Genomic DNA, 63,854 nt, shown 5'->3' with positions numbered 1-63,854 from the left:
CACTGTAGGATAATTTTGAATACCTGGTTTACTGTATTACTATGTGTATGAATTTATTTTGTTCTCACACTACAAAAATTATTTATGCATAGTTCTATAAAAATTGTTTTATAAGAAAATAGAATATATTATCGAATATTTTTATTTAGTCTAATTAGTCAACTTTTCACTCCAAATGGATGATTTAGATTGCAAAAATTTATTTTTAATCGAAAATGGATATCTTTTTACCATACGTTGTATTTTTATCAGGTTTCGAAATTTTCAGATAAAAATGACCAAAATATCCATGTGTGGTCAAAATTTTATTTTGATTGTTTTCGATCTAAAATAATTTATATTCTCTTAAAACTCGATATTTAGTGACTATTGCTCACAGGGGAAGTGAAAAACTGATGCAAGAGCCTTGCGAGGTTTCGGTTGACATACCGAGTAATGAATGATTACTGAGACCTCGCGACGGTTGTCACGGACTCGAAAGAAGTGATGGGTCGTGACATAAAACCTATTTGCACCAACAAAAGTCTCGCTTTTCATCTTATTTTCATCACACTTATAAGTTTTAATTTTTTTCTTATTTTTATAATATATCATATTGTGAGTTTTGTTTAATTTTATGTTAAATTTTGAGATTAATGTCAAATTTGTCACTATATTATAGGTTAATATTTAATTTTGTCATTTGACACTTTCAATTTTAATAACTTGTGGATATAAAATAATAGAATCGATCGAACTTTACCACGTGTCATTAATCAAATATTTTGTGAAATATTTTAAATTTGTTTTTTTTATTAAAAAATTAATAAAAACAAAATTAAATAAAATTTAAATAAAGTGATAAACAAATTTCACCTTTAACATCTATAACATATATAATTTGAAGACCCAAATTTGGCTCTACATTGAGTCACGTTTTTTTTCTCTTAGGCTGACATATGGAAAGTTATAAAAATATAAAAAATGTTAGCTTTTGACTTTTTTAACTTTAGAAATTTCAACATTTTATGCAGTGCCTCCATATGTACCTTCATTGTTATGCCGCTGAAAAGTTATGAGTTTAAAAAAAAAGACGCTGATTTTTGGCTTTTATAGGTTTTGGGATTACAATTAATTGTTTAAAAAAAAAGACGCTGAAAAGTTATATTTTGTTGATTATTTCCTTATGTATTTAATTATTTTAATGTTATATTAAGTAGAAAATATTATAAATAAATAAATATAATATTATTATAATAACTTCATTGATGCAAATTTTTGGTTCCTGTTGTTATTATTATTATCATCATTAGTTATCTAAAAAATAATATTTATTTAATTTATAAATAAAAATTTTAATTTTATTAAAAAAATTTATTTAATAAATAAATAATGTTAAATTTTACTTTGAATTACGTTATCTTTAGAATCTTAATTTTACATTAAGATTAAATGTAATAAATTTTGCACGAATCTAATACATATTTTGCACAAGACACAAAATTTACATACTATTACTAATGCTAATTTTCATTAATATATAATTATTATTTCCAAACAGATAAAAGATGTATCTTTATGTACACTATTATTATTATTTTTAAAATAAATAAAGAATAAGTATTGATATAAAATACCAATTATATGAAAATAATAAATAAGTTTTTTTCTTTTTTTTTTACATTTTTATATATTTGTTTTTTTTCATATTTTTCACATGCTGAACAAAATCTAAAGCTATATAAAATTTTTCAGGAATTTTAACTAATAGTAGATATGTTAATAAAAGTACTCAAAATATCTTACCATTAAGGAAAATATTGTTAATAGCAAAAAATTTTCAATAAAAAATTGTTTTAGACACTTAATGTTGTATTTTAGTAAGTAATAACTATTGATTAGGGTCATAATTAAAAAGACCACTTAGATTAGGTTACTTTAGAAGGACTTTTTAGCAAGATTAAATTAAATTATTTCAAAGGTGAAATTGACACTTGAGATTTAAGAAAACCTAAATGACAAAATTTTATGAAATGGGGTACTTAATTGCGTTAATATAATTTTCTCATTTCCTCATTTGAGGTATTATATTTAAGTTTTGAACAATTAAAATTTGGGCTAAAAACTAATACTTGAATTAAGTTCAATGCTATAAATGATGCATATTTTTCTTTTTTTTTTTATTTTAGGAAGATAACTTGTCATGTAAAATGACCAGTATCTTAGCAACTTTTAATAAAAGCCACAGTACATTTTATTATTTACAATATGCAAACATATTTGGGGAAAATACTCCCACATCTAATAATTTCATTTGAGTTTATTAATTTTTTAAAATAGACAATTTATCTAAAAAAGTGTAAACATCATTAATAGAAAATATGAAATGATTAAAATATTTTTTTATTAATTTAAAAAATTATTATTATATAAATTTTAAAAACAATTAAGGAGCCTCTATTAGTGCTCCTCAACTCTCTTTATTTTTTAAAATTAATAAAAAAATTAAAAAATTATATAATAATAATTTTTAAAATTAATAAATGATAAAATTATCATTTTAATATTATAACATTCTCAAACTAATAAAAACATTAACAATTGACTAATACTGTACCTATATATCTAGCGAAAAATATTTTTTTGGAGTAAAGTGTATATTTAAAAAATTCATAAATCAGTTTAAAATTTCAATTAAAATTGAGGAGATGATTATTTTACCCTACATGTTTTTGTTTTTTTTCTTATTCTTCATTCCCTCTTTTTTTTGAGTGGGTAATGGAGAAAAAAATAAACAAGAGCATCATAGGCAAACTAATAACCATTATCACGCCTCAAATCCAAAATAAATAAATATACTTAACTTTTATTTTCCCTACACTTGAATTGGTTCACACTTCAAAAGGAGGAAGTAATTGCTTAACATAATATTAGTTAGTTCAATAAAAATATATCACAAAATTAAATAAAAGGGAACAAATACTTAAATGATCGAAACAATATTCAATTATTATTATTATTTTATTTAAGAGTAGATGCAGTAGTTTTTATTCTTTTTTTTTTCCAAATTAAAAGATAAAAAGAAAAAAAATGAATGAAGTTGAACTGAAAATAGCAATATTTTTTTTTTCTGTTTTTACGGAAAAATAAAAAATAAAAAAGAGAGTAATGTGAGGGTAAATTTCTGAATGGTTCCACGCTGTCAGTGCCACGATACTGCACAATTTCAACTCCAAGTTCCAAGTCCCCCCCTACGGCGATTCGCATTGGGCGTCTCACCTCCCCAGGAAAGCGATCGTGATTCGTCGCTCCACCGAAACGCCCCGAAAAGTACTTCACCGGAAAACAATTTGTTCCAATGCAAACGGTTTAAACCCCAAAGCAGCTCCTCCTGTAAAACCCTCACTTCCTCTCCCAGCCATTTTCTCAAACACCTCCACCGCAATTTAAATTCGAAGTCCCTATTAAAGAAAAAAAAAACCGGCGGCATGCTGCGAAGGTCGATTTTGGAATTATCACATCGCCGGAGAACACCAAGGCAGATTGTTTCTCAGGTACATTTAACTGTTGTAAGTTTCAGTGTTCAGTTTCGAGTTCCGGTGTACTATGCCTTATAACTGTTGTGTTTATAATGCATGGCGAAAATGTAGCGCTCGTCACCGTTTGTTTATTCGAGAAAGGAATTTTCGACCTCTCCTGGAAAAAATGCAACTCCAAAACCTCGTCCACCTGAATCGAAGAGTGGGCTTTCAAAAGTTGTCCTGGGAAGTGCTATCATTGGTGGTGCTGTCTTGGTTGCATACCGAGCTGGGTACTTAGATCAATATCTCGGTGAAAACCCCAAGGTTCCTATTGATTCGAAGAAAGTTGGTTTTGATGAGAAGGATGAGAAGGATATCCAAGTTGTTTCTGTGGACTTGCCCGAGCAAAAGGTTCCAACTCATATCGATCTTCCTCCTCAGCCTGAAACGTCTAGTGAAACCCAAGGAGAAATCCAATTTACTGTGGAAGATAAATCGAATGAGACACTCGGAGAAAATATAAAACCTGTGCCGGAAAGGGAATTACCAGAATATTCTCCAAGCAGCTTGCCATCTGCTGATCACAGTGCGGATGCTGCTGTATCAGCTGAAGGGAATCTTAAAAAGGTTGAGTCTGAAACTACAACGATACCAAACAAGGAAATTCAAGATACTCCAGTAGATAACCAATCTAGTGCATCGCTCGGGGAGACAAAAACTGTCCCGTCTCCTACTACTGCAGACAGACAGCAGGTACATTTTTTCCCTGCACCCTATATTTACGCTGATGGTGATCTCTTGGGCTTATAGATGTTATGCAATTTGAAGAATACTCAATCATCCATGCAGGATTCTATCTTTTTGCTAATTGATATGCAAGACATTACTATTCTATTGAAGGTGGATCAGATGCACTTCAATATGAACTAAACATCATGGATTACCTTGTTATTGTTAGTACAGTATTTCTAACTGATTCCCACGTCTCTGCAACCCAAATTATGACAGTGACACGCCTTAGCCCATTGTCACTTGTTTGCACAATAAAAACCATTGAAACATCATGTTTGTGTTTATGCACATTCATATTTTCTTTCTATATGATTTACCTGAACCTAGGAATCTAGCAGTCTTTCTTAATAGAATGGATGGATGCATAAAGAAATGTTTCAGGACGTAAAGAAACCAGAGTGCCTATCCTTGTTTTGTGGGTAGGGTACCGCTTTATGTGGAGGTTAAAAGAAACTGGTTTATCTGTTGTAACTTGCTAGATATTGATGCTCCTTGTGTGTTTATGCATATATAAATGAAGAATGTCATGCTCCTTGTGTATTTATGCGTTTATAAATGAAGAATGTCAGGTGAGGTGGCAAGAACACTACCAGCCTGTTCTTTATCCTTTCTGTGCATTCCTGAAAATCAATGCTTACTACCTAGCTTTATCAAGTTATAATTATACTGCACAGGCTCAATATGACCCACTTATGATATTCCTCTCTTGCAGGATGAACCGAGTAAAGGAGTTGAATTGCCTAGTTTAGCCCCTGAAGAAAGTCAAATAAAAACTGTGCCATCTTTGCATCCTACTACAGCAGACATAGCAGAGGTATCCTTTGTTCCTCTCATTGGTTTTTCTTCTTAACACCCTTCATTTATGTTGTTTCTGAGTTGTAACCTCTTGAAAACCATTCTTATTCTGTAAAGGTGGGTCAATGAAACTTATTGAAACTCTACTTGTCTCCATGATTGTTCATGTTTTCTTTGTTTGATTTTCTTAACTTTGGTATCTGCCTTGTGGTTGTAAAAAGAACAAGAAGTGTGATGGTGAGGCTTGCTCCACTCTATGTGTCAATATATAAGCTAATGATTTAGAGGTTGTCCACTGTATGTGTAAATACATAGCTAATGCTTGAAGATGACAAAGAACCACTGCATTTCCTAGTTTATTTTCTAGGCAAGGATTTATAGGGAGGTTTGATCCCCAAAGAAACTGGCTAGTGGTCGCAACATCTGAAGGATTAAAGCTTCTTTTATGTCTTTGTTTTTATAATTGAGAAGACTGTGAATTGAGGTGGCTAAAGCGCACCTGAGAGCATGTTCTTTGTGTTTGTATGTATGCATGTATGTATCTATTTATTTCTACATCTCTATATATATAGTGAAAAGTACTTTCTTCCTTATTTTTATCAGACTTGATACAGAATCACATCCAGTGTTCCTTTGTTGCAGGATAAACCAAGTAAAGATATTGAAGCTCCAAGTTCTCTTCTTGATGCATATCATCTTAGGGAAAAGGCAGATGAGAGCTACTTAACTTCTCTAAACAGAAAATACGAGCAACTTTCTAAAGAAACAGAGGTTATATACATCTCATATTTTTTGTTTAGTACATATGATAAAGGAGAGTGTCAACTAACACTAGATTTCATTTTTTTTTTACACATTAGGCTTTTGGTACAGCAATTGAGGAACTGAATGAGGGATATTTATCCAAGGATGGAAAGTTAATTCTTGATTTCCTACAAGCCATTCATGCTGCTGAAAAGCGGCAAGCTGAGCTGGATGCACATGCTTTTGCTGAAGAAAAACGAGCGATGAAGGTCTGAAGTTTGAACGATAGGTTCTAGTAAAAATATCTCGATTCTTAATTCTGCTACATCATTTTGGTCATGCCATACTGTTTGCTGATGCTTTTATTTCTCTTCTTTTTTTTTTTTCTCTCTTTAGGAGAAATATGAAAAGGAATTAAGGGATTTAAGAGCCAGAGAACTAATGCGTACCGAAGAGGCAGCAATATTGGATAAGGTTATAGTTGTTTTCATATTTTCATTCATTTTATTATGTTATATTTCTCATGATTGATCACCAAGCTTTTTGTTATTGCTTCTCAGTTCTATACTTATGGGGTAACTTTAGTTTCTTACTTACACGCCATTGACTGATTCTCTCATGCCTCACTTCCTATTTTCCCTTGCTCTTGCTTTGCAAATTAATCATTTAGGTCATAGCTCATTTTAGATTCTTGTTTTATGATGTCTTTAAAAAACAATTTTTTTTCACCACTAATGCTTGGTCTAGTTCTTCATTGGTGATGGTGCCTTTCTTTCTCCTTTTATTGTTGCTATGTAAAAAGTAAAAACTGAAAGGTAAGATCTTCCCTGGATTCATCACCACAGTAATTTCTTTCTTCATGTCTTTAATGAAAGAGAAAAAATGTAGTTTTTTTTCCCATTTCAATCTCTCTTTTTTTTTTCTGGTAGTTTCTGTGCTCTGATTTTTCTCTTTTTTATTTGTAAGGATTTAATACAATGGAATTTTTCTTTCTTTCTTTTTGAACTATATCCTTTTTTGTGCCATTAAGTGAATTATTGTCTTTTAGGGAACTCCTCCAGAAGAGGTATTTTGTCCTACTGTCTACTGTATAAGTTGACAAACATTTGATAATTCACTTGTATTTGGTTCCTAACCCATATGTATCATTCTCTTTAATTTGCCACATAGTTGTCACAGCCGTCATGACTCCCTTCTGCGGTTCATGCTTTGATCTATGGTGAATTCACTTGGTCTTTTTATCAGTAGAATCTTTACAGCAGGACTAAATATGAGGCAGAATGGGTGGGTTGGTGCTCTGTGTCTAACACAAACAATTAATATGTGGTTTAGAAATTTGATTAAAAGTTGAGTTGCTATAGTGCTTGATCACCAAACACATTATGGAACTGCAGATGCTAGGTGGTGATTGGTACGTGAAGCTCTAGCATTTCACCACCTTAAAGAAAATATTTATCCCACATGTTAGAGTTCATCCAATTTTTATAGTATTTTGTAGATTTGTATTTTTCCTGTTTTGAGTCCTCTGTACTGTGAAAAAGGTGAGGCAATTGTTCTTTATATCAGTTTGGAATAACATTGATTTGTTTGTAAGGCATAAGGAAAACCAAAAACTATGAATTAAACTGGGACAATTGATCCCATTAGTTTCTATAAATTTTATGCTTGTCAATGAAATTCCATCAATATTTTTATAATCAATTGAAGCTATTCTTTCAAGTATTATGTATTGTGGATTTTGAGCTTGGAAATTTACAGTTTAGGTACAGTTGGAATATACTCGCAATCATATATGCCCTTCAAAGGGCAATAAAATCAAGTTAAAAGAAAGAGAAAAATGACTATTCTATTTTGCTGATTCAAGCTGCTGAGAATTTGACTTTACCACTTTCAGGAATTAAAGAGAGAAAGAACAAAAGCAGCAGCTGCTATAAAGTCGCTTCAAGAAAAAATGGAAGAGAAACTTAAGATGGAAATTGAAGAAAAGGTACATAGTTTTATGCTAACAAAGAATTCTATAGCATAATTTCATAACTCATGAACTCAAGTTGTTAGTTCTTGCTTATTTCAGGAAAGAGAAGCTGAAATGAAGTTGCAAAAAGCTCAGGAGTTAGGAAAAGCAGAACTGGCTGCAGCAATTGCAAGTGAGAAAGCAGCACAGATTGAAAAAATGGCAGAAGCAAATCTTCATGTAAGCTATCTCTTGGTGGAAACTTTTGGACATGAAACCTCACAAAAAATAACTTCGCTAATATTTAGGATGAAAAAGTGAACTAAAAAAAATGCTTTTCGTGGCATATTTGATGGATGTTTAATAAAAGGTGGAACAGGAAAACTTAAAAGTTATGCTGAAAGAGTTTTCTCATTTGATAGATTGCAATATAAACCTCTTGGCTCTAACTTTGGGGCAGATAGCATGCAGGGCAAAGTGACAATCCAAACGTCATACATCAATGCTTTTAGCTTCCATTTTAATGCTGTATCAGGTTTCATCCTTTGTTTCTAGTGGAAAATTAAAGATTTTTCCATTTAAAATTTTCTGAATATGATCATTTCCTGGAATGTGTTGATTGATAATCTAAACAGTTTATGAATTTCCAACATTACAGAAACCAAAATAGAGTTCAACTAGTACGTTTTCAGAGAAAAAAAATGAAAGCTAGAATAGTTTCTGATAAAGTACCAAATCAAGCATCAGCATAGAAATTATTTGAGGATGAATGAGTGTGACCTCAGTTAAGAGAGTCTAGTAAATAGGAAACTACTTATAGTTGATCAGTTACAAACATTAATCATAAATGTATATCTGGAAGTAGTTATTGTTTGTTAGTTGCTCAGATGAATCTGATGTTGAGCAATAGATATTTGTTATGCCTCGTATATGCTCAGGTAATTATTTTCATAATCAATAAGTATCACATATTTTTAGCCATTCAGCACGATTTTTTTTTTTTTTTTGTAGATAAACGCCTTATGTATGGCTTTCTATGCACGATCTGAAGAGGCACGTAAGAGTCATTCTGTTCACAAGCTCGCTTTGGTACCTTTTCCTCATTTTATTCTTCTCAGTCTCATGTTATTTTTACTTTTAGTTTGAATCTGACTTATGTTATTTAGTGAATTTAGTGATTGATGCTCTTGGTAATAATTCTTCTTGACTTGTACATGAATGTGCCATAATTTGATTGTTCTTGGGTCCTACAGGGAGCGCTTGCATTGGAAGATGCACTTTCTAAAGGATTACCAATCCAGAAAGAAATAGATGCTCTGCGCACCTACCTTGAAGGCATTGAGAAGGATTCAGTATTAGATTTGGTCCTTTCATCTCTTCCAGAAGAAACTCGGTACCGTGGAACAGACACTCTACTAGAGCTGAATCAAAAGGCAAGTTGTTTCGTACTCTTAGAGATATATGCTACTGAATTCTGAGTCCTTTTCAATGATAACATCTATCCTAATAAAATCTTTTTGTTAAATTATTGATTGTTTGTGCTTTGCAGAATTCTATGCCAAAATTTTATGCTTTACTTTTGACATGGTATTTTTCATAAAATGGAAGTTTGGAATTTTAAATGCTTTTATAGAGGCAGGCTAAAAGTATATAAAATCTTGGTTTTTTTCAATAATTAAAAGCTGTGAGGATGGATATGCCTTGCACCATTCACATACATCCTTTTTAGCTGTTGATAAATTTGTGCACTCTTTTCTTCCTTCAGTGGCAGCATCTCCACATACCTCTATCCATGCAGAAAACAAGTACTGCTTTTATGATTTTTTTTTTTGGTAAAATACCCTTACCCCTTTAAGTTTTGATCAAAATTACACGGAAGTTCATTAGTTTTCAAAATGGACACTCCGCCCCATGAGTGCAAACACCATTAACAGAAAGTGTGAAAAGACTAAAATGGCCTTTCTTTTTTTATTAATTTAAATATTATTATTATTATATATATTTTTTTTAAAAAAAAAGGGAAGGGTGGGGAGCAGCAACCGGTGCTCTCAAGGGAGGGGAGCCCTTTTTTTTTAGTTAATAAAAAATAATAAAATTATATAATAGTAATTATAAAAATTAATCAAGGGTAAAATTGTTTTTTTACTCTTGCCATGTCAGCAAGTTGACGGAAATACTAACGGTTGACTAACGGCTGGACGTACATGTCCCACAGAAAATATTTTTTTGGGGTGGAGTGTTCATTTCAAAAACTAATGGATCGTCGTGTAATTTCGATCAAAACTTAAAGGGATAAGGATATTTTACCCCTTTTTTTTTCATTGTCTTTAACTTGAAAAATTATATCCAAACGTTGGAGTTACATTAATGTTTTCTTGCTATGCTAAATGAATTGAACTAAAGATGGTCTTTGGCACCCTTTTGTTGCTGCATCTATCTCTCACCTTCCTCGTTATTTTAACCAAATATTGCTTTCTGTTTAATTAGGATTGGCTCTGTAGTCATATTGCATTGAGAAATAAAGAATATGTAGGTTTGTTGGCAATCAAATTTCCCAAGGTCTGATTTTTTTAATCCAAAATTTCTTCAATCTTTGAAGAGCACTCAAGCACTAAGATTTTCTTCTGGATGGTCAAGGAGGGGGACTTCTAGTTGAACCTGCTCATTGGGAATATATACACTGTAACAGCAGTAAGAATTTCTTGTTTTCTTCAGCTGGGAGGCTTGGTGCTGGGAACTGGATTTAAGTGTCAGCCGGATAAAAAATTAAACCAAAAATAGAGGAGAGGACAATAGATGAAATCGTTCAAGTAATTTAGGTTTACCATTTTTATGCATGCTTAATGTCTGAGTTCAGACTTAGTCTGTATCCTAAATGCTATTCCTATGATACAGGGATGAGTCAGCCTATAAGCATACCATATGCGTTTAAAAGCAAACTAGGAGGAGGCTTGCTTCTTGTTTCAGAGTTAATGGTTCATTTGTGTTGGGAACCTTCTCAACCTGATACAGAATGGAAATTAAAGATTTTATGATGGATAGAGAATTGAGACTAATCTTGGAAAGCTAGAGGACTATAAAGAGATATGATTGGTTTGAACCAATGGGTTGGACATGATGAGGACAAGCTTGTCAAGAAATGCTTTTGCTTTTTTTCTTCTTTTTTTCATAGTTGGTCTAATTTTTTTTTTGGAAAGGCGCATAGTTGGTCTAATTATGTACAGGAAAAGGAAGTATTAGTCCTCATTATGTACTACATGATCAACAGCCAGATATAAATTGTCTCCATGATAGCAAAAATGGTGTTTATCTCTTCTTTAAATAAATGCCTCAGTGAGCTGAAATTAGAACATCAGGCATCTAAGTGGAACCAGCAAATCAGTGGTCTGGCAGAAATTCCCATGTTATCTTTTCACTAGCACCTTAGCTATAGCATGGAGACTGGGAGAAAGTATGAGCTTTCTTTTAAGCAGTTTTTATGAGTCTAGTTTGAAGATTTACGGGATTACTGCAAGAGTTGCTAAAATTTGGTAATAGATGTGATTGTGTTTCAAGTTTTTGCAGCCTCACCTATGTTGTTTTTTGTAAGCAGTGATGCTTGATAGTTCTATTGAATCATTAGTAATTCGCTAATCTAACAGATAATCAGTCATAACATTGAAAGAAATTTTCTTAGATTACTGTTTGACATATGTTCTTTGTGCAGTTTAATTCCTTGAAAGGGACCCTAAGGCACTTCAGCCTAATTCCACCAGGAGGGGGTGGCATCTTGACGCATTCTTTAGCACATATTGCAACCTGGCTAAAGGTATAAAATATGGCATTTACCTTCTACATAAAGAATTGATCTAGGTTGCTTAAATAATCTGATGCTTGCCTTTGACTATCATATAGGTGAAAGAAGTTGACCATTCTGGTGAAGGGATTGAGTCGGTAATCAGTACAGTTGATAATTACATGGCCGAAGGAAAGCTTGCTGAAGCAGCAGCCGCCCTTGAACAAGGTGTCAAAGGTAGCCAAGCGGAGGAGATAGTTGGTGATTGGGTGAAACGAGTGAGGAATAGGGCCATCACGGAGCAAGCTTTAGCTGTACTTCAATCATATGCTACTTGCATCAGTCTTACCTAATCTCGAGTCCTGAATTTTTGACTCCAACAATCCCTTGTGTGTGGAACTTACAGACCTCATTGAATGAACGGTTAAGCTAAAGCATTTTTCTCGCTTTCCAAGCCAATATACACAGCAAGCAGAATGGTCTTGTTGCTTTCGGGCAACCTATATAACAAAAGGGTCTGCTTCCTCTACATTGTGTAGATTGTTCATGATCCTCCAAATAAAAATTTTGTTTTTCTTCACTGAAAAGGTCCATATTTCTTTCTATTCAAAAATACTGTTAATAGGCCTTCATGTTGGAATAAACTTAAGATTATTGCAAACACCAGTGTTAACATAGAGCAATCTCTTCAGAAGTTTGTATGGATGATGTTGTCATGTTGACGTATCATTGTCTTCAACATATTGTTCTCAACTTCTCGCAGTTTTCAATATTCAGAGTTACCTGTTGCCAGTTGAATTGGCATAGATTATATTCATCTTATCTTATTCGGAAAATTGCCTTGCTGTGATGAGAATGGTCGTTGCAACCACCCTGCAAGTGGAATTTTCAGTTTTCTTTATTTACAAGATATTTACCTATCAACTAATTCAGATTTTATTTATTAAATTGGCCCCGAAAAATGGTTATTAACTTATTGAATTGATTATTAGTTTCAATGTTTGTGCTCATTGTGTATTATGATCCGAGATACCCCGTGGGTTTTGGTTGTTGAGCTCTGATTATCAATGTTGTATTAGTCAAAAATGAGGAGGAAAAGCTAATAGAGAAGAAAAAAAAAGGAATTAAATATTTTATACACTGACCGAAGAATTTAGTTAATAAAAATATAATTATTAAATGGACTGACAAGGGAAAGCCAGCAGATGTTCTTTTATTCTTCCCATGAAATTTAAATTCGAAGAAAATAGTTAAACAATGCACGTGCTGCATTGTTATTTAATTGGGAGTGAATTATTTTCTTTCAATGTTTTTAAATGAATTCCACCATGTCCATGTGGTTCCAGATTCTAAAACGTGGGGTGATTTTTTTTTTTTTAAATTGTTTTTATTTATTTCCTTAAAGTTTTTATCACTGTCGTAAATTAGTGAAATTGATTAAACATTTGCTCAATTTGAAGTTGATTGTCTAAAGTAGCTAGACAGCATGAAGGCCTTAATGCGTCAACAATTTTCAGAAAAAGGAAAATTGCAGTTGAAGAAACCAAGGCCCTTGTGAAGTCCTAACTAACCTGGAATTTGGGAAAAAACAAGCGATATGGAAAATGATGGGATTACGGTCTTCATTAGATTTCATTGTTTTGGGGTTGTATGAGTTTGGAGTCTCAATCATGAGTGGTAGGAAATCGACTTCCATGAAAATATTAAACAACATTAGGCTTAAAACATTAATATATAATTAAGGGGCCCCAAATGAGGCTACAACTCAACCGATTTCAGCGATGATTTTCATGTTCCCACAAGTAAACTATTTCAATGGCTGTTATAAAGTCCCAATCATTCTTTCAGGACCCCCCAATCAGATCTACACAATAATAATTATTATTATTATTATTAGGAAAAGGAAGAAGAGTCTGATTTTGGCTTTAGAAATAAGCTTGCAACAGGGACTGATTTGCGACTGGTGAGGTCCTGTCTCTGTGTTTTGGCTGAGGGAATAAACCTTTTCCGAATGAGTTGTGAGCCCCTTCTTTTTTATCTTTGCTTTTGCACAAGGCTCTGTGTCAGTTTCCTTTCTTCCCCTGCCCTGAGATTTCTATTTATGGTAAACTATACATTAGTATGAGAGCACAATTATGAATACAATTTCACCTTAATTTCTTCATGTATTCAAGTCGCCGTAAGTTTTTTTCACAGTGCAGTTCATGCGGACCACTTACCAATGTGTTGCGCACCCCATTCCATTCAGCCCCACAGAATCCATTTGCTTAACTTAGACTATTAATTATTAGTGGGTTGGATGGTTCTTCTGTAGCCCAATTGTTTGTAAATTTGTGAACCCGTTGGGTGTTCTATTCCATAAAAGATGTCTCAAGGTTTGGAAATTGTATGTCCATTATGACTTCTCTCTAAAATCGTAACATGCTCTCTATTTCAACAAAAGCTATAGTCTTTAATGACTTATCATTAATATTGTTATAATCGGTTTTGATATTAATTTTCATAATTCACAAAAATTTATAAAATATTATCTACTTTGACCCCATCAGCTTCACGCTCGTATTTCATAAAAGACACTTCATATTAATTAGAGACTTATCCCTATAATAAGTAATTATATAACATAAAGACAATATAATTTCTACAAAAAACATCAAGTCAACAAATTTACTATTGTTTTTATTCATAAATTATTTAATAGGGTAATTTTTTTTGGATAAAATAAAATATTGAAATACACTAAATGATCCAAAATCCAAAAATAAGAAGCAAATATATTTACAATATATGTAAATAATATAATATAATATATGTAAAAGCTAAAGTTGCAAACTTTTTTTATTGATGAAAATAAATATTTTTATTTATTATATTTATAAATTGTTATTTGTTATTTTAAATAGTTTTTAATCTATAATTGTTGTATAAATAATATTTACAATTGCATGTAATTGTACCACGCAAGTATTGAAATTCAATTGTTTTATTATAGATATTAATAAAATTTATACAATTTGTAAATAAGAAATGTAATTACATTGAATGATTTTTATTAAGAAAATAATTTCTTAATTCTACTAATAATTGAATAAATTATAGATTCATTATTTATATTTCAAACTTTATACTATTAAAACATTTGTTTTTAAAATTTAATTTTTAATTTATAAATATTAATAAACTTTATCCAATTTATAAATAAAATTTTAAATTGTATTGAATAAATTTCATTAAATTTTTTTTTAATTCTAATAATATCGAATAAATTTATAAATTATTATTACAAAGTTTCATTGATTTAATATTTATATTTATAAATAATTATTTTATAAAAATAATAAAAAATAAATATTTACTTGTGACAATAAATAAAAAAAAATTATGTCTTATTCAGATTGGTAAGATCATTACATTTTTAACTTTTTTATCATCTTCCTTGTTTAATACCAGGTAAAAAAATGTTAAAAAAAAAAACCCTAAATTACCGGATTAACTTAGGCAGTTAAAGAGTTAAGGACCGGCTTGGATGTTGATAAGGTAAGGCCTCGAGGGCATGTACGACAGTGAAGCCAGAATTATGCTATGGTATTAGAACAACACGGATTTATTAGTAATTAATTAATTAATTAATTCGGGGAAGAATCCTTATTAGGTGTGTCTTACTGTCCACAGTTCCAATTGCCATCTACCAATACGACAATAAATATCCATTTCCAGCCAACTAAGAGAGAGAAAGAGGGCCGCACTCTGAAACAGCTTTCCCGCTTGGCTTTGGCTAATTTGAAGCTGTTTTCCTTTATTTTTTTTCTCAATTATTGTAATTTATTCTTTTCTAGCCGCCTGTAAAATTGTAAATTTACAAATTAGTTATAAATTTTTGTAAATTTCAACTCCTTTACCTTTACGGTACTTTCCTCTTTAAAAATTAAATATAAAAAGTGTTAAAAAAATAAGAATTTTAATATATTATTTTTTATCACATCATTTTTTATATTGTGTTTCATTACGTCACTTTTTATATAATTTTTTATAATATTATATTTTATGTTATATTTTATCTTGTCATCCACCATATTATTTTTTTATTATGTTATTCAAGACTTCGTTTGCTTTAATTTTTAAATTTAAGTTACATTTATCATATCGTTTTAAAGAAAAGAATAAATAAATGAAATAATTAATTATTTAAAAATATAATCTTACGTTATTTTTAGCATTTAAGGATTTAAAAAATTTGTAATGAATTACAAAAGAGTATTAAAAATATTTTCATTTTAAAATTTTATCTCTTACAAAATCAAATATATTTGTTTAATGGTGATCCTGTAAATATTAAACTATAAAATAAAGCATATATTAACGAACTTATATAATGATGCTCATGATCAATTTCGTTTGCCTTTTTGAACGTTAGAAAAGCCGAGCCTAGAACAGGGAAAGCCAAGCCGAGCCGAGAGAAGTAGGAGTTTTCAAATTGTCGGTGGTCCAGTGAGTGCGTCGGCTGTGAGCTGAGAACAAACCACTGCCTTCACATCTTTCTTTTTCTCTCTCAGAAAAAAAACGTAAATACAGAGAGAAAGGAAGGAAAAACCAAAAAAAAAAAAATCCATTATTTGATTGTTATTATTATTATCACATTTCCTGTCTCAAACAAAAAAAAAAAGAAAAAAGAAAAATATCAATTTTCTTTTTCCCTTCCTTATAATCTTTCTCCTTTGTGCTTTAATTGTTGGCTTCTCTTCTACGAAATTGATAGATGCACTTAAACTAAAGACCGGAGCTCTGCTTCTTCATTGCTCTTTCTCTTTCTCTCTCTTTAAGGTTTGCTTCTCTCTTTCTCTGTCTTTCCATCTACATTTCTTTTTATTTTTCTACCTTTTCTTCTTTTTTAATGCTCTTCGACATTCATGATCCGCTGTCGTTTCTTCCAAATCTAAGCTCACCGAATTCACTTCATTCAATTAGTAATTCACACTTCCACTTAATTTTTTTTCTCTTTTTGTTTTCCTTCTTAAATCTGATTTCGATCTGCTGTTTACTGACTTTCAGTTTGGTAAAATTCAGCTCGTTTTAGTGGAGATATTTTAATTCAGTTTCTATCTGTTTCTGTGTTCATTGTCTGTTTGTTTCAAGAGAAAACTGAGAAGGAAAGTTAATGCAAAATCAGTGTGTTGGAAATGTGATCTATTGCTCTACTCGTTTATTTAGTTTTAGTTTACTAGTATTAGATGCATTGGTGCTAATTGTTCTTTTGAGATCAAATTAGTTTTGAATTATAAAGATTTTTGCTTGATCTGGATTTACGTGATATGTAAGTTCTTATTTAACTTAACTTTTAACTGTTTGCAGGAGATTTTAATGTATTGACGACGCATATTGCTGGATCTGGAGAGCGGCTAAGGTTTTTTTAGATTCAGCGAATCTTGCAGTAAAAAGCAAAGCTGGCGGCGACACTGGCTTGGAGGTTGGCTGCCAACAATGGCAGCGGCCTTGCTGCTAATGATATGGTACGTTACTAATTATCGGACTTAGTTTTTGGATAAGTTAGCATTAAGAATATGAATTGTGGATATTCTGATGTGTTCCTTTTATGAAGTTTAAGGTGTTTATTTGCTATTGGGTGTATTTAGATCTCATTTTGCAATCACTGGTAATTAATAATTAAATAAATTTTATTAGTAGATAATATGTTTTTTATAAGCTCAGAAAACAATGCTTCTGGCCCTCGATATGGATATGCAATTCAATAATAATTAAAGATAAAAAGGATTTTAATGATGAGATTGGAAATTTTATTGTCCATGCGTGCTTGGAGGTTGTTTTTTTTCCTAGTATAGAAATTTATTTAGAGCTGTTATATTGACAGGTAAGGTGCAATGTTCCGATATACATTCTTCAAAATCATGTATTGTTGAGGTGACAGTGTCACTAACATGCATGCAATGCTTATGAGTTAGGGCTAAGGATAAAGAAGCTAAAAATATGGATAACGCTATATGTTGGTTTCATTTCTTTAAAATTGCAATTTGCCATGGAGGTTAGTCAGGGATATATGCTAGGCAACAATTTGCGTTGCTTGTGTTAGGTAATTTTGCCAGCATTGCTGTCCCCAAAACCATCATACCTCCGCAGCCACCGCCCCCCCCGGTTCCCTGCCCACCCACCCCATCCCAGAAAAAGAAAACAGAGAAGATGAAAATACTATATGTGCACTTTCCATTTTCTCTAGCCCTTGAATAGTTAGCAGGGTTGGGTATATATTATGATTGACCAAAATAGCCTTGGAACTGAATCCTGCAATGCCTTCCTTGTTAATGTTTTCTGTACGCTCTTTTACATGTAGCTTCTTACAATCTCATATATCTTGTTTTTATTGTTTTCTGATGCCTACTTCATTCACCTGTGCGTGAATGTCTAGTTATCATCAATTGAATAATTGCATTTATTGGCATCATTACCTTCTATGTGTCTTATGGTTGCAGGAAAAAAATGGAGATGCTAAAATTCAAGATTCGGAGCCCCCAACTCCACATTCAGTTGTAAAAATGGGTTTGAGGTTAGTTTAAGCTTTATTTTATATCTTTTGCACAGACCTGAGGCACATAATACCAAGAAGAGCTGAGAACAATGTGGATAAGTAATTCTGGGCTTGGAGTTGCTTGATAAAGTTAGAACAGTCTGATATTTGCTATACCCCGACAGCATAATGTTTAGCTAAAACAAATATATGCTATGTTGTGATTCTAGCTTTCCCATCCTATATACGTTTTGACTTCCCTTTGGTATTTTCAGTGCCTTTGACTTATATTGTATTGTCATAGGCCTCATTCTTTTGCTAACTTTTTGGCTGATAGCCTTTGCACTTTTTGCCTGTTTGCTCCCAATTATCTTGTATAGAGAAATCATTTTGTGTCTGCTTTGGTATCACCCTATTGATGTCATGATAATTAATACCTTCCCCCATTCTTTGGTGATTTATTGAATTTGCAAGCTATGCTTATTAGCTATCAGAATTCTGTCTTGACTATCTTATACCTAAATCACCTGAAGGGATCGCACAAGTAGCATGGAGGATCCAGATGGGACATTGGCAAGTGTTGCACAATGCATTGAACAGTTGCGGCAGAGTTCCTCATCTGTCCAAGAGAAAGAGCATTCCTTGAGGCAATTGTTGGAACTCATCGACACACGTGAAAATGCTTTTAGCGCTGTTGGATCTCACTCTCAGGCAGTTCCAGTTCTTGTCTCTCTTCTCCGATCAGGATCAGTTGGAGTGAAAATTCAGGCTGCAAGTGTCTTAGGCTCGCTTTGTAAGGAGAATGAACTAAGGGTTAAAGTCTTGCTTGGGGGTTGCATACCACCATTACTTGGTCTCCTCAAGTCCAGCTCATCAGAAGGTCAAATTGCTGCTGCTAAGACCATCTATGCTGTTTCACAAGGTGGTGCTAAAGATCATGTTGGATCAAAGATTTTTTCGACTGAGGGAGTTGTGCCAGTGCTTTGGAAGCTGCTACATAATGGGCTCAAGACAGGAGACTTGGTTGATAACTTATTGACTGGAGCATTGAAAAACCTCTCAAGCAGCACGGAGGGATTTTGGTCTGCAACAGTACAGGCTGGAGGAGTTGATATACTTGTTAAGTTGCTCACAACCGGACAGTCAAGCACTCAAGCTAACGTATGCTTTCTTCTTGCGTGTATGATGATGGAGGATGCATCTGTTTGTTCTAAGGTATTGGCTGCCGAAGCTACAAAACAATTGCTCAAACTAATAGGACCTGGTAATGAAGCCCCTGTTAGAGCTGAGGCTGCAGGTGCTCTTAAGTCTCTTTCTGCCCAGTGCAAAGAGGCTAGGCGGGAAATAGCTAATTCCAATGGTATTCCTGCTTTAATAACTGCTACAATAGCTCCTTCAAAAGAATTCATGCAAGGTGAGTATGCCCAAGCATTGCAGGAGAATGCTATGTGTGCTTTGGCAAACATATCTGGTGGTTTGTCATATGTCATCTCAAGCCTTGGTCAGAGCCTTGAGTCATGTTCTTCACCTGCTCAGACTGCTGACACACTAGGGGCTTTGGCTTCAGCTTTAATGATTTATGACAGCAAAGCAGAATCTACTAGAGCATCAGATCCTCTGGTTATTGAGCAGACTTTAGTTAATCAGTTCCAACCTCGCTTACCATTCCTTGTGCAAGAACGTACGATAGAAGCCCTAGCCAGTTTGTATGGGAATACCATACTCTCAATTAAGCTTGCAAATTCTGATGCGAAAAGGTTGCTTGTTGGATTGATCACCATGGCAACCAATGAAGTCCAGGAGGAGCTTATAAGAACTCTCCTCACACTTTGCAACAATGAAGGAAGTCTATGGCGTGCGCTTCAAGGCCGTGAAGGTGTTCAGCTGTTGATATCACTTCTTGGTCTTTCATCAGAGCAGCAGCAAGAGTGTGCAGTTGCACTACTTTGCCTTCTCTCTAATGAAAATGATGAAAGTAAGTGGGCCATTACTGCTGCTGGTGGTATTCCTCCACTTGTTCAAATTCTGGAAACTGGTTCTGTGAAGGCCAAGGAAGATTCTGCATTGATCCTCAAGAATCTATGCAATCACAGTGAAGATATACGTGCTTGTGTTGAAAGTGCTGATGCTGTTCCTGCACTATTATGGCTGCTCAAGAATGGGAGCCCAAATGGGAAAGAAATTGCAGCAAAGACTTTGAACCATTTAATTCATAAATCTGATACAGCTACCATCAGCCAGCTCAGTGCATTGTTAACCAGCGATCTACCTGAATCTAAAGTGTATGTTTTGGATGCTCTAAGAAGTATGCTTTCAGTGGTCCCCTTCCATGATATATTGCGTGATGGTAGTGCTGCAAATGATGCCATTGAGACCATGATTAAAATATTAAGCTCAACTAAAGAAGAAACTCAGGCGAAGTCTGCATCAGCTTTAGCTGGGATTTTTGAAACCAGGAAGGACTTGCGTGAAAGTAACATTGCTGTAAAAACTCTTTGGTCAGTTATGAAGCTGCTAAATGTTGAGTCTGAAAACATCTTAGCAGAGTCCTGTCACTGCCTTGCTGCAGTATTTCTTTCAATTAAGGAGAACAGGGATGTGGCTGCCGTTGCTCGAGATGCAATGACTCCCTTAGTTGCACTTGCTGACTCTTCAGTTCTTGAAGTTGCAGAGCAGGCTGTATGTGCTCTAGCAAATCTTATTTTGGATACTGAAGTTTCGGAGACAGCGATTGCTGAACAAATTATTCTGCCTTCTACAAGGGTTTTACGTGAAGGAACTGTTTCTGGGAAGACTTATGCAGCAGCAGCAATAGCACGTCTACTCCATTCAAGGCAAATTGATTATGCCATAACTGATTGTGTGAATCGTGCTGGTACAGTTCTTGCTTTAGTTTCGTTTCTAGAATCTGCCAGAGGTGGATCTGTTGCCACAGCAGAGGCACTAGATGCGCTTGCTATTGTGTCAAGATCAGAAGGAGCCAGTGGTCAAATAAAACCTACATGGGCAGTTTTAGCTGAATTTCCAAAATGCATATCTCCAATAGTTTCATCTATTGTTGATGCAACACCTTTGTTACAGGATAAAGCTATTGAGATATTGTCACGACTTTGTCGTGATCAACCTGTTGTTCTAGGAGACACTGTTGCTAGTATTTCTGAATGCATACCATCAATTGCTAGAAGGGTGATCAGTTCCTCAAACTTAAAGGTCAAAATTGGGGGCACTGCACTTCTGATATGTGCAGCAAAAGTTAATCACCATAGAGTGGTGGAAGATCTTAATCAATCAAATTCTTCTACCCATCTAATCCAATCACTTGTTTCAATGCTTGGTTCTGGAGAGACTCCTTTGGCAAATCCACAAGTTGATAATGAGGATGCCATTAGCATCTGTAGGCATGCTAAAGAAGAAGCCAGGAATGGGGAATTGGATACAGGCACAGCAGTTATTTCTGGTGCTAATTTAGCTATTTGGCTACTTTCTGTCCTTGCCTGTCATGATGAAAAGAGTAAAATCGCAATAATGGAGGCTGGAGCAGTTGAAGTTGTCACTGAGAGAATCTCGCAACGTTCTTCCCAATATGCTCAGGTATTCAATCCTCTTCTTGTTAATTATTTATTTAAAATAATGTTTATACCAATCGAAGTTATGGTTCTTATATCGATATATAGAATTTCTCAAAGACAGCATTGAGATTATTTCCTGTTTCCCTGTCAAGCAATTGTGGCTATATTCCCTCCTATTTCTACTAAAACTGTTTACATCCTACGTGGTAATTTGCAGATTGATTTTAAGGAAGATAACAGCATATGGATTTGTGCATTGTTGCTAGCAATTTTATTTCAAGATAGAGATATCATCCGGGCACATGCAACAATGAAATCCGTACCAGTACTTGCAAATTTAGTGAAGTCAGAGGTGTTAGCAAACAGATATTTTGCTGCACAAGCAATGGCCAGTCTAGTCTGTAATGGTAGCAGAGGGACTCTTCTATCTGTTGCAAATTCAGGTGCTGCTGGTGGACTTATCTCTTTGCTTGGCTGTGCTGACGTTGATATAGAAGAACTTCTTGAATTGTCAGAAGAGTTTGCTTTAGTACGCTATCCAGATCAAGTTGCTCTTGAGAGGTTATTTAGAGTGGAAGACATTAGGGTTGGTGCTACTTCTCGAAAAGCAATTCCTGCCCTTGTTGATCTACTTAAACCAATTCCAGACCGCCCTGGTGCACCTTATCTGGCACTTGGGCTTCTGACTCAGCTTGCAAAAGACTGTCCATCAAATAAGATTGTTATGGTAGAATCAGGGGCTTTAGAAGCATTGACTAAGTATCTTTCTCTCAGCCCTCAAGATGCAACTGAAGAAGCTGCTACTGATCTATTAGGGATCCTATTTAGCAGTGCTGAAATTCGAAGACATGAGGCTGCATTTGGTGCTGTTAGCCAACTTGTAGCAGTTTTACGTCTTGGAGGACGAGCTGCTAGGTATAGTGCTGCTAAAGCATTGGAAAGCCTATTCTCTGCTGACCATATCAGAAATGCTGAGACTGCCCGGCAAGCTGTTCAACCCTTGGTGGAGATTCTTAATACTGGAATGGAGAAAGAGCAGCATGCTGCAATAGCAGCATTGGTTAGGTTGTTGAGTGAGAACCCTTCTAGAGCCCTTGCAGTTGCAGATGTTGAAATGAATGCAGTGGATGTTCTTTGCAGAATCCTTTCATCAAATTGTTCGATGGAGCTGAAGGGGGATGCTGCTGAGTTGTGTTGTGTTCTTTTTGTGAATACAAGAATCAGATCCACTATGGCTGCAGCTCGCTGTGTTGAGCCTCTAGTATCTCTCCTTGTAACTGAGTTCAGTCCTGCTCAACATTCAGTTGTCCGTGCATTAGATAAACTTGTAGATGATGAGCAACTGGCAGAACTAGTTGCCGCACATGGTGCTGTAATTCCTCTTGTTGGCCTTCTGTATGGTAATAATTACATGCTTCATGAAGCTATCTCAAGAGCTCTTGTGAAGTTAGGGAAAGATAGACCTGCTTGTAAGATGGAAATGGTGAAAGCTGGTGTAATCGAAAGCATACTTGATATCCTTCATGAAGCGCCAGATTTCCTGTGTGCTGCTTTTGCAGAATTGCTCCGAATACTGACAAACAATGCTACTATTGCTAAAGGACCTTCTGCAGCAAAAGTGGTTGAGCCCCTTTTCCAGTTGCTATCAAGACCTGAATTTGGGCCTGATGGACAGCATAGTGCATTACAGGTCCTTGTAAATATTCTGGAGCATCCACACTGTCGTGCTGATTATACACTGACCTCTCACCAAGCTATAGAACCGCTCATCCCACTTCTTGATTCTCCTGCTCCAGCAGTTCAGCAGTTGGCAGCAGAGCTTCTATCACATCTGCTCTTGGAAGAACATCTTCAGAGGGATGCAGTGACACAGCAAGTAATTGGTCCCCTTATAAGAATTCTTGGTTCTGGCATACATATCTTGCAACAGAGAGCTGTGAAGGCTCTCGTTAGCATTGCCCTAACATGCCCAAATGAAATTGCAAAAGAGGGTGGTGTCAATGAGTTGTCCAAAGTGATATTGCAAGCTGATCCTTCACTCCCGCATGCTTTATGGGAATCAGCTGCTTCTGTTTTAGCTAGCATTCTGCAATTCAGTTCTGAATTTTATCTGGAAGTTCCTGTTGCTGTTTTGGTAAGGTTGCTTCGTTCTGGCTCAGAGGGCACTGTGGTTGGTGCATTGAATGCTCTTCTGGTATTAGAAAGTGATGACGGAACCAGTGCTGAAGCAATGGCTGAAAGTGGTGCCATAGAGGCTCTTTTAGAACTTCTCAGATCTCATCAATGTGAGGAAACAGCTGCAAGACTGCTGGAAGTATTACTCAATAATGTGAAGATCAGAGAAACAAAAGCTACTAAAACTGCAATCGTACCACTATCCCAGTATCTCTTGGATCCACAAACCCAAGCTCAGCAGGCAAGGCTACTGGCCACATTGGCTCTTGGTGACCTTTTCCAGAATGAGGCACTCGCTCGAACTGCTGATGCTGTTTCAGCTTGCCGTGCTCTTGTTAATGTGCTCGAAGACCAACCCACAGAAGAAATGAAAGTGGTAGCTATATGTGCTTTGCAAAATCTTGTAATGTATAGCCGATCAAATAAGAGAGCAGTAGCTGAGGCTGGTGGTGTTCAGGTTGTATTGGATCTAATAGGTTCAAGTGATCCAGAAACATCCGTTCAGGCTGCAATGTTTGTTAAGCTTCTATTTTCTAATCATACCATTCAGGAGTATGCTTCAAGTGAAACTGTCAGAGCCATAACTGGTAAGTTCCCTATACACTGACTTTAACTATGGATGGCTAGTGTGAGAAGTTACTTAAAAGTGTGCCATATTTTATAAAAGTTATATTGCTGTGCCCTGCTACTACATGGTTATGTTGCAATTCTTTTTCCTATTTAGTATTGGTTCACAAACCTTTTGGTCATAACATTTTAAAAGAGCCTCTTTTCTAACTCTTTGCCCTCGTTAGGCTCTTAGTTCAACTTATGCTTCCAGTTTGATTGGTAATTCTGAGTGCATCATCACTTATTATGCGTCTTGCGATTGTGAACACACTTAAAAGATTTTGGTTATCACCAAAACCTATTGCTTACGGTGAAACAGAGTTATAGACTTCAAAATGCAATTTACTGATGAAATATTTACAACTGTAAATTCTTTTTCTGTTTTCTTAGTCCACAAAAAATGAATTTACATTCTGGTTTTGCTTGGGAGCTTTATAAAATGAATTGGATGGTAAATTGTCTGTTTTTCTGCACCCCTTTATCACCTTACTAAGCAATTTTCACAATGCTTTTTGTGTATGTGTGTGTACACCTTAGTTTTCTTTATCGTTGGTTAAGTCTTGTGCTAGGAAGAAGTGACAAACAACATACAGTGTTCGAGCAGGATTAGTGGGCTAGGATCATCAGTACTTTGAAATTTTTATTTTTCCGTTTGTCAATTTGGTTTACGTTGGTATTGCTAATGCATTGTTCTTTAGATAAACCTTTCCATGCAAACTGTAGCTTCTTCTGTTATGCTTAACATCTATCCATATCTTGCAGCTGCTATTGAAAAGGATTTATGGGCTACTGGAACTGTGAATGAGGAGTATCTAAAAGCTCTAAATTCTTTATTTAGCAACTTCCCCCGTTTGAGAGCCACTGAGCCTGCAACACTTAGTATTCCCCATTTGGTTACATCCCTCAAATCAGGTTCTGAGGCAACTCAAGAAGCTGCTTTAGATGCTCTTTTCCTACTCAGGCAAGCTTGGTCAGCTTGCCCAGCTGAAGTTTCAAGAGCCCAATCAGTTGCTGCTGCAGATGCAATACCATTGCTTCAATACTTAATCCAGTCTGGACCACCTAGATTTCAGGAGAAGGCTGAATTTTTGTTGCAGTGCTTGCCTGGGACATTGGTGGTGATAATCAAGCGTGGCAATAATATGAAGCAATCAGTAGGAAACCCAAGTGTTTTTTGCAAACTTACGCTTGGCAACAATCCTCCTCGGCAAACCAAGGTAAGATACTTCGCTGTCCTTCTCCATCCTGTTTTATCTGTTTTTGATTTTGAGTTAGGGGAATTTTATTTCTGAAATTATCAGTTATCCCCTAGTTATTTGTTACAATCAAACAATTAGGTGTCAACGATAACATGAGATTCCCGGTAGCCTGTACATTTGCACAATGTTTGAGCTGCAGCTCCCTAGTCCTCATAACTAGCTTTCTGAAAAATGACTGGTATATAGTGGGGTGAAGTTCCCTACATGGTGCCCAGTTTATGGATACATAGAGTTGTTGAATTTTGATTTCAAATCTTTAAACCAGCCCTTGAGAATTTAGATTAAGATGATTTTTTCTGGTTATAATCTCTGCAAGCTTTCCTGGTCAGGAAGCAGTTTCATCTGAACCACTGTTGTCTCCTGAACATTTGGTCCATATACGAATTGAATGAATATGTATTATGTTTATTTGTGCCGGTTTTAAAATTACTTGAAAATATTCTGTGCTTGTCTGAGTACATACCTTTCTTTGCTCGTTATATTGACCTTCCCTAATTTGTCCCATCCTAACTTGTTTGTCACTTGTCAGGTTGTATCAACTGGCCCTAATCCAGAGTGGGATGAAAGTTTTTCATGGACTTTTGAGAGTCCTCCAAAGGGCCAGAAGCTGCACATATCTTGCAAGAACAAGAGCAAAATGGGGAAGGTAACAATATCAGAAAGAATTATTCTCTTTAGTTTTTGTTTGGTTAGGTTGGGTGTTTTCAGAAAATTTTCTAATTATTTCTAAACTTTTTTCGTCTTTTTGTGACAACAGAGTTCCTTTGGAAAAGTTACGATACAAATTGATCGGGTTGTAATGCTTGGAGCAGTGGCAGGCGAGTATACCTTATTGCCCGAAAGTAAAAGCGGGCCATCACGGAATTTGGAAATAGAATTCCAGTGGTCTAACAAGTAAAGAATGTCACACAAGTAATTATTTTTCCGCAAAAATTGAAATTTTGGGGGGAGAAAGAAAATTATATGATCAAGTAGGGAACAATTTTCCTTTCCCATTTTGGGTTTTATTTATCATTCCAGTGTACATAGTCTACTAGAGATTTTGACTTCTGTAGTGTTTTTGCCTACAGTCTTTAAAAATAGTCATTTGTGAATGTATTCTTTTGTAATCTGAATTTCTTACATTTTCCCTGGGTTGAAATCATATGGACACAGCCTCTCTGCTTTGTAATTCTTTGTATTCAATTTGGTGTGCTTGTCAATTTCAGAGGAAAATAAGGATGTTTTTTCTGGCTTTGGAACTGAAAATGTTTGATGTAATAATTCTCTCATCTATTAATCGAAATATGAAAATATTTGTTTTTGTTTGATTGGGGGGGTACGAGGATATTCAGTAGCAAGTGTTTCCTCTTAGAGTTTTAATACTTCTGATTTCCTTTATTTAACGAAATGGTTCAAGTTTCTTACGAGATTGGCTAAATTGTAATTATCACACCCTACCTCTGGACCGCACCCTTTTCATGTTGTAAACAAAGCTGCGCCAACTTGGACAGGAAGATGGTCCACTGCGATGGTCATGGTGCCTTTTGATCAGAAAGTGCCGCTTTCCACTCCACCACCCATAACATGGAGGATAAAATGGAAAGAGAATGTGGGCTCCCGATATCAGACCCTCTCGCTTTCATTGGCCCTTTTGCTTCTCAGTGGGCTGAGTTCGGACGACAGTCGGCTCACATTTCGCCACATCTCATAGGGAACCCTTCACTTTTTCAGCTAATCAAACAAAGAGATGTGTCCCATCACTGCATTTGGGAAATCCAACTAATTTTTCTTCCCTTTTTAAAATCTTTCGGCAATAAATCTAGATGCTTATGTCACTCAATAATTATCAAATCACTGCTCATCTGCACATTACCATCATCCAATATTGCCGCAGCTTAACTATAATCCATTATCCCTTCTCATAAATTTTAATCCAAAACCAATGAGATTTAATAAAATTTAACTGGTGGAGATCATTTGTGTACAATCTATTGATAATCGATTAAAGTTGGACTAATAATTTACAACCCATCAATAATGGTTGACACTGGGTGCAACTAATTATGACTATTTGTCATTGTTGAGTAAATACAATAGCTAGGAGTTACTTGGTACTAAGATTGAGGGTGAATGAATTTATGTGTCCCTCATAATTGTAAGAGACAAATTATTGAAGAGGTAGTGGAGGGTAGTCTTTGATCTAAACAACAAAAAGATTCGTTCTTGTCTGTCAATAGTGGGTTGTTTAGATTGAAAACCAAATTAATTTCGTGGGAAGATTTAATAATCGTTTGTGTTGAAATGTTTCGGGTATTTAAAGAATGTCAGTTGGATAATTGAACTGTTAAATAAAAATACCCAAAGTGAGTTGAAATGGTGGATTATTAGATTTATTTGATGAAAATTTTAAATGCCAAAAACCCTTTGATTGCCCATTGCTTGGGGCATTAGTGATGATTGAGGGAAGACAAGGTTTCTTAAGGAATGTTTTTTATCACATAAACAAAAACTATATCTAGATAAACATCAAAATATGTAGTATTTTCTTTAATTTTTAAAGATATGTTTTTGCTAGTTTCAATCAATGATTCCATCAAATTAAATGGTATCATTAGGATTGTAGAGTGTAGATCAAAAGTGTTGAGCATATAATTGCGGATGGGAGACCGTGCGTAGTGGTAATCACACTTAGATTAGATTCTAGGGCTTAATACTTAGTTAACACATTCGGCTATAGCTTGTAGTGCCAAATCTAGGTGTCACATGCAAATCCAAGCCCTTCTCTTCCAATTTTACCTTCTTTATTTACTTAAAAATAATTTAAAAAAAAATTATAAATTACACCACCGGAAAACATAAAGAAAAAAACCGCAAAAGCCAGGGAGGCCAACCCCAACGGTTGAATTTCAACACCACCTCGTCTGCGGTCTCGAAACCCCAGAAACGGAACGGACCCCACGTGTCAGACAAAACGTCCCGGCCAATCAAACCTCCCTTTGTTTTCTCTGACACGTCAAGCAACTAAACTCTACTTTTTATTATTTTTTTCACAACTGGACCCCACCTACGTGGCCGATCCGCCTCATTAAACCCAATCATAATCTTTCCCTCCGAACGAATTACTTGATTAATTAAGATTAATCCCACTTAATTAACCCTTTTTGGTAAAACACTTATTAATTCTCGGATTTCGACTATCCTTCCACCAACACACGCCACTCTCTACACCATGCGCACTGCGCACCCTTCTCCTTCTCCCTTTCTTCTTCTTCTTTAAGACCCCCTCAACCGAAAAAATAAAAAAAAATCCCTCTCCATTGTTCCAATTGTAATTTATATCCACATTTCTTTGTTTTTTTGATAACAGGGTTAGATCTCCATCGATGGAGACGAGGCGATCTTCGGTTTTAATTCTGTCGGTGTTACTGGCGTTTGCCGCCGTTGATGTGGCCGCGGTTGTTACTTACTCGTCGAGGCTCATTCAACGGTTTTCCGATGAGGCGAAGTTACTTAAGGTTCCTAGGGACGGCGGTGAAGTTCGGTGGCCGGAGAGGAAGAGCTTGGAGTACTATAAGTTGCTTGTGAACTCTGATTTTCAGCGGCAGAAGATGAAGCTTGGGCCTAAATACGACCTCATTTTTCCTTCTCAAGGGAGTAAAACGATGTCGTTTGGAAATGACTTTGGATGGTATAAAATTTGCTAGTAACTTTTCTGAACTATGCTGTTGACTGTTATTTGACTGATCATTTAGCTTCATTTGCTTAAGTTTTCCAAAATTTTTGAATTTTTTTTTATTTTTTCTCTCCATATTTCAATGACTGTTGACTTTCTTTGAAGGAAAGTCAATTTTTTCCTTTCTCTTTTTTTGTACTGTTTTTTTCATTGTTTTTAATGGAAAAGGACTGCCTTCGTGCAATGTAAGTTACTGGGCTTCAAAAATAGTATGACTTTTATGTGCAAATTGTTATTTTTCCTTTGAATTCGGATATCTAAGTTCTTAGCTAATGGCATTTGAACTTACTGCATTCAATGTGAAAATATAACCTTACAAATGCTCTTGTGAAACGCCTTAGCATTTCCCAAAACAAATAGAGATAATACGATAGAAGTGGAATAAGTTGGGCTTAGTTTTCTAAAACAATTATTGAAAGATAGAAGTTGCTAACTAAAGAAAATGGAGAATTTGTACCCAAAAGAAAAAAGAGAATGGAGAATTTGACTTATTGCTATTGGTGATTTGATTGAGATTTGTTTTTAGAAAAACCTGTATATGACTTTATTAGCTATGAATGAAATCTTTATGATTTTCAGCTGAATTTTCGTTTCTGTCATTTGTTTGATTATTTAATATATTCAGCTTGCAATTTTAGGTTACACTACACCTGGATTGATATAGGGACGCCAAATGTTTCATTTCTTGTTGCATTGGACGTGGGGAGTGATCTACTTTGGGTTCCATGCGATTGTGTGCAATGTGCTCCACTGTCTGCCAGTTACTATAGTAGTCTGGTAGGCCAGCCTTCTATAATTATGTTGTTAAACAGCAATTATTTACTTCAATGACTACTTTTACATTCAAATCTATCCAATTTTTGTAGCATATTCAAATTGTTGTTCATGATGCTTGTTTCGTAACTATGTAGCGTAGGTTCTTCCATGAGGCTGCTGTTACCTTCTGTAATGGACACTACTTCTTTAATGCTTTCAAAAAAGTTAGACACTTACATGTGGAATGAGCAACAATTAAGTTTCGTTCTACCTTTTGTGAGATATTGCCTATACATCTGAGACACTGATGTTTGTCAGTAAAAGCATGAAAAAGGAGTTCATTAAATAAAATACTTATAAAACCCATACTAGAATGAACTGTAATTTTTCTTTCAGTAATTTATTATTCATGGAATATTAGTGTTGATATTAAATAAATTTCTATTTTTTAACAAGAGTATCCTGCTGTCCTGTATCTAACTTTTTAAAGAATTGGTGAATGTTGATACCTGTGCGTCAAAGTTTAGGACTTTCTTTCTTTTTTAATAAAAAGAAAAGAATAATTGCTCAAATTGAGCATTAAACATAGTACCATTAAAATACCATCCAAGTTGTATTTTGTTCCTTTGAGGGATCTTTTAACTTCTCAAGCCTTTATTACATTGATAATCAGTCAAGTGTGTCTCATTGATAATTGTGCCCTTGGTCATTCATTTATTAAGTTAGTGGTTATTTAAATTTCTCAGTGAAGGTAATTTTTGACACACCCACTTCACATGGAAAAAAGGGTAGGGGTTGCTAGGCTAGGGCCAGACTAACTGTTGTTGCATTTATTTTAATGGCATCTGACATCTATGATAAGGCAAGATAGCATGTTTAGCACTTATTTCCAATGATTGATTGGCAGGTGCTCTGTCATATATGGGGCATCTATTATGCAGGATAAAGATCTGAGTGAGTACAGGCCATCTGGTTCAAGCACTAGCAAGCATGTACCTTGCAGCCATCAATTATGCGACTCAAGCCCAAACTGCAAAAGTTCTAAGCAGCAATGCCCTTACACTATTGACTACTACACAGAAAATACTTCAAGTTCTGGATTGCTTGTTGAAGACACCTTACATCTTGTATCAGCCAGTGATCATACATTGAACACCTCAGTTCAGGCTCCAGTTATTATAGGGTGCTTTATTAGTGATTCCTATTGATTTCTCTAGCACTGTTAAAGAATTGTAGCAATACCTGACCATGGATTATTTCTGTAACCTTTTTTCTTGAATACAGATGTGGTATGAAGCAAAGTGGTGGTTACCTGGATGGGGTTGCTCCTGATGGTTTGATGGGTTTGGGACCTGGAGAAATTTCAGTTCCCAGTTTCCTTGCAAAAGCAGGATTGATCCGCAACTCTTTCTCCATGTGTTTTGATGAAGAAGATTCAGGTAGAATTTATTTTGGGGATGAGGGACCAGCCACTCAACAATCTACTCAATTCCTGCCTTCTGATGGGAAATAGTATGGACCATTATGTGCTTTTACGTAGTTTGCTTTTTCTAACTTAATGTTCACTAATTTCTCAATTCTCAAAGATGTTAAGATTTCCTCTTCTGTCTTGTGATTTGGCTCATATTTTGTTCAGTATGACCTACACTGTTGCGGTGGAGGCCTGCTGTATTGGTGATTCTTGTCTTAAACAAACAGGCTTTAGTGCAGTGGTAGATAGTGGAACATCATTTACATTTCTTCCTAATGAAGTGTATGAGAGAATAGCTAAAGAGGTATTGTCTTTGCCTAGGGATTTCCTTGGAGTAAATTTGTTATCTATCTATGTCTGATATCACTGCCATTTTTGATAGTTTGACAGACGAGTTAACTCTACAATCACTAGCTATCCAGGTTATCCATGGGAATATTGCTACAAGTCCAGGTTAACTCACTTAAGTAAAGCGATTTGAAAGATTGTTGCAATTTGTTTATGTGGGTGCTAGAATGGGCCTGCATGTTATGCCAACATTAAGGTGGTTTTTTTTTTTTGGTGAAACAGTTCACAGGAGTTGCCCAATGTTCCCTACTTGAAGCTCATGTTCCCTTTAAACAACAGCTTTGTGGTCTATAATCCAGTTTTTGTCATCTATGGTCTTCAGGTGCTTACTCTCTTTACCACATGGAAATTTCCGGATTTCCTTTTAAAGCTTTTTCTTTCTTTAGATTAGAAAAATTGATCAAGTTTCAGGATCAAAGACAATAATATGGTATTCTGATAAAATATTGAAAGCAAAAAATTGAACAGTTTCATTTGTTAAGCTCCCTCTTCTAGATTTGGGCGTACACTTAGCACAATTAACTTGTTGCCAAAATAGTCAGAGAAAAATAGCCAAGTTCTGCTTTTGGACATCAGTTATTTTTAGCTCAAAATGTGAATTTTCTCTTCAACTGGTTCTGATCAGTTAATGTTTTCTTCTTTTTGTTTGTTTGTTAAGAAAAAAAAGGCTGTTACTGATGACAAAATTTCAATGAAAGAGATGTTTTCATTATACTCCTCTGATGTAATGATGTTTTCCAATTTTCTAATGAACAAAGAAAAGTGCCACATTGCTTAAAAGAGCCAATGTTAATTGTTCATCTTTCAGATTACCTTTTAATCAATAATCCTTTATGGTAATTGCTCCACTTACCCAAATTTTTATTAGGGTCATGTTAATTTCTTAAGCCCCCCTGTTTTTTGTTTGATGAAATACCTCTCCCTTTCCCTTTGTCAAATGAATTGAGTTGTGGCTCAGCCTGTGGATGGGGTTTGGTAAAAAGCTCTTGACCTGGTGCTCTTTAGAGCATTTATGATTGCTTTTGTTTTTATGTTTAAAAAGGAAAAATAAATGTAAGAATAAAAAGCAAAATGGAGCAATATCTGGGTTTCAAAATACCCAGGGCTAGAGAGGTCATTTGTGAGAATTCAGCTATTCATTTTGCATGAAGAAATCTTAGCTATCGCAACTTTTTTTGTACCATATATTTTGGGTTCTACTCAGTTTTGAGACAGTAAGTAGCCATGAAATATAAGAGCGTATTGTACTATGCTACATGAAGTTGTTGTATTTTTTTTTTTAATCTTTGTTTGTCTTGTTATCAATGTGGACTGTGTAGTTTGAAAGTAGCACTCAGATTGGTGAAAGTTCTCTTTAGATGAATTCTTAACTTGATGACCCTTGTGCAGGGAGTCTCTGGATTCTGTTTAGCCATACAGCCAGGGGAGAGGGATGTTGGCACAATTGGACGTACGCTACTGTATTTATTTAATGCAAAATATGTTGTTTATATTATATTTGCCTTTATTATGTTTTCCTGTGTTTGTGTGCTCGCTCATGCGTAGGTGCCTGCCCCATTCATGCATTAGTGTTTGAACATGAAATCCTGATTATACTCTTATAAGGAAATGTATTTTGCAGAGAATTTCATGACCGGATACCGGATGGTGTTTGATAGGGAAAAAATGAAGTTAGGTTGGTCACCCTCAAATTGTAAGTTCTCTAGTCTTTCTTAGCTCATATATGTGGGTAATGTGTTCTATCCCATCTTTGTGATTTCATGGCTTGAAAATTAGATGCTCTGGGGTTATAGTTGGAAGGCGCTGTATCAATATATTTTCTACCCGGAAAACTTGTGCTTAACAGCGCAACTCCTTGTCTTGTTTCTATAAAACTTGTTCTTTATAATTTTGGGCCAATGTTAACGCAGCTTGATACCAGATCGTATATGAAAAATATGAAGGGCGTTAGTTTTTGTTTCTTCACTAGAAAAATAATTCTGAATCTCAATTTTCATATTCAGGTCAAGATCTAGCTGATGGTAAAAGGATGCCCCTTTCTCCTAATGGAACACGCTCGAATCCATTGCCAACCAATGTGCAGCAGAGCACTCCTGGTGGACGGGCAGTTGCTCCAGCCGTGGCTGGTAGGGCTCCCTCCAAACCCTCATTCGCCCCGACCCGCCTAGTTTCATCACAGTTTTGTTATTTAAAATTGCTGCCGCTTCTGGTTCTTTTGCATCTACTAGTTTCATTTTTTCCACTAGATACTGACACCCACTGTTGAGTTTCATTCTCACTTAGCCCCACGTGTATATCCACCTTTTTCTTTCTATTTTTCATCTTTTCCATTATAATATTTTCTCTTTCTTTCTTCAGTACAATGTATAAATTTTTGGAGCAGTCTCGTGGTCTGATGCCATCAAATTTTTTCCCCCTATGATGGCCATTGGATTGAACAGAGGGGCATGTAGCTAGTATGTATTATATTTACTTTCCAACCAGAAATTTATATCATTTCGTCTTTCTATCTTATTGTATAGAAATAATAATATAATAAAAGAACTCGAACCGAATTAAAAATTATTACATAACCTGAACTAAACCCTAGTAATTTTCATTGACTACGACATAGCTAAACCGTAAATTATATGAATTTAAAATGTGGGTAGTATTATTTTTCAAAAAGAGACCAAAGTACAGCTGGTGTGGTCTGGGAATCTGCTCAAGTTGGAACAACAGTCAGACTAATAATTGTGGGAAAAGGGGGGTCGGTGAAATTTTGCCTCCATTGTTCATGCGTGGTTCCATTTTAGTCTTGCTGAAACAATCATTCTCTGATGTAACAGCCACCCAATTCAATTATTTATGGGTAAATTTTTCAAAATGGAAAACCTAGCCTAGCTTTGCAAATAAAACCAATTCGTTTTGGCTTTACAAGTACGGTCACGTATGCTTTTATTTGGATAATCCACATTGTTTATTTCTATTGCCCCGAACTGATCAGCTAGCCTAATCTAATGACCATATAAACAAAGACGAAAATGTACAAAGTTTTAAAGCATATATATATGTATATATATACACCGTACTTACTACAATCATATCATCACTAAGTATTTTTTCTTTTGTTCAATGATTTTGGTGCCTGCCTCCTACTCGTGTGCACGTTCAGCTGGCTTCTGTCGTACATGTTTTCTTTCCACGGCCAAATCTCTCTGACCCTTTACGAAGAGAAGCCTTTATTTCCTTTTTCTATCACTTGTTTTTTTATTTTATTTTATAAAAATATTGCTTTTCAGTGGGCAATTTGGAAGATTTAGGACTCTTTGTAGTTTATTCATACAAGGACAATGAAGCAAGGAAAAGGTTGAGAATTATTGAGTTAGGAAAGAGGATGATTGGCTTATGGTTTGTTTCTTGTTGATACTACCTCCACTAGTTCTTTCCATTCTCTAAAAGTTGTTTTTCCTATTCATAAACAAAATAAATATCTAATCTAAGCACCTCAAAAGGGCAAAAGAAAGCCACATATAAAAATTATACACTGGATGGTGCTTGAATCTTTTCCACAGCTTTTGTGCACGAGGTTAGAGTTGAGACAAAAGACTCGTGCATGCATCTCTCCCTTATTGCTTTCCCGACTTTCGTAAGCAGTGAAGTTTGGCTTATCTGCAGGTTTTCTTGTGTTACCCACACTAGCATTGTCCGTCGGCTTTTTTAGTGCTTTTTTCACTTGCTTTCAATGGACCGAAAGTGCAAAAAAGAAATCAAAGTTAATTTTCTAACAGAGTAATACATAAAAAGTATCATGATTTTCATACATATATTATCATGCATGCATGGAACTTGCGCAGCTTACTTAGCTAGATATTTAAAAAAATAAAAAAAAATTAATCAAGTATGATCGTCACAAGTTAAGGATGTCAAATGAGGAATTGGGTTGTAGAGATGTTATATTAAATAAATTTGACACTGAAATTAAGGACAATTAATTTAGATAAAAATTCTTATTAATCAAGTTTAAAATTAAGTGAATCATTCTATCAATATGTAAATAAGTTGATGCGACCCCTAACTTCATAATATATACGTGACAAAAAACGTAAACCTCCACAGTCTTTTAAATCCCATCATTCATATCATAAGAATGGGACTTTTAGAAAAAAGAAATGCTTTGCAGACAAGGAAGCTTGAAATATATTTTGATGGTTTTAAACTCATAGGACTGCTCCTTCTGCATGATCAAAGGATAATCATGCTCAAAACGTGGTTACATAAAGGCAAGATTTTTCCTTTTTTAATCTTTTGTCACGTTACTGGCACCAAAAGCATGTCGCAATTGGAGGATGAATCTGCAACATTAAGTTCACTTTACAAGAATATATTAAGAATTGAACTTAATTATTGCGTAATTTCGATTTAAACGATATTCAAACATTTGATTAAGCAGTATGCATGCATGTATTTCATTATTTTAAAGATCAGTTGAATTTTAATTTTTTTTTCTTTTGTTTTAATGCAAACAAAATGATATGTTAATTAACGTACCCTGGTTTAATTTTCTAATGTCCTTCTCAACTTTGATATAGCTGGAATATAAAAGGAAAAGAAACGCATGTGATCATTTTGATAGCCACTTTTGTATTGAAAGCAAAAAAGGAACTCTAACTAGCCTTTTGACATTATTGAAGAAGAACATCTCTTTCTGCACACCATTTTCAGCTACAATTCCCTTTCTTTAATTAACCATCCGGATACTGGGTGATATTGGGATTTGACTCCCAAGATGAAAATATATACAACAATGAGAGAGTATTTTAATAGTTGCTTTAACCATCTCAATAATGTAAACGAACAAACTTTATCTTTATTTTTAATTAATAAATTTGGATTTTCCTCTTTGGAAAGATATTTTTTCACTTTGATTACATAAACTTGAATACAAATATCCAAATATTTTCCTTTTAAAGATAAACAAGGTTGATTGAGAAATGGTGCTTTTTATTGCATCCCAGCTCATGAATCTTCATTAGGGGCAATGCAGTCAAGTCATTAGAGTGTGGGTGGGGTGGAATTATCTTATAAATTATTTTTGTCCAAGACAATGGTGGGGAAGCAAACCAACACAACTATACAACAGTATAGCATACTTTTGTTTTCCCATGATTAATGATTAACCGTACTGTTTTTTTTTAATTAAATAAATGCCTCTTATCTAAGTCGTATAATTAATTTAAGCCTAGGTGGTTAATTATAGTATGGATGTTACCAATATGATTATTATTTTTAATTATTTTGATTAAATGATATTGGAAGTGTCCATGGTCTTGAACAGGCAATGAATGAGCAGTTGATTCTCTTTCAAGCAATGGGACAGAAATTTGGTGGTTGGGGACACATAAGGTTAGAAGTTAAAACATGGCAGCAAGCTTTGCTTTCTATTTAATATTTTTAATCGCCGGCATTTTCTTTTATTTGTTAAGGTTGGAGGAGCATGGGTGAGCTTGGAAGCTTCTAAAACATGTTAAAAGGTCTAAATCTTATTATATATACAGTTTGATGGTCGAAAAGAAGGCCAAAAACAGGAGGGATTGAACATGCATCTTACACCAGCATAATCTAACAGCAATGCCCAGCTGTATCCCCCACCCAAATACAATCTGTGGCTTTTGCTGTTTTGCCCTTTGAATTCCCTCTTCTTCTTCTTCTATATAAAAATAATAAAATTTAAAAAATAAAACTATTCTTATTATTATTTTTTACTTTCTTCTTTGCTTGAAAATAACGTTAGATAAAAAAAGAAAAACGTTTTTAAAATAATTTAAATTTATTTATTTACAGAACAATCAATCAATGTTCTAATTGACAAAAATAGCTTCTTTTTTTTTTTTTGTTTTTTGGGAAATTGGAAATCAATTAAAATCCTTTAAGAGAGAAAAGAAAATCAAACTGATGCGACTCCTCCCACGACCACGAGCTCCGCTAGCGCGTGGAGCAGCATCCAAATCCCTCTCTGTCGACGCTCCTGCTTCATCCAACCGCAACCAAATTAGAAGATGACCCCACAAATTAGAGGGGAGCCAGCTGCACTTTCACCATGTCCACCCTCTGAATTTCTGCCACGTCTGACTGCATTGCCTCGTGATCTTCCGCTCAAACGTCTGCTGCCGTTCATATTGGAACCAGCCAGCTGCTTTCACCTTCATCATGATTATTGATTTGATTTTAAAATAAATTAAAAAATTAAATACTATAAAATCAATGGGTCTGAACTTTACTTTGCCATGAGCAAGAGCCATTTTCATTAACTTTGTTTTATTCTAATAGACTTGGTTTTTGCTTTTATGTCCTTGTATCTTTATGAATTAGCCTAAATATACCTTATAGTTTTCTTTGTTGCTTGTAAGACGTCAATTCGTATAAAGACTTCATTTTTCTTCAACTGCACGTCCCGCATACTTCTTGATGGGATTTGCCCTAGCCTACACTGCATAAATATTAAGCAATTAAACGCTGGGGAATGCTTTATTTGTTGGAATACTAAAATCAGGAGGAGGAGGTGGACTACTCACAAATAATAAAGATCTCTAACGCTGGACATATTTATGTTGCTGTCAACGTGAGTATTGGAACCAATTAGCAGCACCCTCATGACGAGCAAATACATAACAAAGCAAGGGCACTTGTGGAGAATACCCTGATTTTTTCTGGCTTCCATCCTAAGCTTAAAGAAGTTTCCTTCTTAACTCTTGAGAACCCAAATCATGCATTTGACAGTAATTGAAAAGGTAGACCACTGACAGCAAAAAAATCATGCCATGAGCCTTCTAAGTTCTAAATAGCTTTGGTTTGCTGCTACTTTAGCGGGGGCCCACAACTTTTATTTATTTCTCTGTCTGAATGTGATGAAAAAGCCTATTTAAGAAGTGAAGCTGTGTAAAAGAATGATCTCATAGGAAGTAAAGAAGTTCAAGAGAGCAGCCTTAAAGCCATTTCCTTTGTTTGTTAGAAGGCAAGGAAGGAATAATCCACACCCCCACACCCCCCCCCCCCCCCCACTTAATTATTTATTGCCAGGGAAGTTCCCTCGCAGCTTCTTTATTAGCTCACTTCCTAATGTTTTCTGTTAGTATATAAATTCACATTAATACCCATATATTTCCATAAACCCCATCTTCACCTTTGCCGGTTTCCTGTCATTTCTGATCAAGAACTTAAAACCTGCATTGAAACTTTAAGTTTACATCCTTCATTAGCAGTTTTCTTTAAACCCCAGTAGCTTTGAAGAGCATCAAAAAATGGGAGTTGCAGGCACTTTGGAGTATTTGTCTGATTTAATAAGCAGTTCTGGCCATAAATACAAGAAGAAAAAGCAGTTGCAGACTGTGGAGCTCAAGGTAAGGATGGATTGCGATGGCTGTGAACTCAAGGTCAAGAAAGCCCTCGCTTCATTGAGTGGTATATGTTTCTTCCTTTTCATCTCATCCCTTCTTTGCTTTTGTTTTTTGGTCTCTCTCTCTTCTTTCGATGGAAGCTAACAGATTGTTATGCGATTGAAATGGAATGTCATTGCAGGAGTGAAATCCGTGAACATAAACAGGAAACAGCAGAAGGTGACTGTAACAGGATATGTCGAAACAAACAAAGTGTTGAAGAAAGCCAAGTCAACAGGGAAAAGGGCTGAGATATGGCCTTATGTTCCTTACAGCCTGGTGGCCCAGCCTTATGCTGCTCCTGCTTATGACAAGAAGGCACCTCCTGGTTACGTCAGGAATGTAGAGAACAATGTCACTACTGCCGCTGTCACCAGATATGAAGATCCTTACATCTCTTTGTTCAGTGATGATAATCCAAATGCCTGTTCTGTCATGTAGGCTGTAGTTTGTTGCGGAACTTCCCTACCTCTAGCCAGACATTGCTAAGCCAATGTAGAAAATTCCTATGTAGTTTTTTGTCTTTGTCTTCCATGTTGGATTTTCTGGTAGATAATGAGAAGATTATCATTATTGAGTTATTATTAATCAGAGTTTTTTTTTTTTCAAAATGGTCCTGGTTAGTACTTCTGTGTAGTTTTGCAAGGAGCGGTTTTGGTGGGGCCTAAAAGGTTTGTGAGATGATTTTTGGTCTGATGGAAACAATGTGTCAATGTGGGTTGTGGTGAGGCAGCTATTCTATATGTGGCTGCGCTACTTTATTTTGTTGTTGTTGTCCTTATGCATGTAATGTTATGAATCTTATGCCCTGCAAATTAGTTTTGGCTTGGAAGCAGAGCACTATATGTCATCACCATTTTAATTGGGTGCAAGCTGGCTGCTCCATATGGGTGATTGTGAGATGTTCCTTTTTCTTCAATTGTTTTTTCTTGTTTATAGGTTTCAGTTTCACAAGCAGAAGAAACATGACAAAAGGACCTAACTTGCATTTCAGACCTTTACAATGGCTAACTTCCATAAAGGAAGCTTTTCATTGGACGTTGAGAGATAAATTACATGTTCAATGCAGTATGACAAGGATTCATACGGACTCTTGAAGAAATAAAAAAAGAAAACAGAATAGATGATGCAATATTTGAATTAGGGATGATTTAAAAACAAAAGTTCTCAAGTTCAAATTCATTCAAACAAATGTGGCTCGCGAGAAGTGCAATGGGAAAAGAAAGGAAATTCCCACTTGAGAAAAACAATAAGGAAAGAAGTTCCCAGGAAAGCACATGCTTGTGCCTTCTTTTCTCTCACACAAGCAAACATGAGAAGAGAATCAAACTTTCTTTTCCTTTCTTTTCTTTACTTTTTTTCCCTTTGTCCTGAACCTTTTCTCCGATCCAAAGGAAGCGTAAAGGCATGCATTTCTCCTCTAAGTAGAGAGGTTCAAGTGCATAGAGCTTGCAACATATAGAGTTCGAAAAAGCATATCCTCCTTCAACTTCAACTGTATGCTTTAATTTGGTGGCATGCAAAGTTCATTTATAGCAGCACACCGAAAGAGCAATTTTCAGCTAGCTTGCTCCCAAGCTGTGAAATCTTCTCTAAGATGCTCCTCTTAATATTATTTTGATACAAGAAATTTCACCCCCACCTTTACCACTTGAGCTAAGTCAAAATTTTACATTTAATTTAGCTAATTGTAAAGAATATAGACTGAAATAGATTATAACCAGAATTTGTTTTTTCTTTGGGAAGAATGGGAAGAAAGAGAAGAATCTTTTAGATGTAGCCAGTGTGGATAATACTTGGATAGTCCTGTAGATTACTGGTATTTTGCATACTCAACAGCAAGAAACAGAAACTATGGTGATCATGAACACATTAACAAAAGATTTTACATTTTCTTTTCTTGACTGATGTGTTTTAGGAAAAGGAAGGGTTAATATGAATGTTAAAAGGCTAGAAGAAAATATAATCTTCATGTTTTCTGATAGTCAGTTGAGAAGTGACATAATTTCTCTCTACCAAATGAAGTTTGTAGAAGTATGATGCATCCTAAAATTGGACGGTATACACAGACAAGGAACAGAAAATTGACAAACTTTACAGAAAAAGGAAAAAAAGAAACAACCTCTAGATGAAATATATGGTAGCATGAAACTTTAGGAGCTTGCTTTGCCAGAGAAGGTAACACGCCTAACTAGTTCAATAAATCAGGACGATCAGTCACTTCTTCAAAGTTTAGAAGCATTTCCCAGCCTCAGACAAGCTTAGGTGAGTCCCAGCAACAGGTACTTATTCTTTTTACAGAGGTGACAACTATCAGATTGGAGGCTCTTGTCTTGCAGTTTAATCCATCCCCTGAAACAGGCTTGAACTTTCTTTCCTTTGAACCTTTAAAAACAAAGGTAAGTTTGGTGTATAAAATAAGGGGAAGCATTTTTCTACTAGCCTCAGCAAGAGATGTATCTAGTATAAACCTAGTCTACATGATCCTAAATTGTCAAATATTTCAACCAGACTATACCGTATACACTAAAACAAAGAACTAACCAGTCATTTACAAGTAAAAAAACTATCATCAACAATTGCATAGGAAAAGTATGATAGGTTGGAGATCATATGTAGGTCAATTTCTACATCAGAAATCTAAAGGGGACCATCATATCGTTGCTACTTCCAGCATGAACTCATATCATGTGCACCATGCCATAGTATTTACCTAACATGTTCCCTATAGAAAGTGACTTGAGTCTGTCCCTCTAAAATCAAAGAATGAACTGTCCATCACTATACACAAATTGATGCTTCCAATAATTGGCCTTTCACAGGATTGAAGTTTTCATTTACTGAAATCAGTGATAATTTCTTCTGTTTTAATGGAATCAAAGTAGAGAAGCCCTTTTCTTTTTCTTCTTTTATTTTTATTAATAAGTCAGGATCTTAGATAAGTTTAAAAAAGAAAATGGAAAAAGATGGGGGTTGGGAAGGAAATTTCTGGATTGGCCAACTTATAGTGGCATCTTTATCTTCTTTCTGTGTGCCAAAAATAATTAAAGAAAGGTGCTTATAGACGTCTGAATGGTTAATGCTCTGCTGCAGATGAAACTCTAGTCAACAGTGTCTGATAACAGTTCTGGACAGTTAGGAAACTCACTTTCATCACTTTGCATTTCCTGAGTAGATACCAACAAAATTAATATCATATAGGAGAGTTGCATTGGCAGGTATGTTGCAGTCACCTGTATTGAAACATCATGGAGTCAGTGGGTCAACTAATTGTCACAACAACGACTATCAAACATAACAGACTCAATTCTTCCCTTTTTACTGCAACTATATTGCCAAATTCCAACATATACATTTTCATTTTGACAGAAAGGTTTTGCCAGAACAATTTACCCAGACATAGATGCAAAGAAAGCTCTAGAATGTGAACTTCTGGTTACACTGGAAACTTACCTGAAAAGCATCCTGCAGGTTCTGGGCCATATGCTAAGTTAGGTGGAATCCGAAGCTTACGTTTCCCACCTGTGTTAAATCAGCAGAGCAAAAATTCCTCCATGAAAATATGAGAGAAAATAAACACATATTAAAAAGTAAGCAGTAGTCTAATTATTGTTTTCAGAAATATACCAACAAACATAGGAGGAACTCCTTCACCCCCTGCAATTCCCTGGTCCAATCCCTTAATGACCTGAAATGAAGGAATGATATGAACTTAAATTAACAAGATAAATAACCTTGGAAATCCATATTTCTCACTGGAAGACAGATATTGTTTATGAGTGAGACAAAGAAAAGATTAACTTAATCACTCTGCATTGATCACTGTGTCAATCAAGCTTTTTAATGTAACCCCAATATGATCCCCAGCTGTTGGTATCCTAGATACTATAGCTGTTGGAAAGTTACTACTTTCAATAAAAAAGTGCATTGGATAATTGAGGAAACTATATTTTTTTTCAAACTTTCACTGCCTCCATGGAGAGTTTAAGACGATTTACCTTCATTCACAAAAAGTCTGGAATAGGGAGTATGTGGGAGCTATACAGTTCTAATGATAAATTTGTACACGGCTATTTCCATGTGCTTTGAATATATATATATATATATATATAACACATATAAGCTCGATATTCCATCAAAGAAAAAATTATCTGCTAAAGGAAACAGAGACATATATATATATGCCTACCCTAATGGGAAATTTGCAAGTGGTTGTGTCCAGTAGTACCCAAGATCCTGCTGAAGCACAAGAATTGTATTCATATATAAAAACTTGTAGATTTTGGCACAGTCAGTGCAGGTATCAATAATTTGATAGATGAGACAAAACTGCACTGATCCTAAGTGAGTGATTAATTGCAGTTAATTCTACTTGCATTAAAGCAATATAAAACAGCTTTCTTTTAATTAGGAAGTTCTGTAAGAAATCCTGAATACTGAGCAAAAAACAAGTTTCATCATTCACACAGCTAATAATCCACAGAACCATGCATTTTTGCTGAATGTAGCTGATGAAGACCAAGATAGTGAGCACATGCCTAAATCAAGATCACATTACACACCTAGCAGAAATCTTCTCCTTGGTGTGTAATCTTGATTTAGGCATTTTGGTATTCATCAGTCGCCAATATAATGAAGTGGAGCAGCAGACTTTTTTGCAGCTTTATAGGTACAACCAAATGCAAGTGCATTGTGGAAAGGTGTTATGAGCACCCCACCAGTATTATGAACTGTTTATGAAAGAAATGTGAAATATTTAAAAGTCTCAAAGCACAGGATTAGGGTCATTACAGCTGCAAGTTTATCTTTGTCTGTATTTTGAGAGTTGCATTGCTATTGCATGCAGGTAATTTCAGTGTAAAGTATATATCTTGTGTTAGGAAAGAACTTTTACTGATCACTTGCATTACTACCTTTTAGTCACAGCAACCAGACTCCATTCTACAATAAAGGATTCAAGTGTAATTGATTGTTAAAAGAAGTGAAGACAAGCATTGTTTCTATTGATTTAAATAAGTTAAACCAACAAGAGAAGAAGAGGAAAGATAGACCATAAAACTGGATTAGATGAATCTTTAAGGAAATTGTACCTTGCGAACACCAATTCGCATTGTGAGAGGTCTAGCACGTTTATAGCTACTGTCAAATACTGTTCCATCAGCAAATCTTGCAGTGTAGTGAATCTATGCGAAGAAGGCAATAAAGAAAATAATCATAATTCAATCAATCTGACGTAACTAATGTTATGTCCACATATTCTGCAATGTATCCTGACAATATGAGTCATGAGATGCATTACTGCAAATATGCGTGTACATATTTGAGTGTTCCAAAACTTGTCATGGCATAGACCTTTTGTTTTGCATTATGAAGTCTATAATAATATGTTTATGGTAAATGGTTCCATTTAGCTCGTCAGTCATGTACATGTCTACCAGGGTATAACCATTATAGTATCAACCAATAATCAACAAAAAAATATTAATTTCAACTTAAGTTCCAAAGCACATTCTCATGGTCTCAACACTCAAATACAGCCAGCTGAGTTGGTGAAGAGACATGTCCATGTGCACTTTGTGGCTATAAGCCTTGCACTTTTAAAGACTGATAAAGAGTTCGATTACTTGATTATCAGTTTCTCAACAGTCTAATCAATGACCACGAACCAGATGCCAATGCCATATGCAAACAACTCAGGAAATATTCATCCACAAAATTTAGTAAAATCAACAGGTACACAAAATCGCACTGCATAATCTGCGGACATATGTTTAATAACAGAACCAGGGACAACTAAAGGACATAGAAGTAAAATCCTAAAATTTCAAGCAAAAAGCGAAGGAAGTTGTGTAAATTAATATTCTCAACAACAAAAAAGTTTTTTAGGATTGTCAAAGAAATATCCAAACGATGTAAAGCAAAAATCAAAGCGAACCCAATTCAACTCAAGAAATGAACTCACATTGACAAGCTCTCCACGTGGAGCCTCCTCACCGGACCCGACAATAACATCACAATAACCAAGACCAGAGCTAGCATACTTAAGCTCACATTGAGGTTCCCCTACGGTTGCATAGTACTCAACCCTGGTGGCATCAGCATCCAATGGTGAGAAAGCAAGAACTGAAGCTGCTAATAGCCCAACACCCACATTGAAAACACAATTCTTGGGTGCAGCAGGTTTGGGCTTGAAAGAGAGTTTCACTTCATTTGGGGGCGGCAAGGAAGAGGAACAAGAACAAGAAAATGACGGTGAAAGAAGGGACTTGAAGTTGGAGGAATGATGGATCAGTGGCTTTGCAGTTGCAATGGTTAAAGCAGAGGTTGCCATTTTCTGTGGTTCTTTGGATTTGGAGATTGGAGCCTATCTAGAGCCTGAGTTTGAGATTTTTGAAAAGCAGTTGCTTAAGTTGGGAGTTCGGGTAGGGAAAAAAAGGACCCACTTGGAGTTGGAGGGAAATGTGGTTCGTGGGATATGGATAAGAGGCTTTGGTTCCATCGTGATTTTTATGGGCCAAATTGAAAGGCTCCAATCTTTACGGGCCATTTGGGCCTGCGTGATCAAGGAAAATATGAGCGATGAATATTGGCATAACAAATGTTGGGGACTTGGCTTGCATGTGATGAAACCGAAACATCCAATTATAGGATTGCTGATTATTAACAGAGGGAGTTAATAATATCGTCCATTCACTATTTCGAAAACCAACTCTTGCACTCTTCAAGGCAGACTATTACTATAACCTCTCAAGTCCACGACCCTGTCTTTTTGCACCCATCCTTTGAATCTATTCCTTCGGACTCTTGAAGGACAAAACTCACCTTTTAAAACTTGAGTGCAAATGTGAAAACATCAAACCAAAGGTTATTCTTGTCTGTAAAATTTTGCTTACTGCTCCAATCTTGCCTTGTATGTCTAATTTCCTTGTAATACGGAAATCCTTTGTATTTCTCCTCTTGCATTCTTGGACTTTCTCTTTTTCTATCTATTATTTTATTTGATAAATTCTCCAATCACTTGACACTTTTATTTTTTCTCTTCAAAGCAGAAGAAATAGGATCTATTCTAACTTCTTCGTTTTTTGTGTTTTTATCTCCTTCTTGATAGAGATTTTTGTGTTTTGAATCATGGGTCGCGTTAAGCTTCAGATCAAAAGGATAGAGAACAATACAAATCGACAGGTCACCTTCTCCAAACGTAGAAATGGACTTATCAAGAAAGCTTACGAGCTCTCAATCCTTTGTGACATCGATATTGCTCTCATTATGTTCTCACCATCTGGTCGTCTCAGCCATTTTTCTGGAAAAAGAAGGTACGTACGTATCCATGCTAATGCATTTATATGTAACTTTCCATGCAACTAGCCATTGATATATAAATATCTGATTGCCACCTTTTTTAGTGCTTTGGGATGAATAATTTGCATTAGATTTTTATGTTTATGTGGACTGATGTTCAATGGGATGATTAAATTTTTGTAGAATCGAAGATGTGCTTAGCCGATACATAAATTTGCCAGATCAGGATAGAGGAAGGTATGTTACCCCTCCTACGGTATAATTAACTGTATTTGGATTCAATTCAAATGGTTAAATTTGTATTCATTAATTTATGATCTTTTCAAGCAACAAAAATATTGATCCAAAAATTTTTCTATTTGGAATTTTCTTTCTGGTTGCAGCTTGGTTCGGAATAAAGAGGTAATTAATTAACCTAGCTATGGTACTTCCGAATAAATATGGTGGCCTTACAACAAAAAATAAAGAATATGTTCATTTTGATCTTTCCTTTTCATGCTGCAGTTTTTGCTCAGCACCCTGAAGAAACTCAAAGCTGAAAATGAGATTGCTCTTCAACTTGCTAGGTTCTTCTTTTCTTTCTTTTTTATTTTATTATTCCTGGTCCTGGTTTTATATCGAGATCTCTATTTGAAATTAATGTGTGTTCATGCAGTTCTACTACTACTAACTCAAATGCGGAGGTACAAATTAACACAGTTTAATTTTTTTTTCCTTATCTCCTTTTCAACAATTCTATTCATTTATTGTCTCTGAAATTTATTTTTTGCAGCTTATAATGATATCTTAGACCTAATCTTAAGTTGCATTGCTTTAAATTATCTAGGAAATCCAACGTGAAATCAGTAACTTGCAACATCAGCTTCAAATGGCGGAGGAACAATTAAGGTTAGACCATTAAATTTAGCTAATAAAGCATTTGCTTTCGTTCTTTGGTGTTGCTTTGAGTTTCAGGTGAATTTTAATGTCTGATCATTATTTCTTGAATAACTTGTATAATTTAAGGGTGTATGAGCCTGATCCCTGGACGCTCAATTCCATGGCGGAGCTTGAATCATGTGAAAAGAACCTAGAACAGGCTTTGACACGTGTTAATCAGAGAAAGGTTGATATTTATCCTTATTAATTTCCTTTAAATAGGGTTTTGGACTAATGATCCATTTAAATGAAAATTTATCCACCTCCTTAACATAATTCTCCCTATTTCTTTTTGCAGAATTATCTCATGAGTAACCATTTATCTACTTTCAGTGATCCGTCCACTGTACAGGTAATTAATCAGATATTTTATATGGCTTAAAACATTTTATCGATCGTCAGCTATGAAAAATATATAATCCTAAAAAAGAGAATTTTTACCTTTCAATCTTCTAATTTATTAAGCATTAATCTTCAATATATGTATATGTATATGTTCATACACTCGAGCATTTGTCTCATTGGTTAATGTATGAACCCTCTACCTAAAGAGTAAAGTTCGAATCCTCTTTTCTCAATTATAAAAAAAAAAAAATCTTCAATATATGTTTATATATATCCTATAGATATACTTGGATTCACAAGAAGGGGAGCCAAGCTCTTTTGAAAATGAGGTTGTGCGTTGGTTGCCAGAGAATGGACAGAACCCAACTCAATATTGTGCAGGATCTGAATCTTCTTGTATTCCTGTTAGGTATAAATTAGCATCCAAATTTATTATTTTCTTTTTCTAATATATTAAAAACCTTTCGGTTTTGAGTTCTTAATAATGAAATGCTGATCAGGAACCAATCCTCAAATACCATTTATGATCCTATGCCACATGGAGCAAATATGACCGTTGATGCTTGTGACATGGGCGGGTGCCATGTCAGCACCTCAAGTAACGATGGTCTTTCACCTTGGCATCACAGCTACACTTCAACAGAGCTGCTTTCTGCCTTCATGTCTCCTACATCATTTCCTCTAATGAAGGTAGTTAATTATATTCTAATTTCTATACCCTAACTATCTTAGCAAGGATATTTATTTATAAACATAAGATGTAAGAAAATTAACTGGAGATGGATATGGATCATGTGCATTTTGGAAGCAGGATATTGCAGGTCCCAGCATTCCCCAGGTTGTAGTATCACAGCAGCAGGTTGAGACAGCATCAAATTGCCCTCAAATGCCACCTACCGGTGAAGGTGCAAACTATGAGAGCAACCTGCCGCATCTTAATTAGTATAGATTAATTCAGTACCATAAATCGTGAAATTTCCCTTAGGCTCGATGAATTTGGGTGGTCAAAGACCTGTTTGAAATTTAGTTGTGCATTTAATTTTTTTTTTTGTGGAAGTTTTCATGTCCATTTAGATATTTTGGTCAAGATGAGTAAAAATTGCAAACGAATTGTTTCATATATATATATATATATATATATATATATATAATATGATATATGATCTTTTTTATTTTTTAAATAAATTTTTAGTAACAATTTATGTAATTTCAATAACTAAAAGTTGTTGAAATATACATCACAAACCCCACTCATCACCGACTAATTTCTACTAATTTCTATATGGATCCTTCACCAAATCCAAAGGTTTTCCTTAGGTAACAAGTGTAGTTTAAATATTTTGTCACATTTATATATAGTCAAATACAATGTTATAAATAAAAAATTGACAAATTATAACTCCCTACTTAACAGCTTAGCAACTATTAAAATAGTTTTTTTATAATATGATCAAATAAATTATGGTCATATTATATGTCATTAATAAATAAAATATCCATTAATTAATATAATATTAATACATGTGACACAATAATTAATTAATAATTTATTTAATTAGTAAATAAATAATAAAATTAATTTTTTAAGAGCCTACGTCTAACAAATAATTCACTGGAACTGCCTTAATATGTTGACAGACCCAACTGATATTGTGATGGAAGATAGTTTGCTAATAGCAATCTACACTATATACTATGCTTATGGCTGCAATTAGACATAACCTATAACAGCCCATAAAAGATGGAAAAACATAGTATATCATATACCTGACAAAAAGCACTTATGGATTTTGGCAATGATTAAACATTTTTCAATTAATGAAATTGATGAATGGTCTGCATCTTTGGAGAGTCAGTATCAACTGAATTATGCAAGAAACACTGATGAGAAACAAGCATCATCATGGTCAAGTTCAAGATCTACATTATTCCTTGCAGTATCTTATTTCATTACCTAATTCTGAAGGCTCAGAGGGAAAACAACTGCAATCTGAGTCCTAAAATTTGTCATTGCTCAAAATATAATTTCAAAGTCTTCCAAGTTCAGGTTTTCTGCCAATGTAAAGCCATCCCAATCTATGAAGCTGTCCTCCTGGTTTCCTGCAGGTTGTGATGTGTCATTTTCAATTGCAGCCTGTTCACCAAAAAAATGCATGTTTAGATTCCATATGAAAGGCTAAAACTTCTATATAGTTTAATTAAGATAATAGTTTTGCATATAAAGCAAACTTGGAGGTATGTTACTCCAAGAAAATAAATAGTTTGTGTTGGCTGTGGATTGTGTTTGTGCCAAGTGAGCCATTAAAAGAAGCTCTGAAAGCTTTTCGATTAGTAAGTGAATTGCATACACCTAATCTATTTAACTCTGTTCTCACCTCATTTAAAAGGCTATTAAGAAACATCGAGTCAGTTGGGGATTCTGGAGGTGGATTCTCTTGAGTAAGGCATGCCGGATGTTTCTCATTTGTGTCGCAGTTGTCAATGCCGTTGTTACCGTTGTTGCTGTTGCTAGTACCACCACTCCTGCCGTTGTTTGCATTGTCACCATCTCCGTGGGTGGGGGTGGTGATGGATCCAATATTATTGGTGAAGACAGGTTCAGAGGAAACCCTGAAAGGACAATTGCAGAGGAATTCCATTAAATGAACTACCTTTAATGTGTATAAAAAATGCTAATAGTGGATATTTTGATGACATACCTCTCAGAGTTCAAAAGGGGTGTTGCAACCAAATTCTGACTAGTATTGTAACTATGGCTGCCTAGCAAGTGCAAGTTCATTTCATTAGGATCGACTTGAAGCTGAGACGTGGATGGCAGTGACGACACATCCTTATGCGTGTTGGAATTGTTCTGCTTTCAAAATAATACAGTATCTTCCAGATAAGTAGATTGGAACCTTGAGAAGAATTCAAAGATAAATGATTCATGTAGAAATCAGAAACTTACGTAATTATGGTAAGGAGTTGGTGTTGGATTCTTTTGAGGTCCTAAAGGTTCAACATTTGCAAGCCTTCCCTGAAGTAGCATGGACCAAAATTCAGAATCTGATCAAGTTTCAGAGTTTTCTCAGAGGATTTGAATGATAGACATGCTTCACATGGAATCAGAAAATAACAGTCTGGAATGACATCAAATACCACAGATGGGCTGCCTAAAACTCCTGCCTGCTGGAATTGAGCATAAGGTGTCGTGCCGACTCCGATCAAAGATTGATCCTACAATTCATTGGTAGATCAGTGGCAAGGCAAAGGCTGGAATGCAAAGTAGAATTTAATTGCTGAACTTGAAATTAGCTGACTTTTCCACAGAAAGTGATAGATTAAGAGTTCCTTTTGCCATTACATACCGGAAATGAATCACCTAAAGCTCCTAGTTGCTGATTAGGAATACCAGGTGTTATCTGATCCTCTCTCATCAGTTGCTGCTATAAATTTCCAAACATTTAGTTTTAATCAGCAGTTACTGGAGCAGATTTGATAATATTATTAATATAAGGTGATCTCTACAGTTTTTACTTCTTTAGATGAACTAGTAACTGGTTAGGGTGCCATCACATACCACAGATGAGCTTCCCAGCACTCCCAGCTGCTGATCCAGAATACCAGGCATTATTGGTTGGTACTGTGATTTTTTGAAACAGTTTGTAGCAATTATCAATTACAGATAGATTAAATAATCTTTTCAACTATTGCTTCTTTGGTAGACTAACAAAGGTCTAGGTCTAGGGTGCCATAACGTACCAGATTTGAGGTTCCTAATGTTCCCGGTGGCTGATAAGGAACACAATTGAAAGCAGGATTCCCTATAATTTCTTGATGCTATAATTTGACAACATTTGTGGAAATTATCAGTGAGATGGTGAATAAAGTTAAAGACTATAGAATGCAGAGAAAAGTTTACTTACCATGGATGAGTTTCCATACACCCCTAACTGCAAATTTTGAGTACTAGCAGCAGTCGGATCCCATAAAAAAGGTTGATGCTACAAAATTTTATATAAAGTTGGGTGATTATCAGTTTAGCACTTAACTACTTATTAGGGGTTGACTTTGAATTGTATAACATGAAATCAGTACCTGGATTGGATGGTAAGTTGGTGGGATTTCAGTTCGCTGAGTGAAAGAAGGGTGTTGGTAAATGGCAGGGAAACTAGCAGCCAAAGGGTTGAATGCAAAGCTGCTGGATGCACCAGGTACACCAACTGATATCCCTCTAGGTTGATATCGCTGGTCTAGTAGACTTTTATGAACCCTGGAGCTGCAAAGAGATGCTTGCTCGGGATTAAATGTTTAATCTTCCACTGATTTTTAAATGAACAATTGAACTTCTTCTCGCTTTGATTTGGTTTTTTTTGGTTGAATATTTTTTATAAATGCTCCAATGCAGGAAATCACAGTATTAATGAATATCTTTCATCTTATAAGTTGATAATTAACAAACTTAGCACAATGTTACCAAAGCCTTCAGGAAATCATTACCAGGTGCAAATTTATTCCCACTAAAAGCATTAATTGATATGCATTGGATACTCCAACTTTGAATAATGATAGCACTCATTGATAAATTGTATACGATGGGGTTATTTGATTAACCTGTACGGCCAAGTCCTAGGATTATGTTGCATTAGAAATCGACTCCTGGAATTCAGGTTTTGCCTTGCTCTGTTGAGCACTTGATTCCCAGGAAAGTTGTATGCAAATGGTGTTTGTCCTCGTCTCTGCAACACCATTTCAATCCCTCTGATGTTAATGTTATGCATAGTATTGCGGGTAGAAAACAACCAAAAAAAATGTAATTTTTCCTTTTAAACTATTTTAGTTACTTGGTTGTCTTCAATAATTGGTACCTGAAGCCTTGTTTGCCCGAGTGATGGGTACGTTTCATTCAGCAACCTTTTCTGCAAGAAGCATAATAAACATGGGCAGAGTTTCTCATTGCTTGCTGTTTTTTGAGAATGAATAAGATAAAGTATGTACTAGAACTTACTTTCCTATCCATGATTCCTTGTAGTGCAGCTTTCAGGTTTTTCTCACACCACAAGATTTGAGCAAGTGAAGCACCCTCTACATTCTCCAGCTCATACTCCCTTCAAGATTAATGTCAAATAATGTGAAATAAAAAATAAAAAAATGGAGCAATGGAATGCTTAAAAAATAGTTTTATAAAGGCTATAGACAGGGGTTTGCCATAGTAGAGTTACTTGAGATTGGTTTGCAAGATTTCCAGCTCTATTGTAGTTTTCTTGATTTGTAGCTCCAGATTCTGATAAAAATATTGATCATAGCCAGGTAAGATTATCAAAATAGAATTGAAGTTAATGAACCTTCAAATTTTAAGAGATTCAAGAAGTTGTATATTTACTTTGATTCTGCAGGCAGTCGATCAGCAGGGGTTGTGGACCAGAAAAAGAATGTGTTAATGCATACATCAAAACCAAAGTGAAATGCATTAGAATATAATCACTTAATACTTAATATCATTTAAGCATTACAGAGAAAATTTCCATGATCAATGACTCAAAAAAAAAGAAAACTAATTGATATAATATATATATATATATAATATGACATTATATTGCTGACCAATCGCACTTATTAATACCAATTTAGTGGGTGTATGATTTCATTCGCAAAACTTGTTTACATAAATTTTTTCTGTTTCCTTTTTACTATTTATTTTGTGATTTTTCAAATCTTTAAAAGATAAGTAGATGATAAAAAATGAAATAAAAATTTGTTAGACAAAGTAATTAAAAACAACATTAATTCAAACCGTATCATCAATTAATAAACTTATATCTTGTAATATTAATAGCAACACACGGCACATTTTGTTATTTATAAAAGATTATTTAAAAAATTATATGCTATTACATTTAAATCAATAACACGTTTTTACCTTTTATTTTCAAAGTAATAAAATAAGCAACAACACGTTATAGATTAAAAATTAAAAGATAATTTAAGTGTACTTTAAATAGTGGAGTTTAAACTTAAAAATCGGGCATAGGTAAATGGATATAAAGTCTAATTTAGATTTCCTTTATATAAATATATAATTTAAGTCAAAATTGAGCTACCAATATAAAAAATTAGAGAAGAAAAAATGCTTAGGCATTAACTTCTTTTTTTTTTTAGTTTAAAAGATACTTAATACAAGATTACTACTAGCTCCATTATTTGTTTCATCTATTTGTATCCTTTTAATATATAATATGGTAAATTACTATCGGATCAATTCACGAACTAACTATCAATTCATAATTGGTTTATATATTTGTAATTATGATGTGAATAAAATATTATTTTTTGATTGGAGAAGGGGAAATTAAATTTGAGAGAGGGATATACATTCATTTATCATTAAATTAAATTTTTAGATGCATAAATTAATTAAAATAAATCTATAATTATTAAAAAATGATTTCACCAAAAATGTCTCTTTAAATTGGGAAATATATATACCTATTATTTATTGAGTCAAATTTTAAGTCCAAATCCAAAATCATCTTACTTCTTAGATAACCAAGAGAAAAGATAACTCATACGTGTACACACTACAAATGAGATTTACAAGTCCAACCAAAAAGATTAAGTTGAATAATTTGATGCATGCAAAGATAATTATTCTTTTTTGAGTTATTGAAAAAAAAATTAAAAGAAGGCCGTAATATCTAGAATTAAAACGAAAACCAAAACTGATTTAATTTTCATATGGATAAATTATATAAAATGACAAAACCAAAATTAATATTCCTGCAAAAAATCAAAGGTGTGAGAGAAAAAGAGATAGAAAGTAACAAACTGATTATCCAGGTGAAGCAGCTTGTTTTCATCTCCCCTTATGCAGTCTAGCTGCTTCATCTTCTGTAACTTCCACTGCATTCATTTGATATTGCATGCTCTCAATAATCAAAATAAAAACTTCAAGCACAATTAATCAGACTCTCTTAATAACTTAGAATTAATTAATTTTTTTTTTTAAAAAAAAGAAGATAAAATTACCTCGAGACACCTTACATGTCTGTTTCAACATCCATTTTGAAGTATACCCATCAAACCCATTAGCACCATCGAAAGTAACAAGTAAAAAAATAGAGAGGATTAAAAAAAATAAAATGTTAATGGTAAATTTCATACTGATATCTTTTATCTGGTGCTAGCTTGACATAGCGTTCAAGCACATCTTCGATCCTATTACAAATGACACAAACAATAAAATTAGTAAGGGCTTCCTTCAAATTTTTCAAAGTAAATTAAACAAGTAATTAATTAACATAGTAAAAGTTATGACCTTTCCCGGCTGCAAAATTTGCTAACGCGGCCTGAGGGGGAAAAGGCAACGAGTGCAACATCAACGTCGCAGAAAACAGAGATTTCGTTAGCTTTTCTAAGGAGGCTGCTCCTACGTTTAGAGAATGTCACTTGACATCTTGTTACATCCTCTATCCTTTTCATCTCTGGCTTATTATCCATGAGGAGAAAACAAGGAGCAAATTGAGAAGCAGAGCAAGTGGATTTTTCTTTTTTTCCTTTGAAAGCCTTTTGAATCTACAGACTTTACTCTGCTAATTGGGAACAAAAGAGCAAAGCCCAGGCTGGCTACCTGTCTGTGCTTGCCTTGCATGTCTAGCAACATAAAGACACTTTATAGGCCACAAAATAAAGTATTTGTTACTAATTACCAAAAATAATAAAGAGAAAAGGCTTTGGCACTTGAATGACAAATTGACAATATACATTGATTTTCGCCATTCAAATGATGACAAATCAGGCCCGAGAAAGGTTCAATTAGACAATTTATAAAGTTCGCGTGGGTAATTTAGGGATTTTGAAGAGATATGTTGTTTTTTTTCAATTGGTGAGTATTTATTGCTATTGTTGTTTTATTAGTGTCCACTTTCTGTTGCTGACGGATGTCAGAATAACTCCATAAATCAAAAGTTGTGGTTACGAGGCAGATTCCCCACAGTTTGGAGTTAATCCTGAAGATTCCAGATAATCTCTAAGGCGGGGGTCAACTCTTTTTTGGCTTGGTGAAGCTTGTAGCATGTACTTCTCCGTAATGCCTGAAATTTCTGCTATGCTCACTTGTACCTTTGAAGGTTGGTCCTCCTCTAGTGGAAAGCTTTCTAATCACAGTGAGATTTCAAGTTAAAATCTTTATCCTTCAAAATCAAAAAAAAAAAAGAGAGAGAGAGAGAAGGGAAAGGATCCTATCGTTATAATAAGTAATATTATAAATTAAAAGCAAATATATTGTATGAAAAAAAGTTTAATCTTGAAAAGAATACTTCAACAATTGAAATGTGATATTTTAATTTAAAATGTTGATATTGAATGCAAAAGAATTATCCTTTTTTTATATAACACAAAATTCGATGATTTTTTATAATTTAAGATATTTAAGAGAACTTTAGATGTATGTTAAATTAAAATCTTCGACCGCAATAAATGAGTATCTATACCAATACTAATTGGAGATGCAATTCGAAAAAAACGACCAACGCGTTAGATTACGATTTAATTGTAATTTGTCGCATGTATATTAAAATAACTTATTGCTCATTAAATATCAAAATGACAAATAAATTCTTTTATATAGTTTATTATAATGACATCAATATTTGAAATAATATAAAGTCAAGATAATGAAATATGAATATCGAAGTAATTATCAATTTTGTAGAAAACCTCGTTAGGGTGTTCTTTTTATCTAGTTGCTAGCAATAGAAGGGGAAAATTCAAATTTGAAATTCAATATTAAATAAAATAATTATATATATATATATATATATCTTTTAAAATTATTAGTAAGGTAAGTAATTCATTAATATATTTCACTGATTAGCATTTAAAGTATCGATTTGAGTGTTTTTTTTGTTTGAATTTTGAGCAAACAGAGGTGAGGACCTATGAAATCAAAGAGGATTATACATCTCGTGATATTATGTATGCAAAAGAAATTTTAGTAGAGTAATGGGTACTATTTTAGAACAATTTGTAGAGGCTTCAAATAAAGGTGATGCGACACTGACCAATTTCTAGCATATTAGTTTTCAAGGCCAATAACTATCCAAAGAATAGAACTGTTTGCAAACATATTTAGGCAACGTTACTCCTACAAAATTTCGAAATACAAGAGAATGAGGTTCAGATGGTAAAATCGAACGTTGGAGGAGTAAGAGCTGACAATTATATCGCCCGTCCGATAAGCTCCATTCCATCAGCCTATCATAATACAACGAACCGTATCGTGTACCAACTTTAACCGTTTTGATGAGTCTGATGACAAATTTGAATTGATCACAAAAAAAGAAGCGTTTGCCTCTCCTGTTTACCGTTGGATATGAGTCTGATAAAGATTCTTCGCGCGTCCATCCATTTCGATCAGGTGTAGTGTCATCAAAAAAACGAACCGTAATTCTCCAACCGCAGCCAAAGCCGTTTGTTCCTTCCTTCTCCTCGTTCCCGCCAAAAAATAACAGAAATCAATATTCATAACAAATCCACCCTAAAACCGTCAGGCACTTCATTTCCCGATGCCAGCAGCCTCCCCTAACCACCTCCCTATATATACCTCTCCACACTCTCTCCTTCCCTCATTTTTCATCTCTTTCTTCTTTTTTTCTTCTCAGCAATGGCGATCATTTCTCTGAATATCATGATCTTCCTCGCTCTCTCTTTCCTCACCATCTCCCACTCCACTCTCGACCCAACTCTGACCTCCGCCACCTCTCCACCACTCTTCGAAACCTCACCAACACCGCAACCACCTGAAGACTTCCCAGACCACACAATCTTCTCCCATACTTCCCTCCTAGCTCCAATCCTCTCTCACCTCGGCTTCAACGAGCTAGCCACCGCCGCCCCTTCTCCCTCCAGTGACTCAAACACCGCCACTGCTTTGTCCGGTCCTTACACTATCTTTGCTCCCTCCGATTCCTCAGTGCGAACATGCATTTCTTGCTCCACCTCTTCCCTCCTCCGTGAACACATGGTTTACGGCCTCTTCACCATCGATTACCTCAGTAAACTCACCTTCGGTACCAAAATAGAAACTCTCAGCCCCGGCCGTTGCATAACCGTAACCGCCACCTTAGACAACCACCAAAATACCACCATTCACAAAATCTTCATCGGCGGAGTTGAAATCACTCATCCAGATCTCTTCAACAACGGCCTAATCATAATCCACGGCCTCCAAGGCTACATCTCACCTCTCTCGCCTTTCTCTTGTGACGTTGAACGGATGACGTCACTGTCTTTCCCGCTCCACTACGATCGTAACCACAATAACCAACTTCCTCAACAGCAAAATGTCGCTCTGATGCGTTTCATGCTTCGAGACGCCATCCTACGGCTGAGAAACAACGGCTTCTCCATTCTCTCACTCGCTATGAAAATCAAGTACGCCGAACTCGTTTCTCTCAACAATGCCACGATCTTCGCTCTTGATGACGTGTCAATCTTCTCCGGTTCGTTCTCTTACATCAACAACATAAGGTACCATATCGTGCCGAACCAGCTATTGACTATTGCGGATCTGGAGAGACTTCCAGTGGGGACGACGTTGACGACGTTGGATAGAGGACAGACTTTGGTGGTGACGACGGCGGGAGGAGGGGTTATGAGGGGTCAAACGAGGATTAACTATGTGAGGATTAAGGTTGCTGATGTGGTGAGGAATTTGAATATTATAGTGCATAGCATTTACTTGCCGTTTCCTCATGTTCATCCTACGGCGGCGGCCAATGATGCGATTTTAGGTGTTGGACATGAGACGACGAAGGCGGGAATAGATGGGGCTTGTGAAGCCTTGAATGAGCATGGCGGTTGTGAATTGAGCCAGGTGAATCACGTCATGACTGATCAGGTCAAGCCGCCTATGCCGGAGATTGAAGATCACCACGGTCTTTGAAGGATTTGATAAGGTGTTTCTTTGATGTGTGTAAAACGAAGTGAAGGTTTGCTTTCTGTTTCCTAGCTTTGATTCACCGTTAATCTCTGTTTAGTCAAATGAGTCAAAGTTTGTTAAGTCTTTTTCTTTTTTGTGGTTAAAAAATTTCGTTAAAAAGAGTTTGTCAAGTGACTGTTTGGATGGTGAGAGGTTGTACTGTTGCGGTGTCTAAAGGGGATAAAGAAAAATTTTAGTGCTGTAAATGAGAGAGGAATTAAGACTGTTGCATTTACGTAAATGTGTGCTCATTGAGTTACCTAGCTTAATTTGTTGGGATTATTCGCATGGCAATAATCAATCTTAGGGATAGTGGAATCGTTTGCCAAAATTGGAAGGCTCTAATTACAATGGCATATAGAGCTATTCCAACTAATAAATTTCACAATAACAAAGGAAATAAAATGATTATCCCAATTATATCCCTAAACTCATTTGAAGAAGGTTTGCCCGGTCAACTTATCACTGTATTTCTCCAAATTAAAGAGAAAGCTCCTTTGACGGGCCCAGCTTCTATACTTGATGGCTGCGAATCGAGCAACTCCTTGTTGAGTTGTGGCTCGGCTCATGCCTTGCGGGCCAGGCTTATTAAGGTTCTTCCGTTTTCATTGGTCCAGGTTACTCTTTTAGTTTTTAATCTCGGGTGACTTAAGGCTAGGCGGACATACTACTTGTGGCCCATTTTCCAGTTTTACGAGGCCTTGGCAAGTTTGCCCCCAAGAAGGACGAAGCGTGAAATGAAACTTCGGGCTAAGAATGTTATTTGGTACGTTGAATAGTGGACAGAATTGGATAATCAGAGTTTTATCTCATGTTTGCTACGCATTAAAGTAGAGAATTGGATTACAAAGATGATTAGTTATCATCTTAGTGTAGGATGAGGAGATTTATTTTTAATTATATGGGATCGAATGGTAAATGACTAAATGTTTTTATATATTTTTTTTATTTTACTCTTAAAACTTACATTTAAAATTGACTTAAGTCAATATACTTTAAGGAAGGGTAATTTTGATTAATGAAAAAAATGATCCTACCCTAACCTCAATTTTGCATACATCATATATGATATATGATAAAAATTATACTATCTTATTTTTAATATGCACATACCAAACATAGAATAAGATAATATTATCTAATTCAATTCATTTTTTATTATTTATCCTATTCTTTCCATAATTTTATATGCCAAACGAATTCAAAATGTAGGGTTTGTAGTAAATTTGGTACTCATCAAGTACTAACACAAAAGTAACATTGAAAATTGTTCTACACCATCAAGAAAAACCCAAATTATAATATAATAAAACTAGCAATATACAAAATATAATTAGTTGACGACAAGTAGCAACCTAGACCTAGAATATATCATTTGTGAGGCCCTCATTTCGTAAATTTGGAGGCACGGTCTTCTTTTTTTCCTCATTTGAAGAATAAAAAAAGAGCCCCACAAGCTTTCCAAAGTTGACTAGAAAAATCATATACTCCAACTAATGATATAATTTTAGATTTTTCAACATGACATTTTTTTCTTCTTCTGGCAAATGAAGGGAAATCGCGGGTGACTATGCTAATGAGGAATGGTCAAGGTCGATTAGATTTGATAATTTTGAATATGACACGTTAACACCATACAAAAAGACACGAGTTAAATAGGTTTTGGATTTAGTCTTAATGTATTTCGTGTCCGAACGTGTCAGGTACGACAAACACGTTTACTTAATCGTGTTATCGTGTGTAATCATATTATCGTGTTTAAACGTGTATACGTGACACATTTATTAACCTATTAAAAATTAATAGTTAAAAACTATTTTAACCTTATATAAATAATTTTAAATAATTATTTTAATAAGTTTTTTTAATTTTATAAAAGGTATAATGTAATTATACATGCTCAATCCTAACTTTTAACTTTTGGTGATTATTTGATGTTATTATTATTTTTATTATAATTATTTTTTATAATTATAAATTTTAAATTTAAATAATAAAATTATATTTAATTATAAATATTTTTATTTAATCGTGTTAAACGTGTTATTAATCGTGTCGTGTCGTGTTACACGTGTATTAAACGTGTACGTGTAAGTATTTTAAATTTAAGACACGAATATTAAACGTATCGTGTTCATATTTTACCTTAATATGTTTCGTGTTTAATCATATCTGATACGTTTATGACACGTTAACACGAATTGTCAAGATTAGGTTCGATGCCACTTTTTTATTATCAACTTGAGAGGTTTTTCATGGTTACATGTTTATCAGGAGATGCTGCCAAAACGCAGTCAGACGAGGTTGCTTTGGAAGTCAACATTGGGTGCAATGAATCTGCACAAGAAACTTCCTTAAAGGTTGAATTCATGTCCTAATTCACAAATACAAATACAAATACAAATACAGGACCTCATTTCACTTTTTTATATAATCAATAATATTAACAACATAGGATTAGAAGAACAAATTAAGAACAAAGCTACTTAGATTTGTAAAAGAATTAATACAATGAAACAAAAAAAGAAGAAGCATATACGGTTCTCATATTTGTGATTGGTTGCCTCTTTGACCGTAGCTGAGATTCGAACCAAAAAAAAAAAACATTTCTCTTATGATTAAGGTTCGGTCAACGTCCATAGTAACTGATCTTGAAGTAGAATCATTCTTGCTCTTGTTGGCACTAGTTTTGAGTATACCGCTAGTACAAGGTAAGACCAAGTTCTCTTGATCGGATGACACGATATGCACTAAGGCCTATAGAGACCTTGAGTTTCACCACAGCCCATAATAGAAGACGGTAAGTTACCCACCTTCTCAATGCCTTCAGCAAACACAACTCCCATTCCCATGTAGAAATGAGATTCTATATGGCAATGGAATGCCCAGGCTCCTGGGTTATCAGCTTTAAACCTCAGAGCTGTCCAGCCATAAGGATGTACGGGCACTGTGTTCTTCATTATTGGATTCACCAAATTGTACTTCCTTGGATCATTGAACATATCAAACTTTCCTTCTCCGTAGCCTAAAACCCAGAAATCATGCCCATGGAGATGCCAGGGATGCGTCTCACTGTTATTTTTAGTCATGGTGTTTGCATTCTGAAGTATAATATCCACAGTCGAGTTGAAATTCAGCCTGTAAATCCCATTGCCTAAAGTAGCATTTTTGTTTTCTTGCTCCTTGAAGATATCATAGTTCACGAAATCGTATCCATCAGGAGGTGGGTTTTGATCGAAGGCATGGGTTAAATTTTCCTTGAGTGCAATCAGGTAAGGAGTGTGGGGAAGTGTGAAAGAGACATTGTTGACAGACCAGCGGACGTTTCCATTTATCCTGTTTTGTGTATTGAGAAATACTATTACCCTGTCTGAGAGTAAAGGCGGAGGGTGGATGTAACCTGGGCGAGCTTTGATGGCCTGACTCTGCGCTATTCGAGGGCGGGAGTTGTTCCAGACAGGGGCAGCGGGAGGACTTGTTGGAGGAGATCTCCTTGGGTGATTTGGATAGTAATTGAAAATGGCTAGACCAGGAGTGGTGTTGGCAGGTCGACTAACAATATTTGATGTAATCCAATAGTTTCTTGTCGGATCCTGATCGGCTTTTACTAGGACTGAGTATGTCTCCCCTGAGTAAATGAACAAGTTCTGTACTACAAATGGCTCAACATAATGCCCATCAGCCTCAACAACTGTCATATTATGGCCCTGCAAAACATAATTTGCATTCAGATTTAGTAACAGAAAAAATTTTGAACCATCTTATAATCTTATTATAAGCAAGGTAGAGTTGTGGGGGTGTGGAAGTGGAGAGGCAAGAAAATTACCTCAATTTGGAAGCTAAGGGCCGATAGAGCAGTCAAACTGGAGATTCTCAATCGATATGTTTTTCCAGGGACCACTATCAACCTGAAAGGGGCGCAGTCTGGATTTGTGGTATTGCAAACACCGGTATCTGAAGTTGGAATGGTTAAACTAGAGCAGTTAAACCTTCCTCTTCCATGGATCAAAAGTGACTGAAAATCATATAAAGAATCATTAGTAAAAATTTGCAAGAGAGCAGAGGATTGAGCAATTTATTGTAAAAATTAGCTTCTGGCATTCACCTGAGGCTCTCCAACCCATTGGAAGGGAATAGCAGACAAGCCAGCAGCTTGCTCATAAGTGCTTTTATGGTACCAATCGTTGAGGATGATGTTCCGATCATAATCATAGGTAAAAGGTTCAGACTGCCCATCAGGAAGTGCCACAATGATTGACCCGTATAGCCCAGCTTCTCTCTGCATTCCATAATGTGCATGATACAAGTATGTTCCGGGCTGCATATTTAAGAAAAATTGGAAGGTCATTAACTCATTGTATAGCTCTTGACAGAAATTCTTCTAAAATGAAAACTGAACCAAGCTGGTTACAGAAATTTACAATCCTGGAACTTACTCTGTCGACAACAAACTGATATTTGAAAGTGGTTCCTGGCAAAATTGGACACTGAGTTACTCCTTCTGTCCCATCAAACCAGGGTGTTCCAATCTGTTATCAATAAAAAAGCAAGAGTGCATTAACTACAGAAGTCTCCAGGTGGATTGCTTTGAGAAGGAAACTAGGCAGGTCATGTAGAGGTTTACCTGTCGAATTCCATGCCAGTGAATTGCAACATTCTCTGTTGACAGATTGTTTGTGAGCTCAACAATGATTGTATCATTTTGCTGCGCCCTGATTGTTGGACCTGGAGTCTGGCCATTGATGGTTATAACCAGTTTCTTTAAACAATCAGGGGACCTGTACTCGTACTTCACTTCCCATTTATACCGGCGAATCCTAGCCTCAACACCCGAACCATTTAACAAACCTATAATTACTGATAAAGACAAAAGCAAGATTACTCTACTTCTGCATTCTGAAAGCAAAACCATTGTCGTTAAAAATTATGGTTTCAACTTTCAAC

The 63,854-nt window shown here is 35.1% G+C and overlaps 9 protein-coding genes and 1 long non-coding RNA gene across 21 annotated transcripts in view; 6 read left to right on the top strand and 4 right to left on the bottom strand.

Annotated features, from left to right (window-relative positions):
* LOC18611630 lies at positions 3,176–12,379 on the top strand. Its single transcript, XM_007047988.2, has 12 exons — positions 3,176–3,533; positions 3,630–4,253; positions 5,005–5,106; positions 5,730–5,858; positions 5,948–6,100; positions 6,228–6,305; positions 7,726–7,818; positions 7,903–8,022; positions 8,794–8,871; positions 9,036–9,215; positions 11,489–11,590; positions 11,677–12,379. The coding sequence occupies exons 1-12, from the start codon at positions 3,468–3,470 to the stop codon at positions 11,908–11,910; spliced, it is 1,959 nt and encodes a 652-aa protein (XP_007048050.2). The 5' UTR covers positions 3,176–3,467; the 3' UTR covers positions 11,911–12,379.
* LOC18611629 lies at positions 16,210–26,971 on the top strand. Its single transcript, XM_018126852.1, has 8 exons — positions 16,210–16,378; positions 16,907–17,064; positions 18,040–18,113; positions 18,608–21,665; positions 21,861–24,405; positions 25,190–25,644; positions 26,216–26,332; positions 26,444–26,971. Exons 2-8 carry the CDS (start codon positions 17,062–17,064, stop codon positions 26,582–26,584), a joined length of 6,393 nt encoding a protein of 2,130 aa, XP_017982341.1. The 5' UTR covers positions 16,210–16,378; positions 16,907–17,061; the 3' UTR covers positions 26,585–26,971.
* Positions 28,878–34,490, top strand: LOC18611628 (aspartic proteinase-like protein 1). 4 transcript variants are annotated; one of them, XM_007047980.2, is made up of 10 exons: positions 28,878–29,356; positions 30,040–30,178; positions 31,099–31,340; positions 31,442–31,669; positions 31,794–31,932; positions 32,011–32,081; positions 32,199–32,298; positions 33,366–33,426; positions 33,598–33,669; positions 33,980–34,490. In XM_007047980.2, the coding sequence occupies exons 1-10, from the start codon at positions 29,052–29,054 to the stop codon at positions 34,240–34,242; spliced, it is 1,620 nt and encodes a 539-aa protein (XP_007048042.2). In that variant the 5' UTR covers positions 28,878–29,051; the 3' UTR covers positions 34,243–34,490. The 4 variants fall into 4 exon arrangements, with proteins under 4 accessions (XP_007048042.2, XP_017969818.1, XP_017969820.1 ...); XM_018114329.1 differs by having other exon boundaries at positions 29,254–29,356; positions 30,027–30,178; XM_018114331.1 differs by having other exon boundaries at positions 29,266–29,356; positions 31,065–31,340.
* LOC18611627 lies at positions 37,929–38,922 on the bottom strand. Of its 2 annotated transcripts, none has more exons than XR_001926193.1 (3): positions 38,531–38,922; positions 38,339–38,445; positions 37,929–38,158 (listed from the first exon to the last, which is right to left on the bottom strand). It is a non-coding gene; the product is annotated as an uncharacterized LOC18611627 (long non-coding RNA). The 2 variants fall into 2 exon arrangements; XR_001926194.1 differs by having other exon boundaries at positions 38,339–38,440.
* Positions 39,006–40,258, top strand: LOC18611626 (heavy metal-associated isoprenylated plant protein 20). Its single transcript, XM_007047978.2, has 2 exons — positions 39,006–39,416; positions 39,534–40,258. Exons 1-2 carry the CDS (start codon positions 39,257–39,259, stop codon positions 39,830–39,832), a joined length of 459 nt encoding a protein of 152 aa, XP_007048040.2. The 5' UTR covers positions 39,006–39,256; the 3' UTR covers positions 39,833–40,258.
* LOC18611625 (photosynthetic NDH subunit of lumenal location 4, chloroplastic) lies at positions 41,343–45,812 on the bottom strand. The gene is made up of 6 exons (XM_007047974.2): positions 45,354–45,812; positions 44,482–44,574; positions 43,019–43,079; positions 42,845–42,913; positions 42,540–42,624; positions 41,343–41,776 (listed from the first exon to the last, which is right to left on the bottom strand). Exons 1-5 carry the CDS (start codon positions 45,720–45,722, stop codon positions 42,545–42,547), a joined length of 672 nt encoding a protein of 223 aa, XP_007048036.2. The 5' UTR covers positions 45,723–45,812; the 3' UTR covers positions 41,343–41,776; positions 42,540–42,544.
* Positions 46,175–49,035, top strand: LOC18611624 (agamous-like MADS-box protein AGL104). 2 transcript variants are annotated; one of them, XM_018121061.1, is made up of 12 exons: positions 46,175–46,255; positions 46,500–46,704; positions 46,874–46,927; positions 47,074–47,092; positions 47,195–47,256; positions 47,346–47,373; positions 47,517–47,578; positions 47,696–47,795; positions 47,907–47,960; positions 48,235–48,362; positions 48,454–48,643; positions 48,765–49,035. In XM_018121061.1, exons 2-12 carry the CDS (start codon positions 46,520–46,522, stop codon positions 48,894–48,896), a joined length of 1,014 nt encoding a protein of 337 aa, XP_017976550.1. In that variant the 5' UTR covers positions 46,175–46,255; positions 46,500–46,519; the 3' UTR covers positions 48,897–49,035. The 2 variants fall into 2 exon arrangements, with proteins under 2 accessions (XP_017976550.1, XP_017976545.1); XM_018121056.1 differs by lacking the exon at positions 46,175–46,255 and having other exon boundaries at positions 46,428–46,704.
* Positions 49,755–55,550, bottom strand: LOC18611623. Of its 7 annotated transcripts, none has more exons than XM_018116357.1 (19): positions 55,248–55,550; positions 55,094–55,147; positions 54,959–54,977; positions 54,759–54,832; positions 53,316–53,322; positions 53,155–53,216; positions 52,941–53,040; positions 52,801–52,851; positions 52,547–52,671; positions 52,031–52,211; positions 51,859–51,936; positions 51,695–51,772; positions 51,513–51,575; positions 51,301–51,378; positions 51,092–51,169; positions 50,901–50,969; positions 50,653–50,807; positions 50,329–50,563; positions 49,755–50,087 (listed from the first exon to the last, which is right to left on the bottom strand). In XM_018116357.1, the coding sequence occupies exons 1-19, from the start codon at positions 55,427–55,429 to the stop codon at positions 49,968–49,970; spliced, it is 1,809 nt and encodes a 602-aa protein (XP_017971846.1). In that variant the 5' UTR covers positions 55,430–55,550; the 3' UTR covers positions 49,755–49,967. The 7 variants fall into 7 exon arrangements, with proteins under 7 accessions (XP_017971846.1, XP_007048033.2, XP_017971852.1 ...); XM_007047971.2 differs by having other exon boundaries at positions 50,653–50,804; XM_018116363.1 differs by having other exon boundaries at positions 51,301–51,375.
* On the top strand, positions 57,594–58,874 carry LOC18611622 (fasciclin-like arabinogalactan protein 21). The gene has a single exon (XM_007047970.2). The coding sequence runs from the start codon at positions 57,594–57,596 to the stop codon at positions 58,872–58,874; it is 1,281 nt and encodes a 426-aa protein (XP_007048032.2).
* Positions 61,315–63,854, bottom strand: part of LOC18611621 (L-ascorbate oxidase) — a 2,649-nt gene continuing 109 nt past the window's right edge. The window contains exons 1-5 of the mRNA XM_007047968.2: positions 63,535–63,854; positions 63,347–63,439; positions 63,016–63,228; positions 62,737–62,925; positions 61,315–62,617 (exon numbers count right to left, since the gene is read on the bottom strand). The exon at positions 63,535–63,854 is cut by the window's right edge and continues 109 nt beyond it. Of these exons, the coding sequence (XP_007048030.1) occupies positions 61,661–62,617; positions 62,737–62,925; positions 63,016–63,228; positions 63,347–63,439; positions 63,535–63,822 (1,740 nt within the window). The 5' untranslated portion in view covers positions 63,823–63,854 and the 3' untranslated portion in view covers positions 61,315–61,660. The remainder of the gene's footprint in view (positions 62,618–62,736; positions 62,926–63,015; positions 63,229–63,346; positions 63,440–63,534) is intronic.

The sequence above is a fragment of the Theobroma cacao genome, chromosome 1 (assembly GCF_000208745.1).
Source record: "Theobroma cacao cultivar B97-61/B2 chromosome 1, Criollo_cocoa_genome_V2, whole genome shotgun sequence".
In the NCBI taxonomy this organism is placed as follows: domain Eukaryota; kingdom Viridiplantae; phylum Streptophyta; class Magnoliopsida; order Malvales; family Malvaceae; genus Theobroma; species Theobroma cacao.
This window is presented reverse-complemented; position numbering and strand designations above follow the sequence as displayed.

Excerpts from the sequence above, each read along its gene's own strand:
- LOC18611630 (XM_007047988.2), top strand. The coding sequence starts at position 3,468 with ATGCTGCGAAGGTCGATTTTGGAATTATCACATCGCCGGAGAACACCA. Across the intron at positions 3,534-3,629 it reads CAAGGCAGATTGTTTCTCAG|CGCTCGTCACCGTTTGTTTA; the intron begins GTACATTTAACT and ends GCGAAAATGTAG. Across the intron at positions 11,591-11,676 it reads ATATTGCAACCTGGCTAAAG|GTGAAAGAAGTTGACCATTC; the intron begins GTATAAAATATG and ends ACTATCATATAG.
- LOC18611629 (XM_018126852.1), top strand. Across the intron at positions 24,406-25,189 it reads AACTGTCAGAGCCATAACTG|CTGCTATTGAAAAGGATTTA; the intron begins GTAAGTTCCCTA and ends CATATCTTGCAG. Across the intron at positions 26,333-26,443 it reads ACAAGAGCAAAATGGGGAAG|AGTTCCTTTGGAAAAGTTAC; the intron begins GTAACAATATCA and ends TTGTGACAACAG.
- LOC18611628 (XM_007047980.2), top strand. The coding sequence starts at position 29,052 with ATGGAGACGAGGCGATCTTCGGTTTTAATTCTGTCGGTGTTACTGGCG. Across the intron at positions 30,179-31,098 it reads CCAGTTACTATAGTAGTCTG|GATAAAGATCTGAGTGAGTA; the intron begins GTAGGCCAGCCT and ends TCTATTATGCAG. Across the intron at positions 31,670-31,793 it reads CTGCCTTCTGATGGGAAATA|TATGACCTACACTGTTGCGG; the intron begins GTATGGACCATT and ends TATTTTGTTCAG.
- LOC18611626 (XM_007047978.2), top strand. The coding sequence starts at position 39,257 with ATGGGAGTTGCAGGCACTTTGGAGTATTTGTCTGATTTAATAAGCAGT. Across the intron at positions 39,417-39,533 it reads AGCCCTCGCTTCATTGAGTG|GAGTGAAATCCGTGAACATA; the intron begins GTATATGTTTCT and ends ATGTCATTGCAG.
- LOC18611625 (XM_007047974.2), bottom strand. The coding sequence starts at position 45,722 with ATGGCAACCTCTGCTTTAACCATTGCAACTGCAAAGCCACTGATCCAT. Across the intron at positions 43,080-44,481 it reads TGCGAATTGGTGTTCGCAAG|GTCATTAAGGGATTGGACCA; the intron begins GTACAATTTCCT and ends CCTTCATTTCAG. Across the intron at positions 42,914-43,018 it reads AGTTCCTCCTATGTTTGTTG|GTGGGAAACGTAAGCTTCGG; the intron begins GTATATTTCTGA and ends GATTTAACACAG.
- LOC18611624 (XM_018121061.1), top strand. The coding sequence starts at position 46,520 with ATGGGTCGCGTTAAGCTTCAGATCAAAAGGATAGAGAACAATACAAAT. Across the intron at positions 47,257-47,345 it reads ATTGCTCTTCAACTTGCTAG|TTCTACTACTACTAACTCAA; the intron begins GTTCTTCTTTTC and ends GTGTTCATGCAG. Across the intron at positions 47,579-47,695 it reads ATGGCGGAGGAACAATTAAG|GGTGTATGAGCCTGATCCCT; the intron begins GTTAGACCATTA and ends GTATAATTTAAG.
- LOC18611623 (XM_018116357.1), bottom strand. The coding sequence starts at position 55,429 with ATGGATAATAAGCCAGAGATGAAAAGGATAGAGGATGTAACAAGATGT. Across the intron at positions 55,148-55,247 it reads AAATTTTGCAGCCGGGAAAG|GATCGAAGATGTGCTTGAAC; the intron begins GTCATAACTTTT and ends CATTTGTAATAG. Across the intron at positions 50,564-50,652 it reads CCCCTTTTGAACTCTGAGAG|GGTTTCCTCTGAACCTGTCT; the intron begins GTATGTCATCAA and ends TTGTCCTTTCAG.
- LOC18611622 (XM_007047970.2), top strand. The coding sequence starts at position 57,594 with ATGGCGATCATTTCTCTGAATATCATGATCTTCCTCGCTCTCTCTTTC.